The sequence below is a fragment of the Sardina pilchardus genome, chromosome 12 (assembly GCF_963854185.1).
Source record: "Sardina pilchardus chromosome 12, fSarPil1.1, whole genome shotgun sequence".
Lineage (NCBI taxonomy): Eukaryota > Metazoa > Chordata > Actinopteri > Clupeiformes > Clupeidae > Sardina > Sardina pilchardus.
In genome coordinates, this window is record NC_085005.1 from 21,105,256 (window position 1) to 21,175,817 (window position 70,562).

Sequence of the window (70,562 nt, forward strand, 5' to 3'; positions counted from 1 at the left end):
CGCGCAGAACGTGAAGGTAGTCCTCCAAGAGTCCTTGAGAGACGAGCAAATCTAGAAAGTACATACAGAACATTTTATGGTATTGTGAACATTAGACATTACACTAGTTAGTCAAATAGTCAAAGTTCCTACAGTTCAACTCCACTGATTATGTGACAGTCATGTATCATATGATTCACAAATAACACATGCAGTGCTGAGATGTATACCAGTCAGCTCAAATGAAAGCAGCTGGTAAATGAATGAGGGAAGTAAGGGAAAGTTGCTTCCTAAAGTTAAAATTATTTGGTCTATTTCAATGAGAAGATGTTCATTTATAGTGTAGATAGTTAGTACATTGAGCCTATTTGACTTGAGTTAAAAACTTACGCCTAACATCCTCTCTCGAAATCACATCCTTCAGTCTTTCAATTAAGGAGGTTGAAGAAACAGGTGACTCCTTGAAACCAGTTCACACAAAGATGATAGGAAAAAAGATGCACAGATTAAAAAACAACAAACATCACAAAGTACAATGTAGTGAGATCCACATCTAACAATATTTGCCTATGTTGTAGGCTACATTATAGAAATGAAAATAACCACACCCCTATGTTTGGTAAACAAATGTGGGGGTCTACGTGGAGCGAGACATGGTGACCCCCTAAGGAATTATGAGGAAAATGATGGGAGTAGCCTAGTGCTTTTTGAACTGGTAATTCCATATATTCCAGACAGGCAATCAAATGATTGCACCTTCCCTCACTTGTGTAGCTGAGTTGATCAATTCCGCAATTTTTCGCCGAATCTGGAAGTTCTGAGGCCCAGGGAGTAGTTCGTTTAAGTCTTGCCTTGTCAAAGTGAGTAGGCCTGATTCATCAAGTCCTGCAGCTGAGACAATTAAATTATGTGGTTGGTTTCCAGACTCTCTACACAACGTAAGCAGACAGCCTAAATGTTTAATCTATCTGTGTAAAACGTTAGTAGCCTACATGACATAAGAGAATATTTAAAGCAACGAGACAGCAAAGATGCACTGTGACCTACCATCAAATACACGAGCTGCGTCAACTGAGAGTTGTTTTATTTGTTCCCACAGAATACATCTCCCCTGTCAAGAAATTGAACGTGTTTACATGCACGTTCGGGCAACGTCTAGGTAACAGAGTAGGCTAGGACAATCTAGACTTACCTTTCTGGACATTGGATTAGTGAACAGTGAATTTGCGCCTTCTTGAACGAATGAACGAATGCTGCTAAACATATTGCTCTGTTATCGGAGGCGCATTTTTGACGAAATGAAACTGAAAGTGGTTATGCTTCACAGCAACCAATCGTCTCCGTCATCCTTCCTCCACAAGGACTTCCTGGTTTTAAAAACCGGAATTAGGCTAATTGAACTTGCAAACCTCGTTGCCATTTATTTTTCTAAAATAAAAAATTAAATAGACTAAACATTTGTCGGTTAATTTTCCTCATGAGCTCAAGTAATTTGTCACACATAAGATAAGCCACGTGCTATTTCATTGCATTAACCCATCCTAGAAGCTGGCCTGAATTAATATCGGAAAGGTAAAGAAAACAAACTTTCCTTTTCCTCAGCAACAGACCGCAGACTGTGAGACAACATCATCACCGTCATTACCACCATCATTACCATAGCCTAAACAAAACAAAAGAGCAGGGTAGGCCTATTCGTAGTGACAAACCTGTGTTTGGTGTTCAATAATAAGGATGGGATACATTTTACTGATGCGTCATATTAACAGCACATTCATATGTGCTGTGTGGATGAGGTATGCCCCATGGGTGGATGGGATATAAGCCTATGTGTTACATGTTTTATGTTTTACATGTTTGCTGTGCTGGAACATGACAGGAAAATGTGTGGAAATGATTATGGGACTATGGGACAACCAAGACAGACTGACTATCTGTCTATCTATCTATCTATCTATCTATATATCTATCTATCTCTATTCCATAGCCAGTGTATGTAGACTGTAGTATGGAAGATGGATGGAGACTGGGGAGGTGGTTTGCCCCATATGCGTGACCTATGGCATAGTCTCTTAGGACATGCACACACTGGGCATAGTTCACCCATAGCATGCCCATAAATCTAGTTGTGCCAGAGTCCACCTCCTCAAGCAGAACCGGGATAAACGGATGAAGCATCTATTGGGGAACAGGCAGCTCTGGAGGAAAAAACACTATGGAGGACAGACCCTCTTCTCCCAAAAGAAAGAAAAGGCTGATTGTAAGTTTGCCAGTGTCTCTCACCGAAGGTACAGCAGAACCCAAGTCAGTTTAGTTTTATTTATATTTTATTTAACATGTATACAGAGTGCAACCCAAAGCGCTCCACACAGAAGACATTGATATAAGACAGAAGATGCCAGAGAAAGTGGCTTAGTCGTCAGTGTACCTGTGACACCAAGACATAACATACAAATTTACGAAAATAACACCAAAATAAGATATAAGAAAATAAGACCAAAGATGCCGGAATGGAGTGGCGTAATCGCTAGCGTACCCGTAAACATCAAGACATAAGACAGACAAAAACAAATTAGCAAATAATAAAAAGTAAAAATAATAATGATCATTTTAAAAGGGAAAAAATATCATGCTAAATTAGTCCAATATCTAATCGCTTGAAAATGAAAAATGTTTAGTTCAATGGTTCTCTGACAAAATCAGTTTTGGGGCGTTTTTTGCTGAAGGCGGGTTTTTGAACGTGATTGGGGCGGACATCACTCAACCCAATCTGGCAACACTGGTAGCAGTCTGCAGTACACACACACACACACACACACAGTATTCTGTCCCCTGTAGCGTAGTGTGTTGCCTTACTGTCTCTATATGTTGTATGTTTTATTTTTAGTTTTATTAAGTTCAAAATAATAACTTCAATCAATCATTGTACGAAATGTTTCCTGTGTGGGTTTTTGTACATTTGTATCTGTATATAATGTAGCATCCCCACCGTAATGATAGTCAAAGGTCTTGAACTGATGGTGTTTATTGAAGTTTCTTCTCATTTACAGTCAACAAAACCACCACCGTAAGAACTTGTTCCCTTACGGAGGGTGCTAATCATCTAACATTTAGTTCTAACTTCCTCAGTTTACTTCGCGGCAATCAATGGAACACTGCTTCATCACTACTGCATTCAAAATAAAAGTCCCTCGGTACAATGAATAAGGCAACATATTCACCACAAAATGCATAATGAATGCCTAATAGTAATAATAAAAAATACCATTACAAAATGTTAGAAAAATGCATGACCTTTTTAAAACTCAAAAATGGGCATGTTACACTCCCACCAAATTATATGTATTTCATTTAACAATATGAACAACGAATAATTTCACAGAAGGAAGTACAGTATTACATTAAACACATGGGCTTAAGAAGCCTCAACCAACAGAACCAACTTCTGCACTGGACGTTCCAATAAGGAAGGTTTACACGTCCGCTCACCCTTTTTATTCAGTCTCTTATCTCCTACTGAGATTTTTGCTCTTCTTATAAGTCCATCCTTACCCTTGACAGTCTCTATGACTCTTGCAAGTCTCCATTCACCTCTAGGTGACATATCATCAATGTCCATAACAACATCACCCACTTGTAGATTTCTCTTTGGTGAGTGCCATCTCTGCCTTGCGATTATGCTGTGAAGATACTCTGTTTTCCAGCGACTCCAGAACTGCTCCGCCAGATATTGCACCCGTCGCCATGTCTTTGCTCCGTAGAGGTCTTCTCTGGGGAACATACCAGGCGGAGGCAGGGCTGGGCTGGACTTCATTTGGATGAGATGATTAGGAGTGAGGGGCTCCAGGCTGTCAGGACTGAGTAAAGTGTCCACAGTGAGGGGTCTACTGTTAACTATGGCCATAGCTTCATACAGCAGAGTTCGTAGTGCAGAGTCATTGAGTCTGTTGTGAGAAAGTGACAGTGTGGAGTTCAGGACGCTCCTGACTGTTTTAATTTGCCGCTCCCAAACACCACCTGCGTGGCTGGAGTGGGGCGCGTTCATGACAAAGTCACATTGCTTGTGTGACAGAAATGAACTTAGTCTGTTAGTGTCAAGCTCTTGCAGAGCTGCCTTGAATTCATTCTTGGCACCAACGAAATTTGTGCCTTGATCAGACTGGATTTGACGGACAGCACCTCTGATGGCAATGAAGCATCGTAAGCTGTTGATGAAGGCATCAGTGGACATATCCTCCAGCATCTCCAGATGGATGGCCCGTGAGCAAAAACAGGTAAGTAGCAGTCCATATCGTTTGTGCTGTTTCCTTCCCTCTGTAGTGAAGAAGGGTCCGAAGCAGTCCATACCACAATAAGTGAATGGAGGAGAAGGCTCTATGCGTTCTACAGGTAAGTCACTCATTCTTTGGCCCTCTGGCGGTCTCCTGAGTTTGCGACAGATCACACACTGGCGTATGAATGAAGAAACTGCACGGCTCATACCTGGGATCCAGTATCCGTTAGATCTGATTTCATTTGCAGTAAAGCCTTTGCCTTGGTGCTTGGTCTTTTCATGGTTGTGCGCTATGATCAACTTGGTCACATGATGCTCTTTGGGAATGACAATGGGGTGCTTAAGAGAATCTGTGAGGGATGAATGGTGCAGTCTTCCTCCCACCTTCAGGATGCCGTCCGTGTCTATAAACATATCAAGATGATACAGTTTGTTGCCTTTTGTTAATTGTTTTCCCTTCTTTAACTGTTCGATCTCCCTTTCATATGCTTGATTTTGCAGGTCTCTGATTATGAGACATTCAGCACTTTTCCGCTCACTCACTGTGGAGAGGGCATTTGACTTGATCTTCCTAGCTCTTCGCACAAGACGGGCTACAGCTTTGATGACTCGGGACCATTCTGAGAACTTGGATAAACGGTCTGTGATGCTGATTGGTTCTGATGTCTGTAGTACAGTCGTCTGCAGTGCTTGAGCTTTTCTGATCTCTGGATCTCCTACAGTCAAGTCGGGTACCTCATCTTCTGTTGTGGCTATCTCACTTTCCCAGAGGAACATGGGACCAGTGAACCAGTCGGATTGGAGCAACTCATTTACCGTTCTTCCCCTAGATGCACCGTCTGCTGGGTTTTTATCCGTAGGCACATAATGCCATTGCTGAGGGGTTGTGATATTACGGATCTTCTGAACCCTGTTGGCAACAAACGTGTGAAACCGTCGTGAGTCATTATTTATGTAGCTCAACACTACCTTGGAGTCTGTCCAGAAGTACTCTTTCACATTAGTGTAACTTAGCTCCTCTCTGAGCATGTTGCTAACAGTAACTGAAACTACGGCTGCTGTTAACTCCAGCCGTGGTATTGTTGTTAACTTGGTGGGAGACACACGAGCTTTTCCTATCACCAGAGCGCATTGAATTTCTCCTCTCTGATTCTTCACTCTCAGATAAGAGCACTGCCCATATCCACTGGTGCTGGCATCAGAAAAGTGGTGTAATTCTGTTTCCACAACTTCTCCGAAATGAACAGGTAAGTAACATCGATTTATATTTATTTTCTCTAGGTTGACAAAGTCATGTCGCCAGTTCTCCCACCGTGGCTTCAACATATCTGGCAGGGGGTCATCCCAGCCGACACCTTGACGACACATTTCTTGTAGGATCCTTTTTCCGGTCAGGACATATGGCGCAAGGAAGCCAAGAGGGTCGAATATGGAGGCAACAGTAGCCAATATACCTCTGCGTGTTCCTGGTTGCTCTGCCAAAGTGTTGTTGAATCTGAAGCTGTCGTCTTCTATGCTCCAATGTATGCCTAGAGCTCGCTCCAGGGGTGCTTCAGAGAATGTCAAATCCTTTGTCTTGGCGCCTGTTGCTTGCTCAGAGGCGGGTATACTCTGTAAGACTGTGTGGTTATTTGAGACAAATTTGTGGAGACGGAGACCTCCCTTGGCACATATTTCTCTTGCCTCTTGTGCCAACTGAATGGCCTTTTCTACTGTGTCTGTACTTGTGACTCCGTCGTCCACATAGAAGTCTCTAGCCACGAACTGTGATCCTATTGGATGTGAGACTCTGTTCTCATTGGCAAGATACTTCAGTCCATAATTCGCGCAGCCAGGCGATGACACTGCACCGAAAAGATGGACCTTCATCCTGTAATCCTGTGGTTGTGTGCTTGTGTCTCCATCTTTCCACCACAGGAAGCGTAAGTAATCGCGATCTTGCTCTGGCACGTGGAACTGGTGAAACATCTTCTCTATGTCACACATAAGAGCTATAGGATGCCGTCTGAACCTCAGGAGAACACCGGTAAGGTTATTTATCATATCCGGCCCTGGGAGAAGATGTTCATTAAGGCTTGTGCCACCACTCTTTGCAGAACAGTCGAATACAACACGTAGTTTGTCTGGCTTTTTAGGGTGGTATATGCCATGATGAGGAATGTACCATCGCTCACCTGCTATTCCATGTTCTTGCACCTCTTCCACATCACTTCTATCTATGATTTCCTTCATGTACGTTGTGTAGTCCTTCTTATATTTCTCATCTCTGTGAAACTTACGTTGTAAGTGGTTGAGTCTGATTTCTGCCAGTTTTTTGTTATCAGGTAAGTGTGGCCGTTGCTTGAAGGGTAAAGGCATCTCATAATGTCCCTGATCATCTTGTCTTATGCCTTCCTTTAGTTTGTTCAGGAAAATGAGATCCTCTTGTGAGACTGTTTTGTCCTCTCCTTTGATGTCTTTAAAGTCTGATTCCAGAACACTGATCACATCTATTGGCGTTACCGGAGGGAGCTCTTTCACAGAGACTTTGTGACACAGGCTGGTGGCTGTACCATTTAAGCTAGGCGTTGCGCAGCCTACAACACTCCATCCTAAATCTGTCAGAATGGCGTAGGGCTCATTGTCTTCTCCTGCTAATACCTGTCTAGGTGTTAGTGCTCGTGGACAGTTGAACCCGATTAACAGTCCGACATCACAGGTAAGGAGGTGTGGCACCTTATCGGCAATTGCTGCTAAGTGAGGCCATCTTTTTGCGGTTTCATGAGTGGGTATATGCTCACGATTCCCAGGAATACCGTCCTTTGTATATGCAGGAGGAAGGTTGATGTGGATGCATGAATTGTAGCCTCTCACTCTGAGACCAGATATCCTTTCGCATTTCATGATCAAGCTCTCTCCAAGCATAGTGGTAAGCTTCAGCTTCACAGGTTGAGTATTTGCTCGTAATTCCTTGCTTACTTCATTATCAATGAATGTGCTGTCGCTTTGAGTGTCTAATAATGCATAAACAAGCTGCTCCTTTGATGGATCTGTGACCAAGGACACCCACACAGGGACGATCATGGATGTACTGCGTGACGGTCCTTTTCTGGTGACGTTGAGTGCTGTGGCTGCCGTGGTTTCATCAGGAGTGCTAGCAGTGATGTTCACAGGGGATGCAGGACCCACTCTACCTTCACGCCCTTTGTAATTCTCATCATGGAGACAGGTTGGGTGCCTTCCCTTGCATACATCACAGGTGTGGCGGTGACGACATTCTTTGGCGTTGTGGCCTGGTTTCAGACACCCATAGCACAACTTATTTTCTCTCACGTGTTTCCGTCGATCATTTAGGGGATTTTCCATGAACTCTGAGCACTTGGGTATTTGATGTTTGTCGTTGTTACACCACATGCATGGGGGTCTTGATTTCCCATTTCTTGATGGTAGGTTGTCACCGTTTACAGTAGTGTGGATGCTGAACACATCAGCTTTGTTTCCTTTTGATTCCTTTGTGCCTTTTTTATCATAGGATGACTTAGAGGAGTGAAGAGCATGTAAGGACGTGACTGGGTTGCATGCTATCTCAGCCTCTACAGAGACAAAGTCAGAAAATTCCTTGAAAGTAGGAAACGCATATCCGTGCATGAGGGCTGCTGTGACCTGACGATTCCAACGGGACGCCAGCCAATCTGGAACTTTGTGCATCAACTTTTGGTTCTCATCACAATCATTTAATATTTCTAGGCCTCTCACATGGGGCATGGCTTGTAAGCAGGCATTCAAGAAGTCAGAAAATGTTCTTAATCCTTCTGCATCTTTAGGTTGTATTTTCGGCCAATGTGACAGCTTGTCTCGGAAGGCTCGTTGGATGACAAATGGCTGACCGTAGCGTTGGTTGAGCTTATTCCATGCGTCTCTATATGCCTCATCATCACTTCTGTAAAACGTGCCTTCAATGCATTTATGAGCAGGGCCACTGACGTATTTCTTTAAGTAAAACAGTTTATCGGCAGCGGAGATACCTTTTCGGTCAATGAGAGACATGAATGAGGCTCTCCATTCAATGTAGTGGATTGGATCTCCGCTAAACACTGTGGGCATTGGAATTGGAAGTCTATTTATGGCAATGCTCTCTTGGATTGCTTGAGCCAGATAAGAAACATCAGTAGTAGGCAATGACCTATTAATGTGAGAATTCTGATTATCTGGAGGTGAATTGAAAATGGGATGTCTCTTGTGTTGTTGCATAGGCTGACTAACATTTTCTTGCTTGATTTGTCTGTCATAGGTTTCCAGTTTAGCACGAACAGCCTTCATGTCCTTTTCTGCTTGTAAACGTTCTAATTCAGACCGCTGTATGTCTAGCTCCATTCTATGTTGTTCCTCCATCATTCTTATTCTTTCCTTTAGCTTTCTTTCCTCTTCCATTGTTTTAAATTCAGCTTCTTTTGCAGCGAGCTCTGCCGCTGCTTCAGCTCTTTTGGCAGCTATGCTGGTTTGCGAATGCTGACTAGCTCCTGACAGAGACGTAGTTGCAGTACCATATATGGAGTGAGCGTAATCATGCTCTAGTAGCCGATGAAGACGGCGCCTTTCTTGCTCTTCGTCAAACTCACCATTTACAGCTGATATTCGTTCCAAGACTACTTTAACAATGTCTTTAGTTACAGCCTCACATGCATCAACTCTCCGTCTAAGTTCAGTAGATGGCGTACCTCTCTCTCTTACTTCTTTATAAAGTTTCATGATTTCCAACATTCCCTTTTCAATGGTGTCTGCCATAGTAGCCAATTCGGTTTCTGTTCTGTCTTTCTTTAAATTTTCTTTGGATGCTCTGATTTGAATTTTCCATTGTTCATATAGGAAGAGCAATCGTTTTTCCTTTTTAATTAATTCTTCATTTTGATATTCGAGCATTTTTTCTGTCGGCACGGGCGTACGTTCTGAACGCCGTGGTAAAGTTAGCTCATTAGCATCATCCTCATCCAATTCATGTTGAAGTTCAACTATTCGGTTTTCATTGCTTTCAATCCGTTCTTTCATTTCCTGCCTTGACATGTTTTCATAATCCCCTATATTTAGTAAACGTCTATATTCTTGAATCTCCGTGTGTAGCTTATTTATCTCTTCCTTAATTCCGTCCATTTTGCTTACAAGTTGTAAATCCTTACCGTCTCCGTTGACAATCACACAACGTGCTACTCACTGTACTGAAGGCTACCGTGCCGTCCGTAGATTAGCTATCCAGCCAGCGAGATGCAGGTGTGGGTAAAGTTCTTACTGTAGCATCCCCACCGTAATGATAGTCAAAGGTCTTGAACTGATGGTGTTTATTGAAGTTTCTTCTCATTTACAGTCAACAAAACCACCACCGTAAGAACTTGTTCCCTTACGGAGGGTGCTAATCATCTAACATTTAGTTCTAACTTCCTCAGTTTACTTCGCGGCAATCAATGGAACACTGCTTCATCACTACTGCATTCAAAATAAAAGTCCCTCGGTACAATGAATAAGGCAACATATTCACCACAAAATGCATAATGAATGCCTAATAGTAATAATAAAAAATACCATTACAAAATGTTAGAAAAATGCATGACCTTTTTAAAACTCAAAAATGGGCATGTTACATATAACCTATGGCAAAACTTAATTAAAAAAAAAAGAAAAGAAAAGAAAAAGAAGTAGACATGTTTTATCTTGCAGCCCTGAAGGAACATACAGTATTATTCAGATTTGACCTTCTTTTTGAATAAAACTGAGAGGCATTTTTTGATTGCCAGGAACATGATCAAAAGTACGAGCAACACAGCCACAAGCAGAGTCAGCATGACGTCTACAGAATAATAAGCGATCCAGGACATCCTGAAGGACTGAGTGCGCAGGTGAGGAGCTCCTCCGTGCCTCATGACGAACTCGATCCAGAAAACTGCGTGGTCCAGAGGCTTCATGGGCTGGTCATGGTGGATCCTGGAGAGCCTCTGCATGTTCTCCCTGTAGGACGGCTCATAGAGCACCTCCTCTAGCGCCTCCTTAAACACAGCTCTGTCTAGAGTGCAAATGTCTACTACCTTAGCGGTTCCTCTTGCCTCCATTTTGAAAATATTATCAGGCTGATCCAGGATTAGGGGCAGGCCTACTATTGGGACACCATGGTAGATTGCCTCTTGGACACCATTGGTGCCCCCATGGGCTACAAACACTTTAGTCTTTGGATGCCCCAGCAGGTCATTTTGGGGCATCCAGCTCACCAATAAGGTGTTGTTGCCAAGAGTCGAAGGCTTGGTACCCTCATATCTCCAGATGACTTTTTGCGGAAGCTGAGCAAAAGCTGCAGCAATGTTCTCCGTAGTATCACTCGGAAGCTCGCCAAACAAAGTTCCGAGGGACATGACGATGACCCCATGCTCCCCTGAGCTTTGGACAAACTCTTCCAGGTCAGCAGGAAGTGGTTTAGCAGGCTTGCATTGGAAGCCACTCATGTAGATCACATTAGGCATGGTTGGGCGTGGAAACTCGAATGTGAAGTCATTCCTCATGAGCCAGATATCAGCATCCTGAAACAGGGAGAAGTAGTCGACGTTGGGGCCAAAAAATCTTTTACAAAACGCTGTGTAGTGAGGATAAACCATCATTGGCCATTGAATAGAGCCCACTGTCCAAGCCAGCACATTCTGGAGTCTCTGGTAGAAAGTCATTTTGTCCGTCAGTTCGGTTCTTGGGTAGGGGACATATGACAGAGGGGAGGGAGCAATAGCGTAGTGGGCCTCTCCGTGGACCGTCCACCTCACGTTAAACACCAACGGAAGATCAAGACGTCGTGCCAAAAAGACTCCACTACCCGTGGCTGGATCAGTCAGGACAACATCATACTTGGCATCTTCAAGCGATTTCATGAGAGGCTCGTCTTCAAACATCATTGCCAACATCTCACAAGCTAGCCTTTGCATTTCTGAGACCGTGTGAAATAATTCTAACTCAAACATCAAACTACTCCAGAACTTTTGTTCTCTCCGTATCTCCAGCAGTCTCTTCACAAAGGTGCCGAAGAACTCCTCATCAAAGCCTACAGCGGAGGGGATAGTAATGGCCTTGTAATGGGGAGACTCCTCTTTAATGTACCAGCTGTCTGAGGGTCGCACTATGGTGATGTTGTGACCTCGAGAGTGAAGCTCTTCAATGATGACTTTCATGTTCACCCAGTGGCTGCCATCTTCCGGGAACACCAGAACTTTACCCCCAGAACTCATGGACACAGTGACCGACAGCACCAAGGCTGTCCAGATAACGTGATTCATCTTAGCCAATCTGAAAGAAAAGAACACTTTGTGTCCTGGTAATATTGTTAAACTTCCCTAATTCAAACGAGACCAGTTACTGTGACTAATGAGGATTGACAGATCTATGAAAATATAACTTAAGTTAACTTAACACCTACAGTAAGTTGTTGTGTTCAACCAGCTTGTTGTTGTGTTAAACCAGCTGTTTCTATGAATGAATGAATGACTGAAGCCTTTATTGCCCCGAAGGAAATTTGTCTTGTACGCAAGGGAGACAAATTGAACATTTTATAGCACAGACAAAATTGTAATGCCTCTATCAGATGATATAACTATCATATAGGCATCAAAATGTTTGCTGTTCAGTCTGTCAATCTCGTTTGTGCTGTTTGAATGCATATGCGATATAAATACATTTTTAAAACACCCAAAGAGATATCCAGGATTCACTGAGTAGAACACTCACCTGGCAGAGGACAAGAGTAATTCAGGGTCGACTGCAGTCATGTGAACAGAAGAAAACCTTGCAACATACACTGAATAAGCCACTCCCAGTTATGTCATGATCTCTGGACCCGGTGGAAAACACAGCCAAAGTTCTCAGTGCCGCTGGAGTAGACTGTCACTTAAGACAACAAATGTGTCCATTCTCCATGAAAACAATTGAAAACATGTGTTTTCGTTAAACAAATGCTAAAATGTGCTTCTGTTAGACAGGTGACTAAAAAGGACGCCATGCATTCATGTGTTCTTATTTATTTTATTTTTTTCGTACTTTGTCCTCCTCTTTGACAGTGAGTGACCATAAAGTAAGTTGAATGAAGTTTGCATTAATGAGTGAAATTACAAAAATATGCAAAATATGTTCTTCATATTGAGTGTATTTGATGCATGTTGCATTGATTTAGAATTAATAAAGAAAACACACATGGAACACATGCTTAAAGTTAAATATAAAATCATCTTTCGGAAATTGATCTTAATGCCTTAAATGAAAAAACATGAGGAAATATTCAACCTTTAAGGACATCAATATTCTTTGTGAATGAATAATGTATTGTAAATGAATAAATGTTTTCCTTAAAATACAGGGGTCATGAGTATTGGAACGCCCATGTTCAATTCCCATGGAGGACTTTTATTTCTATTTCTATTTTTATCTCTAAGGCCAGTTTTTTCATGGATCCAGGACACTATGCACCCTGATAAAGTCCCCTTGGCCTTTGGAATTGAAATAACCCCACATCAACACTATACCCTTCACCATACTAAGAGATTGACATGGTTTTATTTCAGTTAGCCTATTAGCTGGTTTGAATTGCATTGAGCTCAATGAGAATGAAATGGTATGGTGAAGGGTATTGTGTTGATGTGAGGTATAGTGTTGATGTGGGGTTATTTTAATTCTGCATAATTCTGGCATAAGAAAACGGAAAGCCCTCTCTGTTGCCCCCACACCTCCTGCTACTTTACAAAAACATTATTCAACCCACTCTGCTGTACTGCTCCCCCTGGTCTACAATGCTGCAAAAACAATCTCACTACAATCCCACAGATTGCCTCCATCAATCTCCCCACACCCAGCGTATCAGACATGAATGACACAGCCATCCGGCCACAGATACAGAGCACTGAACTGGACTGAAGCCTGTTTCAAAAAAAGAGTTTTGTCCCCACCCGCCATGCAGTGCTGAACAGGCTGTAACGCTGCTGCCACCACCACCTCAGTTGCTTTGTAGCTTTCATTTTGTGATGTGTCCATGTGGGTGTCTTAATGTGATGTGTGTTTGGTGTTCAATAAGGATGGGATAACAGCATTAATATGTGTGGATGAGATGTATGCCACATGGGTGGATATAGGCTGTGTTACATGTTTGCTGTGCTATGGAACATGAAAGGAAAATGTGTGTAAATGATTATCCCTATGGGACAATAAAGACTGGCAATCTATCTATCTATCTATCTATCTATCTACTGTAACTATCTATCTTTATTCCGAGTGCTATGTAGACTGTAGTATGGAAGACCGATGGAGACTGGGGAGGTGGTTTGCCCCATATGCGTGACCTATGGCATGGTAGTCTATTAGGGTGCACACACACTGGGCATAGTTCACTTGTGCCGTGCCCAGTGTGAGAAGGCCCATAAATCTAATACTATACTGTGCCAGAGTCCACCTCCTCAAGCAGACCCTCACTGACACCGAAGGTACAGCAGAACCCAAGTCAGTTTTTATTTATATATTTGTATGGCATATTCAGGAGCTGCCCATTTCCCAGTTACTATTATAGTTTTATGGCTTTTATTTTGTATATTATGCAACTGAAGAATAATATATTTTATTTAGATTTACCACAGATAGGCTAAGTCTATAATATTTGTTTTTGTTTACATATACGGTAATGAGAAAAAGTTCAGTTAACATTTTAAGTAAACAATCCAATATAAACTACCAGCTTGCATGCTGCTTGTGATGCTTTGACCTTTCTCAGAGCAAATAAAGGGAGTTTATATATTCTGACAATGTGTTCACTGAAGAAGACATAGCCATGTGCAGGAATGAGGATGCAATGTAGTATCATAATAATCAAATAGATCGTGTGGAAGTTTAAGATTCACTAAAATATATTTAAAATATATTATTTCCCACTCCATGGGTTTAGTTCTTAGTTCATCATGACCAAATACAGACTACTACTAACTTTTAATATTTGTTTTATTGTTTTATTTAACACAGACACATCTGTTCATGCACATGCACAAACACACACACAAACACACACACACACACACACACACACACAGTATTCTGTTCCCTGTAGCGTAGTGTGTTGCCTTACTGTCTCTATATGTTGTATGTTTTATTTTCTGCTCTCAAGTTCAAAATAATAACTTCAATCAATCATTGTACGAAATGTTTCCTGTGTGGGTTTTTGTACATTTGTATCTGTATATAACCTATGGCAAAACTTAATAAAAAAAAAAAGAAAAGAAAAGAAAAAGAAGTAGACATGTTTTATCGTGCAGCCCTGAAGGAACATACAGTATTATTCAGATTTGACCTTCTTTTTGAATAAAACTGAGAGGCATTTTTTGATTGCCAGGAACATGATCAAAAGTACGAGCAACACAGCCACAAGCAGAGTCAGCATGACGTCTACAGAATAATAAGCGATCCAGGACATCCTGAAGGACTGAGTGCGCAGGTGAGGAGCTCCTCCGTGCCTCATGACGAACTCGATCCAGAAAACGGCGTGGTCCAGAGGCTTCATGGGCTGGTCATGGTGGATCCTGGAGAGCCTCTGCATGTTCTCCCTGTAGGACGGCTCATAGAGCACCTCCTCTAGCGCCTCCTTAAACACAGCTCTGTCTAGAGTGCAAATGTCTACTACCTTAGCGGTTCCTCTTGCCTCCATTTTGAAAATATTATCAGGCTGATCCAGGATTAGGGGCAGGCCTACTATTGGGACACCATGGTAGATTGCCTCTTGGACACCATTGGTGCCCCCATGGGCTACAAACACTTTAGTCTTTGGATGTCCCAACAGGTCATTTTGGGGCATCCAGCTCACCAATAAGGTGTTGTTGCCAAGAGTCGAGGGCTTGGTACCCTCATATCTCCAGATGACTTTTTGCGGAAGCTGAGCAAAAGCTGCAGCAATGTTCTCCGTAGTATCACTCGGAAGCTCCCCAAACAAAGTTCCAAGGGACATGACGATGACCCCATGCTCCCCTGAGCTTTGGACAAACTCTTCCAGGTCAGCAGGAAGTGGTTTAGCAGGCTTGCATTGGAAGCCACTCATGTAGATCACATTAGGCATAGTTGGGCGTGGAAACTCGAATGTGAAGTCATTCCTCATGAGCCAGATATCAGCATCCTGAAACAGGGAGAAGTAGTCGACGTCGGGGCCAAAAAAAGTTTTACAAAACGGCGTGTAGTGAAAATAAACCATCATTGGCCATTGAATAGAGCCCACTGTCCAAGCCAGCACATTCTGAAGTCTCTGGTAGAAAGTCATGTTGTCCGTCAGTTCCGTTCTTGGGTAGGGGACATATGACAGAGGGGAGGGAGCAATAGCATAATGGGCCTCTCCGTGGACTGTCCATCTCACGTTTAACACCAATGGAAGATCAAGACGTCGTGCCAAAAAGACTCCACTACCCATGGCTGGATCAGTCAGGACAACATCAAACTTGGCATCTTCAAGCGATTTCATGAGAGCCTCGTCTTGAAACATCATTGCCAACATCTCGCAAGCTTGCCTATGCATTTCTGAGAACTGGCTAAATAATTCTAACTCGAACATCAAACGACTCCAGAACTTTTGTTCTCTCCGTATCTCCAGCAGTCTCTTCACAAAGGTGCTGAAGAACTCCTCATCAAAGCCTCCAGCGGAGGGGATAGTAATGGCCTTGTAATGGGGAGACTCCTCTTTAATGTACCAGCTGTCTGAGGGTCGCACTATGGTGATGTTGTGACCTCGAGAGTGAAGCTCTTCAATGATGACTTTCATGTTCACCCAGTGGCTGCCATCTACCGGGAACACCAGAACTTTACCCCCAGAACTCATGGACAGAGTGACCAACAGCACCAAGGCTGTCCAGGTAATGTAATGCATCTTAACCAATCTGAAAGAAAAGAACACTGTGTGTCACTGGTAATATTGCTAAACTTCCCTGATTTAAACGAGACCAGTTTCTGTGACTAATGAGGATTGACAGATTTATGCAAATATAACTTAAGTTAACTTAAGACCTAAGTTGTTGTGTTAAACCAGCTTGTTGTTGTGTCAAACTGTTTGTTATGAATGAATGAATGAATGACTGAAGCCTTTATTGCCCCGAAGGAAATTTGTCTTGCACGCAAGGGAGACAAACTGAACATTTTATAGCACAGACAACATTGTACTGCCTCTATCAGGTCATATAACTATCGAAGGCATCAAAAATGTTTGCTGTTCAGTCTTCTGTCAATCTCGTTTGAGCTGTTTGAATGCATATGCTATATAAATACATTTTTAAAACACCCAAAGAGATATCCAGGATTCACTAAGTAGAACACTCACCTGGCAGAGGACAAGAGTAATTCAGGGTCGACTGCAGTCATATAAACAGAAGAAAACCTTGCAACATACACTGAATAAGCCACTCCCAGTTATGCCATGATCTCTGGACCTTACGGTGGAAAACACAGCCAAAGTTCTCTGTGCATGCCGCTGGAGTAGACTGTCAGCGCACTGGTGTCTGTAAGGGCATGTAGCCTACTGCATTTCTATGGTACACTGGTGTCTGTAAAGGCATATGTACTGCGTTTCTATGGTATACTTACCCAGTCCAAGTCTGAGGTCAGCTGAAGGAATTTCCGGCACTATGAAGATACCGCCCGAGCAGACGATTTAACTACGATGAACTACAGTATGTGTCATTTTGTCCACACCGACAAACTCTGCGGACTGGTGTGCACAGAAACATTCCCACAGAATGTGCAGAGGGGTGGGATTGTGTAATGACCACCAGGGAAACAAAGGTCTGCCTGCTCCGCAGTGGTGGATTCACATGGGCAGGATGTAATTTGATACCTAAGGCCAAGGCAAGGCCAGAAATGTGCAGATTATCTAAACTAGCAGCATACTGTTCCATGAAAAACATTTTAGACAGAGATGAGATATGCACTGTAAATAAGTATTATTTAGTATTTAGGTAGAGATGTTTATCGTTCAATTCAGATGTAAAAACAGATTTGCCTGATGTACTTTTTATGGCAATATGACGTCGAAGTCATTACCAAGATGGTCGCCAAGTGGTGGGAGTGTCCTATAAGGACGTTGGTCACTGTTAATCTTTGATTTACAATGTTTGCTGAATTCCATGCATTCCATACATGAAAACCCAGGACTGTGCACATATTATCACAGTGACCTGAAGCTTCTGAAGTTTCAGGGAGAGCTGTACTACAGTACCTGTCCATACTGGAGCCTTGATTTCCATGCCCCCCTCCTTCCTCACCACCACCACAACCATCGTCTCTCCAGTGCTGCTATAGGCCAGGGATACTCAATAGGCGGACTCCGGTCCGGATCCGGACCCAAACGTAGTGACATCCGGACCGAGCAAAAAAGATTTTATTATTATTATTATTATTTTTTCCATAGTGATCCAAGCGAGATTTCATTGGGTTGAGATTTCTACCTGTGTTTCCCGTCACTCATCTATTATAGCTCGCACCCAATCCTAATGTCATATCAGTGGTTGAATAGCCTAGTATAGGCTGTAGCCTGGAAAATCCAGACCCTGGTATTCTTTCAGATTAAGGGTCTGGCCACAAATAATGTAATGGCCCAACTCGAGGGGCAGCACCAAGCACTATCTCATACTGCATATATGAGCATATATATACCCGCCTATATCAGACACACCGATGCGATTGGTTTCCCCCCAATGCATCATTGCTCATTGCCAGAGTATCTTGCAGACACAATTCAAATTGTGCTCTCGCGAGAACTCTGAATTTCCAGGGTATATATCCAGCTAATACCAGGCTTTGCAGGGTTGACACATTCCAAGAACTGGATGGGTCCGGGCCTGCGCCAAAGACTTCTCATTCTTTTAAGTGTGTTGTTCAGAGGGCTTTGTCAAATCCATTGTGAATTAAAATCTTTGAAGGCTACGCAACAAAACCCTTCAAACTTTTTTCAAACTATTTTTTTTACCCCAAACTGCACTCTGTTCACTCCAACCATGTTTTCAATAACATGTTGACTGATCACCTCTGCTCTGTGATAAACCTGTTTGCAGCAGTCTGCATAGCTGTGTTCCAGCTCAGCTGTGTATAGTGGAGCAGGCAACTCCCTCACATGGATCCCATCTCTCGTTCTTTGGTAGCCCATCAATAAGCAGTCAATAACATGTCACATGTCCGTTAGCGCCATCACATATGCCAGGCTCATCTGCAGATGCCCTCATCAAGGGTGACGCTCGCTCTTCAGATGCCCATACACTCTCTCAGAGCACACCAATAACAAATTCATCAAATGCAAAAGTTCATATGGATATTTATTTGAGGCATTTTCCAACGACTGAATTTTGCCAGCAAACTAAGGCTGCAGTTCTAACTAAGTGAGTTTGTGGATCCGACCAGCAGGTAAGGTTCTAACCAGATGTGGAGGCAACTGTAGTTCTGATTGTTCTGAAAGTTGAATTTTGTATTTTCTTTCCATCACTTTCAGTTTGTTCAGTTTGTTGAGTGAGACTGTGATGATGTCAGTGCTTCTCTGAAATGAACTTATGATATAATGAACATTATCACAGAAAGAACCACTTTACTGGTTTCAAGTGGTAAATGTAATCGGAATACTTCATCTAATTGATATTCCGTCAATGTGCTCATTGTTCCATGACATGTATGCACTAGCATATTACTGTGTATGTCGGTTCTTAAGGGAATGATGGCGATATAATGACAACGATGGAAGGTTTTCAGCACACCTACTCTACTTCCCTCCAGTCTGTCATGTACTGTATTAAGCCTGCCACTTGCCAGATGAGTGGTTGTATTTAGTTCTGATTAGTTCTAGATTTAAATGCGAATGTACAGATCAATTTGGGTTTAGTTCAGAGTTTTCAGAGCCTGGGCTGCCTATAAAGACTGTTTTTCTTTTTTTTTTTTTATCACAGAATGGGCAATTAGCGGTCGTGTGCAAATGATTGCTGAATGTGACACTGTTTTACTACCTCTTAGGATGAGTCTGTGATATTTCCAGTCAGAAGAATGGAAATGGTCAAGTAAAAATATGCTCTAAATCTAAACATTTCGCCAGGGGTAAATGAATCCTTCTGGCCATTTCACCAACCCAGTGCATCATGGGAGCCCTGGTGGTGGAGGTCTGCCAAGCTCCGGGATGGGAAATGGCAGCCTTCACTCATCAATGGAGAGTGTGGCGGCGGAGGATTCGCCCCCCCCAGCCCTCTCTGCCAGACAGGACCCCCCTGGACAGGAGCATCCTGCCGCCGAGCCCCTCCCCCGCAACAGCAAAACGCAGTGGGAGGGAGCCTGTCACCATGGAGACTGCCTCGGCAACCGCCTCCAGCTCATGTCTCTGGTCCAGTGCCGGGTCATGACTTCTGCCACTAAGGGTCTCAGGGAAGACCACTCCCCCTTCCCATCAGCCCCGGCAGTGTTCCACGCCCATCAGCACATCCCTGAGTTCCACCAGTGCAACAGGCATGTACACATGGCAGAATTGGTGTGTGTGTGTGTGTGTGTGTGTGTGTGTGTGTTTCTGTGTTTGTCATGATTATACAATATTTTGTGGATTCTGTTTTTGTGTGTGTGTAGACAAGGTATCTATGCAAATCTATGTGTGTGATTCAGGCTTTGTGCTTGTGTTTTTTGTACGTTTGTTTCTCTATGTGTGTGTGTGTGTGTGTGTTCATGTGTGCATGAGAAAGCCTTTGCGTTTGCTTGTCTTCTGTCTCATAAACAACCAGAGGTGAATTCAGTGTATTAGTATGATCTTGAGCAAACTTCAGCTCAGTTTAGCTTCAGCTCAGGCCCAGATATTAAAGGTTTTGCTTGTGATGTTTTGGTCACATGATTCTTTGTTAACAGAGAAAATGACAGATGTGAGTTAATAGCAATAATGCCACTCAAAGTATAGTCTACTGTGTGCAACTATGCTTGCTTTAGAGGGGGTGTTATGTCTGGAGAGCGTAACATAGCCACGGTGCTGTAGGAATCAAGCTGAATTGAATTGGGTCTTACAATAGCCTAATAATAATAATAATAATAATAATAATAGTAATAATATATCTATTTGTATAGCACCTTTCATACACAGAATGCAGCTCAAAGTGCTTTACATTTGGAACATGTAACAAAATAGTAAAAAAGAATCAGTGATTTGTTCTTATTGCTGTGGCCATTTATGATTCTAATGGGTTTTTGGGTCATCTTGACAGGTATGACCCCCCTGGCCTTTCCTCCAAAGCCCACTTTCTGCCCCCCGTGCCCCCGGCGATGCGCCCCATGGTGCCCCCATCTGTGGCCGTGTCTGGGCCCGCCGGGGGCTGGGAGCCTGCCGTGCCCCGCCATGGCCAGATGGAGGTGCTGTTTTGGGAAAACGAGAGGCTGAAGCGGGAGCTGGACACCCAGCAGGATATCAGCTTCAGGATACAGAAAGTCAGTGTACACACACACACACACAATCACACGCACACACACACACACACACACACACACACACACACACACACACACACAGGTAATACCAGTGTGTTTCTGGCAGCTTGAGCAGGAGCTGAGGCGTATTTCTGGCGCGTATAGTCAGCTGATCCAGACCTGTGCTGACAGAGAAGCTGAAGAAAACCAGCAGAGGGAGCAGTTACTAGAGGAGATCAAGAGACTGCAACAGCTCAACATTGACCTACAAGGTACACACACACACACACACACACACACACACACACCAACAAAGGAGACTGCAGCAGCACAACACTACCTAAGATGACACACACACACACACACTTACACATGAATAGACACACATACAAGAACAACACTGCAGGAAGGTAGTCTGAGTCGTGCTGTTTTACGATTGGTGGTTTTCTTTGACAGACAGATTAGAGGAAACCAGTCGACAGGCTGTTGAGGAGGTGGAGATTGCAGACCGACACCAACATCAGATGATGGCCCTCATCACACAGAGTGAGCTCACACACACACACACACGCATAACCTAGATGTACCGCATAGTGGTACAAAGTTTGTGATGTCTTTTTAGTTGATTTCTTTTTTTTTTCTCCCCATAATTACTGTGTTCATGTTGCTGTGACATGTGCGTTGGTCATTGCTCCCACTCATTGCGTTTCTTGTTTTTTTTTTTTTTTAAACCTTTAACATCAACTCCTGTCCAGGGACTAGAGATGTAAATTAGCCTTGTGGCTTAAATCTGGCTCAATTATATATTGTGCATTGTCACTGTCATATAAACATAAATAAATAAATATGCCATAATGATCCCTCACTTCAAACAGTCATGTTGTTGTACCGCTTTGCGGCTGTGCGTTGTGTCCAGACGAGCTGCAGCAGCAGGAGCAGGCCTGTCTGCAGCGTCACCTGCGGCAGCTGCGCGTGCGCTGGCACGAGCTGCGCGTGCACGCCTTTGCGGCGGAGCGGGCCCTGGGCGCCTCGGAGCGCCGCGCCGGCGAGCTGCGCAGGGAGCTGCGGACGCAGCAGGCCTGCGCGCACACCGCCCAGCAGCTGCAGGGGGCGCTCTCGCGTCTGCAGGACGCCTGCGCGCGCAGGGAGGAGCTGGACACGGAGCTGCGAGCGCAGCTGCAGCAGCAGCAGCTCAGACACACAGAGCAGTCTGACAGGTAAAACTGCACCTCACCTGAGACTGATACACACTTTACAGGTAGACTCACCTGGGTCCATCGCTCACCTGTCTTCTTTCTTATTGTCAAAACTCAGCAGCTCTCTCACAAATGACCAGCCAGACCCAGATATGGAGAGCAGGTAAGTGTGTGTATGCATTCAAGAGTGTGTGTGTGTGTGTGTGTATGTGTATGTGTAAACATGCGTAATTCATGCACGTGTGTGTGTGTGTGTGTATATATGTGTGTGTGTGTGTGTGTGTGTGTGTGTGTGTGTGTTTGTGTATGTGTAAACATGCATAATTCATGCATGTGTGTGTGTGTGTGTTAGGCTGGCTGTGATGACCGCTCTAGTTCATCAGAAGGATGAAGTAATCCGCCACCTTCAACAGAGACTCCGAGAGGCTCTGAAGAGTGTTGCCGACAGCAAACACAGTCAATCCATATTGAGCACAGGTAATAACACACACACACACACACACACACACACACTGGCCTGGAATCTGAGTAGTCTACAGGTCCGCCAGCTCATTCACATGCTGCCTTGTGTGTAGAAGCAGAGACCCCTGAATCAGAGGAGCAGCGAGCCCAGTGTTCGTCATCCACTCTCTCCAGCCCTCAGCCCACGACTGCAGCAGCCAGCAGCCACCACCAGACCCAGGCCCTCACTACAGCCAGCAGCCACCACCAGACCCAGGCCCTCACTACAGCCAGCAGCCACCACCAGACCCAGGCCCTCACTACAGCCAGCAGCTCCAGTTGCCATCTCAGTGTGGCACCCAGTACCTCCAACCCTGTGCCCTGTACCAGTCCAGAGCAGGCCAGTGTAGGTGAGAGGTTAACAATGTAATCATAAACAGATGTACCCATTACACACACACACACACACACACACACACATACTGTATATACAGACACACAGACACAGACACAGACACACACACACACACACACACACATACGTTTCTTGGTGTTTTAAGCCCCCAATGTTGTCTTCAAGGCAGCGCTGCCTGGAAGGTGCTAGGGTTAGGCATGGGTTAAGGTTAGGGTTAGGATTAGGTTTAGGTTTAGGATTAGGATTAGGTGCCTTTAAAGTGACGATGACAGCAATGCCTGGAAGACGATGTTGGGTGCTTAAAATTGAAACACACACACACACACACACACACTCACACACACTTCATCAGTACCTTCAAATTCCTAAAACTCCACTCCACTGAAGCACCTTTATGTGTTTGTCTGTTTGTTTGTTTATTTGTTTGTTTGTTTTGTCCTTAGACTGTGTGAAGCAACTGACTGCCAGACCTCCCGAGCGCCTGGAGGGGCTGGACGGCTTGGAGGTGGAGGCAGTGGAGGTGTTCATATGAGGATCAGACTCCAACACGGAGGGGTTTAGGACTAACCCTCTAACCTTGAACCTAGACTTAATTCTTAGATCATTAGGTCTCCACCACAGAACAGTTTAGGACTAACCCTCTATCCTTGATTCTAGTCTTGATTCTGAGATCATTAAGTCTCCAATTCAGAAGAGTTTAGGACTAACTTTAACCTTAATCCAAGTCTTAAATCCAATTCTGATTTTAAAGTGATCAATAGGCTAATGACTTACAAAGATGTTTATGAATTTTAAACCAAATTATACTTTTAAGAAATCCCACATCCTTATTACTATAGTTATACTATAATATTACAATATTGTGAATTGTTCCATTATGAAAAGATGTGATACAGCATTTCATTCTACAAAATACAAGGTCATCATTAAATGGGGTCAATATGGTTTAACAGTGAGAGGAGGCTTTAACAAACATAGGCAACTTGTGCATTATAATGCCTCACACTTTAGTAATTACTTACATAATTGCCATCCATAAATGATTGTACAAATATCTACTGTACTATATGTATAATAACATATTGGTGAAATGTTTGAAATGACCTTTTTTGTTCAATATCTTAAAAGCCTGATTCATGTCTCATACACTGCACGGACAGACATACAGAGAGAGAGAGAGAGAGAGAGACAGTCACACACACACACACACACACACACACACACACAGTCCATTGATTTATGGGGTGGTAGAATAACACTCATGATAAGTACCCCGAAGGCAGAATTGAATTCACTGAACGTGTCCTCGTGACTAGACACACACACACACACACACACACACACACACACACACACACACACACACACACACACACACACACACACACACACACACACACACACACACACACACACACACACACACACACACACACACACACACACACACACACACACACACACACACACACACACACACACACACAATTATAAAAATGATTTGCCCAAGTAATTGTCAATATCAATATGCCCTGCACTTCTACTCTACAAATCTATTTTACATCTGTCCAACAGCTAAATCATTCTACAGTTACAAATATCTTATACAGCTACAAATTAATGTTCTACTAAATGCACAAAGCTCTGATTCTTTTGCACAACCTTGGGGATCAAAATGTCTCTTTGTATTGTATGTGTGTATCATACCATAACTGAATTATTTGCAAGAGTAGAAGTAATTCACACATGTTTTTATTTTTATGTATCGATTTTTTTTTCACTCTTAATTGTGTACATTTCTGTAATTTAATGTTTTATGGTTTGTATGTATAAGTGTTTGTAGGCCTATGTGTACTGCATGTAACTTGCAGTTGTGCTGTTGATTAAAATAATAATAATAATAATTAAAAATGTTGAATGCAATCAAACAGTGTAAATAAACAGAACAGATAAACAAAATGTAATGGATGTAAAGTAACTTAATGAATCTATGGAAATGTAAATAGCTGAATCCAAGACATGCATTATAACAATTAGATATGATGATCTCACACATAATTCTAACATGACTGATTAGATAGGACAACTTATAACATGGATGATAATAACTACCCTCTGATCCCAAAATCAGTTAGAGGTAAACAATGCATCAGAGGAAAAGTAAATTAGATGTACCGCAAAGAAAATATGACCGCCGCTCAGTCGTCCTGAACATTCTCTCTGCAAAAATAAATCACAGTAGAGTTATTTGTAATTATGGAATGACACAGGAAAAAAGACTTACATGATGGCAGCTTCAAGACATTTCCTGTGTGACAAAGCTAAACAGTCGCAGTATTCAGGTATGATTTTGGTCCATTCTTTCTTCTCCGTCGCTTTGGTACATTTCTCAGATCCGAATTGAAATTCTCCAAACTACGGTACTTGTTCAATCTTAACATCACAGTGTCACTTGTGCACATCAAAAATGCAGTTTCTCATTTCCTTTGAACAAGCTGTAAATGCTTCGGCACATCCATGCAAATGATTATGTACTATTGTCTGCTGTTTTATAGCCTACATTATCAGTTGCTTATGTCATTGTCCTGCTGGATGGTCTAGCCATATCTCATCCTCATCATCCTGGTGGGTGGCAAGATTCTCTCGGAACAAATAACTCCATTCATCATTCCTTCAGCTGAAGTCTGCTGAAAAACAGCCCCACACCATGATATCTCCACCTCCAAACCTCACTGTTGGTATGATTTGGGGGTGATGCCATTTCTCCTCCAAATGTGGTGTGTATGACATCCAAAAAATTCAAACTATTTCATATATAGGCTTGTCCAAATGTTGTGCAGAAAACTTGTGTAGCGGGATGTTATTGCACTTTTTTCATATAGGCCTACTGGAAATGTTTGGATTTCTTATATGTGTGGATTAAGTAAACCATGAGTTTCCCAACTAAACAATCCTACTTTTTAATGGAAAGCTGCTGACTCCTAAAATCAATGACAAAAACAGACAAAGTTATAAATAACCTCTTTGTCACATGCATTTGGCCCTTAAAGGTAAGTGTCAGTGATCGTATGCAATTTCAAGCCCATAAATATATATTTTTTGTCACATTTAGTGAACATCCTCTCACTACTAAATGCCCGTCGCGTGAGTTCACGTCCCTGGAGTTATCTCAGGCTCCGAAAACTATAACCCAAACAAAAACAAAATTGAGTTTGAGAAGAGTTGAGTTTCTCTGAATACTGTCTGAAGGGAGGGGTGAATTTACCTCTCTGATGTGTTTTGTTTGGTCCTTGTTGAAAATATAGTGTATGTTTTAGACAAAAGAAATTTAAATATAAGCAAACTTGATTTCATGCGCTATCTGACAGTGCCTTAAGTCTCCATGTCCATAGCACTCCACCAGGGGTCAGTAGAACTGTATCGGCCTGCAAACTCCTGCATAACTGTTCAACAGTGAAAAATGATTGGTTCAAACTTTCCCTTACTGAAATAGGCTTCTGCCAAACACCTCATATTTTCACATGCAAATTAGGTTTCTGGCAAACAGTTGCGGTTAACTTGGCAATGTTGCATCAAATTTGTAGCATGCAAATTGGGATATTCACTGGAAGTTTGCCATTATTGGCCAAGTCTGGTGGCAAATCACTGGCGAACACATTTGCACTTGTGGCAAACTTCTCATTGTTGCCAGAACTTTGCTGGAAGTTTGCCTCTAGAGGCCAACATTGGCAAACTTCTGGGAATATTTTCTAGTGAACTAATTTGTCTCACACAAATCACCCATGAGTTTGCAGCAAATATTTCATTTTTGTAAGGGTTCTCAGAGTTGAGGTTACTAGCTAGACTAGGTAAACCCAGCCCGATGTACAGGCAATTGTATTTAGCCCTGCAGCTCATGCAGGAAACCTGCACATCCATCGCTCCTGCTTCCTGTCCATATTTGCTGGAACCAATCACAAACTGGCGTATAATCTACCAGGCGAACCCGGATCATTGGTCTGATTGGTTGAATGAATATCCAACAGTCATTTGAACTATATGTTCATTGATCATGCCTCTTGTGCAGTAGAAATACAGCGCAGACTCCTCAGACTAAAATCTGGTAATAGCCAGGCTAGTTACTGGCAGTGCACAACATCTTTACACTATGACTGTGCGTTCAGACCAAAACCGTCAAAAGCGTCAAAGTCGCTGGTGAAGCTCATAGCCCGACGCTCAACCCAGTTCAGCGCATTCGGTGCCGAAAGCGTCAAAGCCATGACGTGAAACATTTGAACAAACCACAAGCAGCAATCCTGCGACTTTGACATTCTGATTAGTTGACGCCGAACCGTGTCATAGCTCATTACCATAAAGTTAACTGAGGCTCAACTTTTTTTGACGCCCGTGAAGCTCATGAAGCCACGCTCACGCCCAGAACGCTTTTGATGCCGGTAACGCCGACTCTCCATAGAAAATGAATGATTTCCGGCGCTCTTGACGCTTTTGACGGTCTTGGTCTGAACGCACAGTGAGGGCTTCTCAAATTTGTAAGAATAGCGGTGCCTTCTGTGGCAGAATTCTTCCACATAAATAAATAAATAAACAAACAGCACAAGGTTCAACAATTGTATTATAAAAGCACTATGAAATGTCCTCTTATTGTTCCTTTAATTTAAATTTATGTTGAGACAAATATGACAAATGTATGATTTGATACTTTTAAAATACGTAATAGTTAATGTATGCAAACCTTTGATATATCAAAAGGTGATACAACTACTTCAGGACTGAAAACAATTTTAAGTGTTAATGTTGTAAATTATTGCCGTACATGTAGTAGTGGTCAACAGATCTTGCAATCCAGTGGTAATATTTGCTAACTTGAAGGTATATATTTGGCCTCCTTATAACTCCACACTTCTTTGTTACGATTCGAAGCCCTCTGACATAGTGTCTTCCAGTGGTGGGGACAAAACACATCAGTGGCCCACCAACACTTTCCTGGAGAAAGATAAAAAAAAAAAAAAAATCTGAATGTCACTCTGTAACTGTACAATGGTAGGATGACATCAGAAAAATGTGCAGTGGTCTCTTCATTTTCCCCTGAGCTGTGCGTGTGTATATATATATATATATATACAACATGTATATATATATCACTGATTCTTGAGATTAGGGACAAAAGTGCTTTTGAAAAGTGACCAACACAAAATCTATACTACATTAATTTGAACTGGATATCTTCATAAACACATGTCTCATCTATCATACCATGAAAAGACACAGGTTTTTTATTAAACCATTTTTTATAAAAATTGACATTTACTCACTTAGGAACTTAACATTTGTCAACTCCGTCAGACACATGAAAATATGTTTTTGTGTGTTTGATCAATTCAACAACACTGTAAAGTTTTCATGTGTGTAGAAATGGTGTGCCTTATCAAGGTTTCGTGAAAAATTGCATTGCATACACTTTTAATATAATTTTACATTGTTTTGGAGTGAGCCTTTTTAAATTATCTTAATTTAGTTGACTATTTTTTCATTTTTAATATATACAGTCAGTGGTTTTGTGCACACAAGACACTGACGCATGTAGATACATTGGTGTTTTAATGTATGAACACACTCAATTGAAAAAAAGAAGCATCATTTTTTTATATAAATGAAAAACCTCCATCTTACGGTGTTGACACACAACTGACGGTGTTGACACACAATTGACGGTGTTGACAAACTAATCGAGAATCGAACTAATTAAAGATATTTACCTAGTTTTGACATGGCAAAGGGAGAGAGTATCAAGGGAAAGGGTATCTACAGGGCCTCAGGCAGGTAAGTTCATTTGATTGGCTTCTATTTCTTTCAGCAAGTAAGTAAATACATAGATAGAGTTTTATCGGCCATTTCTGCCTTCAATGTAGAGCCAAGTATTAGATATTTTTATATAATAGTTATATAATAGTGATGGGCAAGCTACTTAAAAGATGTAGTGAGCTAAGCTACCAGTTACTCTATAATAATGCAAGGTAAGTTATAACTTTCGCAAAAGTAGTGTACTACATCAGAAACTACGGAATTTATGTAATTTACAGAAGCTATGTAATTTACAAAACAACAGGGTGGCCAGAAAGAAGCTCTACTGTGAGCTCCACAGATGCTCTAGAAAATGTAGCTTCTGTAAAAGCTACTGCACTACACAGTAAAACAAAATAGCTAATCTATTGAAAAACGATCTGGTTCAGAAAATAGTTACGCCATCAAGCTACTGAGAAATGTAGTTAAGCTAGTAGCTTCACTACAAGTAGTAAAGATACTGCCCATCACTGATAGTTTGTCTAACCTGTGGGACTTGGGTATTGGACAAGAGATGGTGAACATGCCTATGCTCTATAAAGTCCATAACATCAGGGGCTATGACATTTCAGGAGCTCCATGGTCTGGCTTGCTTGGTGGGGCCAAGCTGTCCCCGTCAGTTTCAGAGTCTTTTACTGGACAGAAACAGACATCTCTCCTCCCATATTTAGGGTGAAAATTGGCCTATAGAAGGCTGGTCAGTTTTCTGTGAATATCTTGAGAACTGCAGGGCCTAGGGGTCATGTCAACCCATTCCATAACCACTCATTTAATGTTTAGCGCCACCTAGTCAAAACTGCATGAAATGTGAAGTGTAGGATCTTGATGACACCCTCTGAATGTAGGCCAAATGTTCTGTCATTTGGTTCATGGGGGACCATACAATAAATTCATATACGTACATTTAGTGACTGTACACTATGCGCGCACACACACACACACACACACACACACACACACACACACACACACACACACACACACACACACACATATAAAGATACATGCACACACATGCAGGCACACACACGCACACACACTTACAGACAGGCAGACACACACAAACACACACACACACACACACACACACACACACACACTTGCACAGCCAAGCAGACACACACACACACAAACATAAACGCACACACACATGCACATACTGTACATACAGTGAGGAGCACATGTATTTGATACCCTGCTAAAACAGGAATATAAAATCATCATTTGACAATTGATCTTAATGCCTTAACTCAAAAAATTAGTACAAATCAAACCGCCAAGGACACCAATTTTCTTTGTGATTGAAGAATGTATCGTAAATAGATAAATGTTTTCCTTAAATGCTAGGGGAAGGAAGTATTTGACCCCCTATGTAACCCTATGGGAATTTAACACATAGGGTTAACATAGGGGCAGGCAGATTTTTATTTTTAAAGGCCAGCTATTTCATGGATCTAGGATATTATGCATCCCGATAAATTTCCCTTGGCCTTTGAAATTAAAATAGCCCCACATCATCACATACCCTTCACCATAGCTAGAGATTGGCATGGTGCTTTTTCCAGTAGGCCTATTAGCCTGTTTGATTTGCATTGAGCTCAATGAGCATCAAACAGGCTAATAGGCCTACTGGAAAAAGCACCATGCCAATCTCTAGCTATGGTAAAGGGTATGTAATGATGTGGGGCTATCTTAATTCCAACGGCCAAGGGAACTTTATCAGGATGCATAATATCCTGAATCCATAAAATAGCTGGCCTTAAAAAATAAAAATCTGCCCGCCCCTATGTTAACCCTATGTGTTGAATTCCCATAGGGTTACATTGGGGGTCAAATACTTACTTCCCCCTAGCATTTAGGAAGAACATTTATTTATTTACGAAACATTCTTCCATCACAAAGAAAATTGGCGTACTTAGCGGTTTTATTTTTACTCAATTTTTGAATTAAGACATTAAGATCAATTGTCAAATGACGATTTTATATTCCTCTTTTTAGGCAACTTTAGCATGGTATCAAATACATTTTCTCCTCACTGTACATACACAAACATGCACGTACACACACACACACACACACAAACGCAAGCACAGACACACATGTACACACAGACATACACACAAGCACATACATACATACACACAGGTACGCACACACTCACAAACATGCATGGACACACACACACACACGCATAAAAACAAAGACACACACATCCACACACATACAGTACATACACACAGGTACGCACATACTCACAAACATGCATGTACACACACACACACACGCATAAACACAAAGACACAGACATACACACACATACAGTACATACACACAGGTACGCACACACTCACAAACATGCATGTACACACACACACACACACACGCATAAACACAAAGACACAGACATACACACCCAGTAGACAGGCAGGTGTACGAACGCACACATGGACCTGCACGCACACACATGTAAACACGTTCTCGCACGCATGCACAAACACACCCGTACGCACACGCACACACCATTACCCACACACGGTCACAAGTGAACATACACACATACACACACACACAGACACAAAACACACACAAATGCAGGTAAGCAGACACACACACACACACACACACACACACATCCCATTACCCCCGCCACACGCACACATACACACAAGTGAAAGCTCACATTCAGAGAAGCACACATACACAAAAGCAAACACACACATGCACACACACACATTTACATACATAAAAGTTGCAGTAGGGGATGGAGTAGGAGATGGAAACAAATTGACAAGTGTGATTTATTTTTGCGGAGAGATCGTGCAGGACTGAGTGGTGGTCATATTGTGTACCGCGATGCGGTACATCTAGTTAAAGTTATTATTTGGCATTTGGGTATATTAGATATATCTGAAGTCAATCAACATGCATACTTTTCAGTATTATCATGTTTTGCAGTTGTTATACGTTACTTAATGAGTATTTGGGAGCACTTTTCCACTCCATCAGCTTACATGTCAACACCGTCAGACAAAATATCTGACAGAGTTGACGCCTGATGGAGTTGACAAAACAACATGTTTTTTTTAACTTACTCATGTGTAGTAGATGGTAGCCGTTTTGATTTTCCTCAGTTGCTAGCTGCCACTAAACTAAACCAAAATACCAACATTTATTTCAAACTTCTTGATTGAATTCATCCCTACTTTGAAGATAGTGTTGACACAAAAAAGCTGTGACCACAAGGTTTTCAACTTGTTTGCTGAATATTTAATTTTTTTAAAAAAACTAGCGAGACCATGTGTTGGACTGCTGCATCTATCAACAGAAATAAGTCTAAGGGGGTCCTCAGGGTTAAAGCTGACCAAAATATGCCTGATTTATTTTGAATTTGAAAAATATCTGACGGAGTTGACAGAAATTGAGGACAGATTTTGAAAGGCTGTTGTTAATGTATAAAATAATGTAATGTTCACTTCAAGTATTTTGTGATATTTTACTAAGTCATCCAATTAACCTCATAGTCATAATTGTGCATTCTGGGCATTTTAAACACTTTATTTTTGTAGTTTGATTCTGTCACCTTTACGAAGGACGAGTTCATTTGCATGGGCTTTCATAGTACAGTGCCTGTATTTTATAAATTTACTATGAAATAACATAAATATATACAAAACTAAGGGTCTAAACATACACAAATCTTTCATATCCATCTTTTAAAGCCTTTTTAAATTAAATTATTTATTGCTTTTTAAGGAAAATTGCAACATTTTGATGGGGGACGTCTTTTGTCCCTTATCTCAAGAATCAGTGATATACACTGTATACTGTATAACATATATGACACACACACACACACAAGTTTAATACACCAAATTATTAATATTATTGGTTTTGCTTGAACCGTAAAGTTGCTGTCCATACCTTACATCCATCCACACCTCCATACGTGGTGCCGGCACAAAACATATCTGCAGACACTTTGTACTTCAGCCATGTACGCATGTTACATAATGAATTTGAAAATATTGCCACGGGGTTCTCTTTCAAAACTCCATAGTCATCTATTTGGGGGAAAGGCTGTTTTGAATAGTCATACACAATCATATTTGCTGTATAACCAGGTCAAAACAGTCAAAAAAGATGTCACAAGCAAAATTAGCAATGCTTAATCATATTACCATAGCCAGCGATGTGGCACGTTCCATACTTATACTTCTCCACATTCATTCTGTCAGGTATACAGACACGATCAACGGTCCCATTGAATATCAGTGGCGTAGTCAACTTCACCAGTGCAATGTCATTGCTTGATGACTCAGGGTGGTAATCTTTGTTTAAAACAAAATCGTCAACTGCCGATGTCTGTACGTAGGGGTCATGATCATTCAATTGAGAAGACCCAGTTACGACCCTCCAGTTACTCACATTTCTGCAAAAGAAATGCATCACCTGCTTACACTGAATGAATGACATAATTATGGAAATTTCACAACCTCCATACCACACCTTGACCCTGAAATAATCTATTTAGGGGTGACTTTGGTCACTACTTTTGCCAGACTTTTCTCTTTTTTTGTGTAGGTACTGGTAGAATCAGCACTTTTTTTTCCAGGATGAAGAATAGACTGATTGCATATAAAAACACTCATCAGTTAGGCTATCCTTCCTGTTTGTTCGTGCTTGTCAGTCGGCTTATCACGACTTCATTACAAGATGGCGGCCAGCTGAGAGATTCTATGAAGGTACTGCTTGTATAAACAGTCTTTTTAAATAAACTTCCTGTGCACTTCCAAAGTTCTCAGTATCTCGTTTTAAATGTCAGGACCCTCAGAAGTCTACCAATGCAGTGTGGAGTTACTTGGAACCTTTTTAATGGTTTAAAAATAGCGATTTAGCTGCATAGGCTACGTTATGCCCAACAGGCAGCTGCAAGCCTACTGCAAGTTCGGCTGAAAACGGTGTAATTCGGAATGCTAGGGGGTGAGCGAAGGTGCCTATTGGACACATGTAAGTACTCGGCAACATCTTTCAGTACAGCTAAGGTCAATTTCACTCCAGAATTCTCCTTTAACTGATCTCAGGTGCTAAGTGAGTATATGAGGCCACATGGGCGCAGTTATGTATAAATGGGTTTGAGACAGCAATTCATGAGATCAAATGTAGCCTACCTTGGAAATGTTTAATAGCAAAGACGATATTTCTGGTTTTCCCTATGGCCTCCGCGGTAAACGTCACAATGCTTCCACATGTGGGTAATTGCCTTTGCTGAGGTCTGCACCGATGCAGACTCACGGAAAGAGCTCAGTAAGTGTGTACTCAAACCATCACACCCTCTGAAACGTGACAGTGGGACAACCCTAAGCCCTTACTAATTTTGCAGTAGTAATATCATCAACCATTGGCTGGTAAATGTGTCAGGCGGGGTGAAGAATAGGAAGCCAAAGTCAAAGTTGGCCCACGTAAATACTATAGAGACTTTGCATACTGTACTCGTTATTATCCTAGCAATATAGTTTATACAGTTACAGCTTTGCAGAAGTGCTCGAGCGTCAAGACCGTTTGATGCAACATGAGTTTAACAATATCATGCTCGTAAGTTTGCAACGACGAAGACGTGCAGCAAAACAGCTGAGAAGGAGAGCTCTCATGTGTGTCCAACATGCTAACAGCAAACCTACGGAAGACGGAACAGGTAGGAGATGCAAAATCAAATTATTGTTGCCAAAAAAGCGTTAGCCTACTGCTGCTTACAGCTGTTGTGCGTCACAGAGCTATCCTACATTTCCCATAATGCGCGAAATCTACGGGAGCTCGTCAAATCCAAAAAAGGTACCAGGGTTTGATAGGAACCGCTCCGAGACCACCTCCTCAGCTGGGTCTCGGTCCGCTTGTTTGGTCCGCACCAGAGTTCGAGTGATTGTATTCCAGTCAAAAAGGTCCGAACCAAGCAAGAAACGAACTTGAGGTCGTTTTAATCGAACTAAACAAGGCAGGTGTGGATACGCCTTCAGTTTCATTTTTGAGAGAGGATATTGCTGCGCAGAGTCAAACATCATTAAGGGCGGAGCAAGATACCAAGCATGCATTTGAAAATCTCACTGCACACAATTGATAACACTACAACCAATGTTTACTGTGACTGATTCCATACTTCGATGTAATTGGATAATGACCTATGCACTATGACCAATGTTCACCAACTTTGAACGATGCAGCGTTGTCGTCATCAGTTTAGCTCACCTTTGTCCCGCCTATATCAGATACACCGATTTGATTGGTTACCCCTGATGGTGATGGTTCTCATGAGAACTCTGACTGGGATTGGGCCTGTGTCTGGATGCAGATTGGTTGGCCATGGCCGTGCTCGGCAGGAGAGAGGCTCATCTCTGCTGAATATTTTAAATTGAATAGATCTACTTGACTGGACTCCACAAAATGTTTCGGAGTGTCTATTTGCACCCCTGGTACAAATAGCCTTGGCCACACAGCTGAGCTATTTACACCCTGTGACATTGACATAACAACAAAAACATTTTGCTCGCATAAATTGGCAGGAGATGAGATGGCCTACCTAAGTCCTAAATCTAACCATTTAGGATTATTAAAACAATATTTTAGATGGCACTGATTCTTGAGAATTTGCCAAAAACATGTCTCACTAAGAAAAGTGCTGATTCTGTTGGAAATTAATACCATTTCCATGAACAAAAAGAATCAAGGTTATAATCAGGGGGTCCTTTGCACAAATGTGAGGTTCTTTTAAAGGTTTATTTTATTTTTGTATTAATTTAATGATTATATGCTGGCCCATACCCTACAAAATCAGTTGTCCTCGAATAGGAGGTAATCATTTTGACTTGATTAAAAACACTAAAAGCAATCATTTAATTTAATGATATCTTTACCACATGAAAGAGTACATTGTATTATGTATTAGAAACTCCAAACAGTACGTTTTGAGCAATATTTACTATTATTTCGTGGCTGCTCAAAATGTGTCCCACATTTTCGTCACCACCGTCAGATATTTATAAAAGGCAATAAAATCAGGCAACTACAAGGTCAACTACATTCTTGAGGACCTCATTTTCAAACCTTCAGCCGTACTGCATGCTTTAAGATCACTCAAGCTCCCATTAGTTTGCTATTTTCTCTTAAAGTTGTTCATATTTTTGGACACTGCTACTGTCACAACCATAACATGTTAACACCGTCTCTTTTGTATCCAAAATATTAGATTAGATTATAAAATAAATGTATACTTTTTAAGAAGAGGTTTGAAGTAGCCAGCAATAGGATGCAAACAGGGTGGATAATGTGAACAATTCATGCATATCATGTGAAAGAGTAGATTTTTGTCACCACCGTCAGTTGTCACCCTCCGTCAGGTTTTCTGCTTAACGGTGGTGAAAAAAGCCTCCAAATGGTCCTCAACGGAGGCTTTTTGGACCAAATAGTTAAATTAAGTTGTCAAGCAAGACTTGAGTGGTATTCATTTTGGAATTTTATGTTGTAATGAAACCACTGTCAACACCGTCAGATTAGTGTCACACCGTCAGATTCATTTTTTATTTGTTTTAAATAAATATGCTTACAATATGTTTCTTCAGTGGTGTAGTTATTAAAGTAATAGTCTGTTTTAATTCAAAAATATGGTTGTTGGATTAAAAAAGCATACTTTTTCTATTTCGGCCTAAAAAAACGTTGTATAAGTACTGGAAAAATGCCTATTTTATGAAAAAAATACAAAAAGGGGAGGTTGCACCGGTACATTGCTGAGCAGCTAAGACCTTAGTCTATAATGACATACCTTCAGATTTTGTAATTTAACTAACTTTTTTTTTTCAAAATTAAAACCTGTTTTAGGCAAATTCTCAAGAATCAGTGATGGGAAAGTGGTGCTAAATTTCCATAAACTTTAAAACCGTCCGTTTGTAAGCAAAATCAAGAAATACGATATTTTAGTTTGTTTACCGTTACCTAGCAACCACATTAAAATATTAGCAGTCTCCCATTTCTACACCATGGAGTGTAGTGTAGCGGAGATGAGATCAGGTTGCCGTGATCTAGGGTTCGAATCTCAGTTGTAACAATGCCTCTTTTTTTTGCATGGCAAAGTAACGACTCTCTCTTTTCTTAGATGACGTTACCTTGTGGCAATTAAGAGTTTGTGCTGTTTAAACCTGTCAAAGATTGACTAGTTATATTTCAGTTATGAGTATAGGCTTCAGTAGTTGTGAGTAGAAAGGTTTCTTGGTGTTTTGAGCCCCCAACGTTGTCTTCAAGGCAGTGCTGCCTGGAAGGCGCTGAGGTTAGGCATGGGTTAAGGTTAGGGTTAGGAGTAGGATTAGTGCCTTTAAAAGTCAACAGTGGTAGCACCCGGGGTAAACAGTGGTTTGCACCCGGGTGTAAATATTATTGTTGATTATACACTATTTACATTCGGGTGTAAATAGTAGCCTAATGTTCATAATTTGCACCCGGGTGCAAATAGCATCTGCCAAAATGTTTCTGGGTCTATCCTTGTAACGTTGCCTCTTTGTTCTTATTTGTATCCAGTTGGTCTCCTGTTAAAGCACAGGTAGGATATGCAACTAACCTGAGGTTATGAGGATCATAGAAACATGATGATGCCGTCAATACCCAATCTTTTCGAATTATGGATCCTGAGCAGAGTTGGGTAAATGGAGCCAAGCCACTGGGGCTGAACTGTAAAGAGACAACCCATGGCCAATCACTGATGTTAACAGGAACGCCACCCACAAAACGCTTGACAGGACTTTCAGACGGGAATGTCATCTTTTGTTCTCTGTTGCCACAATCAACTGCAGAAAGGACAGAAAACAGACACAACAACGAAACAAAGTTAACGATACCCAAATCGAACATAAGGTTAAGCAAATAGGTCCGTGTACGTCGCCGCCATTCGATTTCCGTTCTGAGATGGGAAATCCAAAATCGGAAAACGACTCGGTCTCCGATTTTCGTTTTGAAATCAGAAAACGAAAAACGAGAAACGAACTGTTATCTGTTTCTTGTTTCAGCAGTACAGCTGTAGATGGGAATTCATTAATGGAAATAGGAAATAGGAACAGCTGCGCCGTTTTTTCATTACCGATTTTGCATTAGCCTGTCGTTCTATTTGACCCGGAAAAGAAGAGACATCTTTTTGCCGCACCATAGTAGCCTACCAGGCAGCTAGCAAATTAATATGTTACGTGCAGCAGCCGTGCCCGTGTAATGATAGTCAGAGGCTACTGTCCAAATATTACACCCATTTACTGTCTATGATTACCCCCATAACTGTCGACGACTGAAAATAAAATGTGACGAACAAAAAGCCTCAGTGTGCTTAGGCACCTATTCTAGCCTTTTAATCAAATTAATGTAGCCTATGATAATAAAGTTGTGTGTCATGTTATTGAAAGAGATGAGACACAGTAGAGTTTGTTGGCCATTCATCTACAAATGTTTTTCTTATAATGCAAATGACAGTTTGTAAGGGTAAAGCCAGTGCCGCAAGTTTTGGGCATAAGGTCCATCTAGTGAAACTTTGAATTTAGTCAGACCTGTATAGAAGAATAGCAATGTTGACTATTACTAGCTTATACACTCATATCGAGAAGAATGCATGACGGAAATAACTTTGGACTGGATAATTAACCTGACCAGAAAGGTCCTACGTTTAGCTGTTCGCTAGGTTTTAACTTGTTGGTATGTGGCTAACAGCAGTTGTTAATGTGATCATGTAAGTAAGGTGATGGGACACGGTCATGAGTTCATGCTTTGTTTTTATCGCTGATAATATGACAACCGATATCCCGTGCTATTCATGGGTTTCATCAAGTCCCTTTCCACAGGTGGGTTAATCAAGCACCATGCAGTAGCCTACCCATTCATAATCAAAGTGTTTGATTTTATACACCTGTGAAAAGGGACCTGATGAAACCCATGAATAGGCTATTCGTTAAATGACTGCACGTTTTAAATGATTGTCATACGGTCTCTGCTACTTCCGCTTAATTTTGAGCAGTAGGCCTACGATTTTAGATCTCCTGCTGCCTCCAGTAGGCTATGAAAGCTAGGACCGAACCGCTAAAAGAGAGTGCTGTCCACTGTAAACCTAAACGAGTGCGTAATGCGCGCTGGCTGCATCTTTGACGGGTGCAATGTGAGGCTGCAGTGCAAGACGGGGCTTTGATTAAAACATGGAAATAATTTCATAATGACCCAGAATTTCTGTCAACTCTTTCAAATCACAGTGTTTTTTTCCCCACTCGGTTAACTGTGGAAAACAAACGCACAACCAATTGAATTGGTGGAGTAAGGAGTGCCCAGCCTATTTGTGGCTTGTTTGTGCCAAGCTAAGATGAAACTTACATTCAACTGGTGCAACTTCTAGTTAAGTCTTGGAATAAATAGCCTAGCCTATAGCAACCGCTACCGCAAAAGACTACAACGTTCAAGTTCTAACCAGCAAACCTTCCGGTTGAAAAGGGAGATATTAATGCAAAATCGGTTATGAAAAAACGGCCCAGTAGCCTAATCCTATTCCCTATTTTCATTCATAAACTCATAAAAGGAAATCAGATATTGGATTTAATTCCCATTTCCAGTTTTTACTACTGAAACAAGAAACAGATAACAGTTCGTTTCTGGTTTTTCGTTTTCTGATTTCAAAACGAAAATCGGAGAACGATCGTATTCCGATTTTTGATTTCCCATTTCAAAACGGAAATCGAATGGCGGCGACGTACACGGACCCAAATACGTTCCCTACTTAACGTTAACTTTAGCCTGTCTGCATGTTAACTGACGTGACCAGGTGTCCTCGGTTTCAGGAGACAGTCCCTGTTTTTGGTTGCCTGTCCCCAGGAAAATACAGAAAAAACACCTATGTCCCCGTGATTTGAAGATAACACTTTTATGCATTTCAATCAGATATAGTCAAACTAAAAATGGGGATCGGTTTTGGTCTCCGACATCTGGTCACCTTACGTTAGTAGCCCAACGTTATGTAGCCTATGATCATATTGGATAATTTGAAAATAACACCATTGGTCACATGGTATGGTTAATTTATTACACAGTTACACTGCTCGACTGTTTCGCCGACGTTAGCGCTATTTATCAGCGTATCGTTAACGTAAAGTTTATACATCGCTTGGTAGCCTAAAGCTAACTTAGCCTAGAAGCCAACAGTTAGCTGCTACGTTGACAATATCCTAACGTTAACGCAGGTATTCAGGCTCAACCTTCAGCACTGATACAAAAAAAGACAAATACATAAATAAACCTTAACTCACTTTCCAAATCGAATGCAGCTTCTTCTATAACGCCTAGGTACAAAATTACACACAGTGAACCGACGGCTGCTAAGCATAAAAACTTCCCGCAGATGTTCATGATTTCGGACTGTGACTCACTCAAAAGATTTACAAGACAAACGGTAAAAAGGAACATGTTGAGTGTTCTAGTCTACTCAAAGATTCTAGATGAGACAGTCGTAATTTCTTGAACCTAGACATGTTGAGTAGGCCGCCTTCCCTTACTTTTATTGCAGAAATGTTGGATGAAATTTAACTTTGCTGCCAAAAGCTGCACTTAGCAGAATGGCCATAAGCCAATAAAGTCAAAGAGGTGGAAAAAAAAAAAAAACATATCACCATTAAACTTTCTCGGTTGATTAGTCTACTTATGTTAAAATGAGAAACAAATGTATTATATTGCATATTTCTATTTTAATTAGGGCTGTCAAAATAACTGATGAATGTAGATGAATTAATTTGAGATCTAATAAATAGAAAGACATAACCAGAGCCCATTTTCACACACACTAACTATATAGTCTGCACACATGCTCACATAACAACCTAGCCTTCATCTTCATCATTTCTTTCCTCATTCCCTTCAGTCTCATCTTCTTGGTCTTTATTGCATTGTTGGTAGCAGCAGCGGACGGACCTCGGCCCTTTCACCTTTGCAGTAGTTCCAGCATGGCAGCTGCAGTTTTCTTTGCTGCAGGCTTTCAATGTGCTGCAGCTTCAGCTGGTGACATCAAGTAGATTTACTGGAGCCACTGCCTGGATGGCAAGAGCGGGCATGACAGCCCCATCATTAGCAATCTCCCACCCAAACTTTGTGATGTAGAATAGAATAGAATAGAATATATACTTTTTTGATCCCGTGAGGGAAATTCAGTTCTCTGCATTTAACCCAATTTAACCGAATTAGTGAACACACAGCACACAGTGAACACACAGTGAGGTGAATCACACAACCCAGAGCAGTGAGCTGCCTGCCCAACCAGCGGCGCTCGGGGAGCAGTGAGGGGTTAGGTGCCTTGCTCAAGGGCACTTCAGCCGTGGTGGACTGGTCGGGGATCGAACCGGCAACCCTCCGGTTGTCTCTGGCCTCTGCAGGTGGCTCTCTCTGACCTGCAGCTTTCCACAACATGACTGAAGAGCATGCCGTATATGTGCAGCATCAGGTTGGCATCAGCTGGAGGAAGCTTTTTAAGTTAAGGAGGCTTTTTGCTGTGACTGTAGGCATAATAGTGCCCCAATTTAAATAAAGTTATGTGCCCAATATAAGGACATCTAAACAGAACTGGCAATCGACCTTTATGCACCCACGAATCAACAAAATCAGACTAAAGGGGAAGTTAAATACAGACTGGCCAGACCATTAATAATTGAAAGGGAAACACGACAAAATCAATTAACTTTTAGACATTACCAAACCTTCAAAAAGATTACCACTCGTTTGGCTAACAATAAATAAACCACCCAAAAAGACATTCATGAATAAACACAATATAAACCCAAACAAGAAACTCTAAACAATAAGTACAAAAGGCTCCTCCACCCCATGGCAAAGACGTCAAATGGATGTGGCCATAGAGAATTTAAACCAGCTGAACATGCTGCTTCGTCTTTCTTGAGTCAGGAAGTCAGCCCGGACGGATTATGACGCACAGCTCCTGGAGTCGGCCGCACCAGAGCCCATTCAGGAATTACAGGTCGAAAGTTGAATGAACAAGTACTTTTGGCCCTTGGTTTCTTACTATACAGGCTGGGTCGTTGTTGCCCATTACATTGCATTCTGCTAATGAGGACATGAAGTGAATTGACACATTTGAAAGGCTTTTTAGAAGAATTGGGCCTAAGTGACTTAAAAAAAAATGTAATACTCAGCCATGTGTATTTTCTTTGACCTCCTTTTGAGGTTGTGTCAAATGTTAATAAAAACAGAACGTGATCATCTGCAAAACCCAAATAAGTGAGCGGCAAAAAGGACAGTGCCGCCCCTCCCACCATCCCCATCACACACTGTGCGTATAGGGCACCAAGGGGACACTTCATGCCATTTGGAGTGAATGTAGTTCACCACTATTGATCACAAGGAAGCAACTTAATAACTGAGAGTGTATTTTGCGACTGTCTCGTTTCAGTCACTACTACAGTAACTCTCTCACAAACAAACATAGATACCTAACCACTGTGTGCATGCGTCTCTATATTATTGGGTAACCTACGGTTTGTTAAAAAAAAAAAAACTGACGAGTATACATTATACAACAGTTATTGTGTTGCTTCAATATATTTGAACTACTAACACATTAATGAATTGCTATGGCAATTGGCTATTATAGGGCTGCTCCTGCTCGATTATGAAAGATGTCATAATCATGATTATGTTGGTCTGCTCTGAGATCATGTTTATTTAACACAATTGCTCAATGATTTTGGAAACTATTTGGCATTTTAGATAGGCCTATAATTCAACAACAAAAAATCACATCATGTAAACAGCAAAAAATAACTTTAAACTCTAGACGAAGTGAGGGCATTGTTGGCAGAAATCATTAGTATGCTGTTTCCATAATCATTGAAAGTCAGAAAAGATGATTAATCGATTGTCTTGCATATTTGTCTTATGCCACCACTGTTCGGCACAGTGTGTGTGTATACAGTGCCAGAAAGTCATCATACCCTTTTGAAATAGTTACTTTTTTTGTCTTACAGCCTGAAATCAAAACCCATTTTAAAAACAATCTTTTTCAGTTTTATTCACAAATTTAGTTGTACAACATCAAAATAATTAAAAGAAAGTCAACAGTTCTGAAAATTAATAAAAAAAATAACTAGAATAACAGGGTTGGAAAAGTCATCTGACTTAATGATTTGTATAGCTTCCTTTTGCTTTCATTACAGCCCTCAATCTGTTTGGATATGTCTATTATAGCTTTGCACGCCTAGATTGGGGAATATTTGCCCAATCTTCCGTGCAGAATTGTTAAAATTCAGTCAAATTCTGTAGGGAATGGCGACGGACTGCTCTCTTCAAGTCAATCCACAGATTTTCTATAGGATTTAAGTCAGGGCTCTGACTTTGCCACTCAGGGCTAGTCACCATCCTATCCTTAAGCCACTACTTTGTTCTTTTGGCAGTATGTTTAGGATCATTTCCGTGTTGGAAGGCGAATGACCTGCCCATATTCAGCTGTATAGCAGAGGGACGCAGGTTTTCCTCAATCATTTGGGAGTACTTGGCAGCATCCATTTTCCCTCCTATCCTGACCAATTGCCCAGTCCCCACTGAAGAGAAACATCCCCACAACATAGTGTTGCCCCCACCATGCTTCACACTAGGTATGGTGTGTTTTGGGTATGTTTGGGTGTGTATACTGTGGTTGGTAAGCGCCTGGAGCTCTGTCCAAAAAGTTCAATCTTAGTCTCATCTGACCATAAAAGCTTTTTCCACATGGTAGCAAAATATTCCAGATGTGTTTTTGCACTGAACTCCAAGCGCTATGTTTGGTGAAAACCAAACACAGTACACCACTCAAAACACACCATACCTAGTGTGAAGCATGGTTGGGGCAACATTATGTTGTGGGGATGTTTCTCTTCAGCAGGGACTGGGCAATTGGTCAGGATAGAAGGGAAAATCGATGCTGCCAAGTACACCCACATTCTTGAGGAAAACCTATGTCCCCCTGCTAGACAGCTAAAGATGGGCAGGTCATTCGCCTTCCAACACGACAATGATCCTAAACATACTGCCAAAAGAACAAAGCAGTGGCTTAAGGATAGGATGGTGAACATCCTTGAGTGGCAAAGTCAGAGCCCTGACTTAAATCCTCTTGAAAATCTGTGGATTGACTTGAAGAGAGCAGTCCATCGCAGTTCCTTACAGAATTTGACTGGATTTGAACAATTCTGCACGGAAGATTGGGCAAATATTCCCCAATCTAGGTGTGCAAAGCTATAATAGACATATCCAAACAGATTGAGGGCTGTAATGAAAGCAAAAGGAAGCTCTACACAGTATTAAGTCAGGGGTATGATGACTTTTCCAACCCTGTTATTCTAGTTTTTAATTTTTTATTAATTTTCAGAACGGTTGACTTTTTTTTCATTATTTTGATGTTGTGCAGCTAAATTTGTAAATAAAACTTGAAAAGATTGTTTTAAAAATGGGTTTTGATTTCAGGCTGTAAGACAAAAAAAGTAACTATTTCAAAAGGGTATGATGACTTTCTATAGGCACTGTATGTGTCTCAGATGTAGACAGTGTTATTATGCCTTAAGCTGCAGCAGTGGATATAACATGCATCAAGCCCTTTACTCGTGTGCAGAGGTGTAAAAGTCCGGCTTCAGGAAACAGAACTCATTGCCGCAGTTCTTTTCCAACTATTCACTTAATAAAGCTGATTCTAATTAGCACAATTTTTAAGCCAAGTAGGTCAGCTAATTGCTGAAATCATGCATTAAGCGTACAGGTAGAACCAATAAATGGCAGGATTTCTACTTTCAGAAGTCAGACTTTTACATCTCTGCCCATGTTGTGTTCCACTTCCACCACATGCCTATTCACAAAGCCATGTCAGCAAGTTGTCATGTGCAAATGTCTCTATGCTTCAGAAGCCAAGCTAATATGTCCTCTCGAATATAGTGCAAAATATTGAGAGGTAACCTACACATAACATAGAACCTCACAAGTGAACGGCTCAGGAAAAGTCTACAACAGCAGCACCTAATGGTAGGGATGAGAACTAGCACAAATGCACCTGTACTGCATGCACCATACATTTTCAAATATTCATACGTTACTAGTCGAGGACCTTAAGATACATTTTCATGTAAGTGCAATATTGCTTTACACCACAAATGAGATTTGGATAATTGTGTTTTCTCCTCATCTATTCTATATTTATGAAGGAAGCCATCCAATTCTGTGACATGATATATGCACTTTCCCAAGAACAGTACATCTCTGGAATGACAAAGTGACAGTTTATGAAAAAATACTTTAATTCCATCATTTTCCCAGGTCTGGAAAATGGTATTTCACAATTGCATGACTTTTCAGTTTCCCATGACTGTGGGGACCCTATGTACAAAGTAGCCTCATCCCTTCCCTTACTACTTCTTCCTTACATGAATGTAGCTCTTTATTATGCACCTATAAGGAGCTGCAATGCAGGAGTATGTTAGCCTGACTCAGACTGCACGCATCTCAATTTATTTTCCCTTCAGTACTCTGTCTGGAATACCTTGGGTTCTTCTCATTAGTCTTTTTATCTATCCTCCCTTCCTTTCTTCCTCGGTCCTCCGGCTGGTTCCCACTGATCTAGATAAAGAATGATGGGGCAGCAACAATGATAAGTCTATCCAGTGTTCTTTACAGATCAGTGGGAACAAGCAGGAGGATCGAGGAGAGAGGTTGAGAAGGGGCCCTTGATTCACTTTGGCTTCCTGAGAGCGATTACATTTCAATTTCAAGTCCATCACTATCGTTGTGTCCACTGTGGTTAACATGTCATTACCAAACTTAAGTTATTGAATTCCCAAAAATTTCGTACAGGCAAGTGTCCACAAACCAGGAAATAAACGTTTACCCATGGATCTAGGCCAGACTCTCTGCAAAGTCAGTCATGGTTTCCCAGTCTAGGAATATGTAACGCTCACACTTCACTTTCCCACACTATTCCATAGGCTTTAATCACAAACTGTTTATAGAGGAGTGGTTCTTTTAAAACAAGGTTTCATGTTAACTAAGAGAAAATACAAATCTGCCATTCTATTAAAATTATTTATTGATATTTGGTCAGTACATGAAAAGGGTTGAAATCAGAATAAAGATGAATTTAGAGCACTTGAAAACATCAAAAAAAAAGGAAAAAAAAAAAGAAAATAAACTACACACGTCAAACAAAAATGCCGAAGGCAGGAAGGGGAACGTCACAAAGAAGAGTTAAGAGTCAACTCCTTGAAACTGAGACACATCCAGAACAGGGCTACTGCAGACCAGACCCAGTGGTCTCATGACTTTATTGAACTTTACAGTGAAATAATGCAAAGTGATATCACTTCTTAGTGAGCCAATGAGGTGAATAAAACCAGTGATCAAATATCCTTGTTTTGAGACAACAGAAGAGGAAAAAAAAAAAAAAAAGTTTAAAATCAAAGCACTTCAGCTTCACGAACTGAATTATCCTTCCACAACTGTAGTCAACAGAAGCAAAACAAAATAAAAATAAAAAAAAGATTAAGAAAAGAAAAAAGAAAAAAAAAGCACAAGGTTGGACAAACATCTCTCAGCCACTGGCGCCATCACGTGTTGATTTTAATCTGTCTTTTAAGTATAAAAAAAGAACATCAATGACAACTGAAGAACGTTACAAAACAGACCCTGTGGAGGAGTTAGTGGTCACCGCGGCGCTGGCGGTTGCCGTGGCAGCGGCGGCTGCTGTGGAGTCCAGGCCATTCTGTGCGGTATGCCGTGACCCAGCAGTCCTGTTGCCCTTGGCGGCGACGACGACGATGGCAGCAGCGGCAGCCTCGTGCGAGTCGGCGTTGGAGTCTGTGTCGATGGAGTGCTGGGTGGCAGAGGCCTCGCTACCCGTCGGGGAGTCCACGCTCTCGTAACCCACGCTCAGCTGCCGCTCAAACCTGTCCCCGCCCCCCTGGCTCACCGCCTCCTCCGAGTGGTTGGACAGCTTCGAGCCTTCCCCTTGCGCGGGGCTGGACGCGGACGGCGAAGGCGGGAAGTCTTCCTCCACGCTGCTGCCTTCCCGGTACAGCCCTGATGCGCCGGCGCCGGCGCCGCCGCCTCTCTGGGCTCCGCTGCTCCCGTTGGTGGGCCCGTTGGCCACTCGCCCGCTGCCGCAGTCCTTCCCGGCGGCGGCGCTGATTCCGAAGGTCGGCCCGGGCTCAGACGGGGCGCCGGGCTCGGAGCAGGTGGAGGGGGAGGAGGGGGCAGTCCTGCTGGAACCGGCGCTGGCGGGGACAGGCCCTGTGGCGGCGGCGGTGGCGTTCGGAGGCGGCGGCTGCTGTGAGAGCTGCTGCCGCGTGTCCTTCAGCTGCTGCTGCAGTGTCAGGATGGTGCTCTGCATTCCCTCCACCTCCTCATCCAGCTGGATGATGAAGTCGTTCAGCTCTGAGAGGGAGGGAGAGTGAGAGTGAGAGCGAGCAAGAGCGAAAGACAGACATGGGTCAGACAACAACTAAGAAAAGCCTCCACATTACTGTTCACAACCGCATGGCCTCTGCAATCTGATGTGCCTATACTTCTATGGTGACGGCACACCAGTACAGTATAGGCACATCAGTACAGACCTTAGATGATAAAGCTTTCAGTTGCCAATTACTGTACAAGTTCACATGCACCTGTTACATAGGCACCCAAGGACACACTGCACGGGGAGGAGCGGAGATGAGTAATGGAACAAAAGCAGCGGCTGATGCAATGAAGGCAGCAAGAAAAACAATATCCTCTAACAGTCCATTAAGACAACAGCCATGACTTGGATGGTTTAGCATCGCAGGTAACACAGCGGAGGAAGAGGAAATGGGAGAGGTTCCTCACCGTCCTGGCTGCTCTTTAGCTCCTCACTGTACTTCTTCTGCAGGGCGAGCTCGGCCTCCAGCTGGGCGATGCGACCCTGGGACAGCTGCCTGCCCAGCTCCTGGTTCTCCTGGATCAGCATGCGACACTTGCCCATCAGCTTCTTACCCGTCTGGCTGCAAAGGAGAGAGGCCTGACATCACGAGGTGAACACAGGGAGGGACACAGGTAGGTAGGTAGGCAGGCTGGCCCACTGGTCTCGCGTGTGGACTGGACACAACACAGCACCGAACCGAACCAGTCCAGCCAGGCCTGTGGAAATCCACCTACGGAACGCTTCCTGTTAGCTCAGAACCAGAACCCACCACTGAAACATAACAAGTCTCCATAACAAACACACACAAGGGAATCCTCCAAGGTCACCCAAAGTCCACTGTCCATTATCATTGCTGTGCAGTTGGTGACTACACCAAATATGTAGATGGTCTTGAGGTCCATTCAAATCCCTTCAAGGTTATATGGCCTGATCTACTTGTCCAAATAATTGGACTTGGAGAATCTCAAGATTTCTATAAATGCAACAGAACAGCACTAAACTGACGATTTGCATGACAAACATATACCAACTTCCCATCAAACTGACTAAGCAGAGATTCCTTTTATCAAGCTATGGCAAAACAAAACAAAAAAAAAGAAAAAAAAAAATCACTGCTGCCTCAACTCATAGGTTATCTTTCAGGAAGTCTCAGCTGTTATTTTTGTAAACTTCTGTCTCAAACTCAACTGGAAAGACTTTTGGAAAGTCTATATGACTGCACTTCACTACACATCCTCAGGCTATGAAAACACCTAGTATACATCATCCAGTGCAGTTGATGTGAAGTCAAAACATCTAGTAAACATCCAGTGCAGTCGAGTACCAACTAAACCACATGCTTGGAAGGCCCCCAGGACTGTAGGTGAACACACCAATAGTATCCCATAATTTCCTCAGACCTATCCTCCACCAGCAAACGGACAACTCTGGCTCGGCTCAAACAAACAGGCCATGAGTGTGAATACATCAGGGCAACTCACATCTGTATCGCAATATGCAAGAAAATCAAAACCATTGGTAAATAGATATGAAAACATGAAAACAATGATGTGCCTACACAGTTACTTTGCTCTGAATAACAGTACATGAGTACAGTAAAATTTCAAGAAACCCATCGAACCAAGCCAGATTTCCCCCCCAAAAGATATAAATTTGCAACACCAGACTATATCAGACCCCCTAATAACTGAAGTTATGGTTGAGAAACACGGATGAAATAAGCTCTGACTGTGTGCCGTTCAACAGAAAGTGTTAAAAAATTCAACCTGAAACCATATTTCTCCAAATGTTGACATTTTTCTTTCTTTCTTTTTTGTTTTTGTTAAAAAAAATAGGACAAACTCAGCACTTGTCTTGAATTCATTTCACAATACTTAGACCACATTACTCTATATGATCCCTTACATCAAGACACTTTCTGTTGGTGTGTGATCACATTTAGGCAGATGACCCATGTCCAAACACATCTTTCCCACACAGCACATTTCATGTGAGAATGAAAACACTCAATACAGAAAAGATCTACCAGACCTTTACCTGCATTTTACCTGGAAATAAAATAACTTGTATTAGACATGAACAGATTGAATATCGAAACTGCACCCGAGGCTGACTAAGAGGATGGCAGAGAATTTGAGCTCATCAATCTTTTTGTCAAAGTTGGACTGGTTAAGATAACAGCAATAGCATAATCAATACAATTCCAGAACAGTAAACATTTCTTCAACTTCATACATTTGCATTCAATAATGAGAAACATATCTTTGCACATACAGCAGTGTAGAAGTCACTCAAAATTTGAGCTGGTTCAAAAATTATGCCGAGTATTAAACATGAGAATTATTATTTTTTTTATCTCCTTTAAAAGCCACCGCTGTACGTGAAAAGCACCTTTTAAAACTCCAACAAAAACAACAAAAGAATAAATTCAACAGAAACAGAAACAAAAAGATAAAAAGTAAGAGTTTGAAAAACACTACCGTTATGTTGCGTTAACCAAAGTCTTTGGCGACTGAAGGGTCTGGCTCCTCCCCCAAGAGTCTTACATCATTGTCTTTGGCTCCTCCCCAAATGCTTACATCACTCTTAGCTCCACCCCCCAGCACCCACAGTCTTGAATCACTGCATGAGCACCTCCCCTCTGTCTTACATCACTCTAGCGGAGAGTTACGTGGAAACGCTAGTGTCTTTCCCCGATGCTTAAAAGTCTCGTGACATTTGAGGGGGGTTGAAGAGGAACAGAGAGGGGCATATACATTCCACTGTCAACCATTTTAACAGGGATGTCTCTTTCTAAAAGAAAAAATTGTTCAATTGGTGGATCTTAAAGACTAAAGTTCTCGCACTGCAGCCTGGCCCATGTCTCGCCATGTCATGGCCACCACCTTGAGAGCTCTCGGTTTGTTTGTTTGTTTGTTTGTTTACAATACCAGCAAACTGTCTAGCATGGAACAGTGGGTGTGTGAGGGGGCGGGTGTGGGGCCACGTTCCCAAGGCGACCACCTCTTCAGGAAGTGTCCCGATTTTCCTCCTGGCCCCTGCACCAGCAGGGGAGAGAGGGGGGCAGCTGAAACAGAAGTCACCTGACCAAAGCTTTGCTTTTTCAGTGTAGCGTTCATGCTTACATTACAGTAGTAAATGTTCTAGCAGGACAAGTACAAGAGAAAATGTCTTTTGAGTCTGGGTTTTTTTTTTAAACGTGAGTCTCACTGGTGAAATATAGCATTGTCACAGCCACTTCCCCCACCATAAGTCTGCACTCCTGCAGAAGAGCGGGTGGGGGGTAAGTCTGGAAAAGTCTTGACTGTTTTTTGTCTGTTTGTTTGCGCTTTTTTTTGGAGGGGGGAGTTATTTTGGTTGTGTTTACCTATCAGGTGTAAATTTCCAGGCACTCAGTTCATTTTGGGCTTGCTCCAGTTTGTCTTTAGTCTGTTCCAGTTCGGCCTTCATTTTGAGGAAAATTAAGTTGATGGCTGGGTCGACCATGGTGGACCGGAGTTGGGCTGCGCTGGGTTGCTGCACTTGCTTCAGGTACTGGATCTGTGTCTGTGGGCCAAGGAGGAAACAGTTACTACATGAATAACAACTTTTAAATCTGAACAGCGCTACAGAAACCAACTAACACTACCACCACATGACATATGACTATGACTGATATTTTAAGATCCAGGGAGGAAACGATCAGATGAGCATGATTTTAAGAAAGTGTCATTGTCATGTATGAAATGCTAATATATATCTAACATAGTAGTATAATTACAGCATCTTATATGAATGAGAAACAACATTACAACCTATATGGTGAATAACTAAATTAGCATTCATGACAAACACATGAATGTTTACATTACTGACTCACTGCAACTCTACAGTTAGAAGTGACAGAGCTACCTACATGCATTTAGAAACTCAGCCATTCTTTTTAATGTGCAACATGTGCTAAAAAATCATTATGCAGAAGGACTCTGCAACAACAATGTGATATTTAAGACATAACAGGTTGAAGGAGCAACCATTTTACTCCCAGGATGATTGTCATGTTACTTATCTGAGACAGTAAAATCAACTCCAACTAACACCATAGACTGCCACCATGCCATCCTAAATGGAGGCCTTCGGTCCAAACTAGCAAATACTACTCAATCACGTTCACAATGCAAGTTTATTACTTCTTATTGCACTGCTCTACAGAAGGTTTGATCGCACCTCATGAGTTCTGACAGAGGGCAAGGTTCCTGGTGTGAAGAGGTAGCACAAAAGCTTTACATTACCCTCCACAGTGCAGTGTTATAGAACTATGAGGTCAACCTATTGCAGACTTCAATGACCAAATCCATAAGCTCTTCAAATCACACTAGAAAAAAACCCTGTTACCATGCAGACATTTGCTTCCCTTCACCCTTGAATGCTTGCTGCATTAAGTATATGTTTGCTTCAGATTCTTGGAGCGTCATCATGGCCCCTCTCCTACATATTTCCTCCATGATGTCAACTAGCCAAGTGGAGTCCTCCCATACACAGACCCAGAGGATTTGGGGTTCATGTTTGCTCTCAAGTCTTGGCCGTGAGAGTGGCAGAAGTCAATGCTGGGGTGGGGTGGAGAGTCGACTCGGCCTGCGTCCAATCCATGACTTGAGACAAACCAGACTGGCTTACTCCCTTGCTTGTGCCAGTGCAGTCAGACCTGATGTGTTTGTATGTCAAAACACATCGGGCCTTCAGGAACAGGACACAGTCCAGGAAGACACACTAGGGATAAGACTTTGTCTACAAGGAGCTAGCCAAGGACTGGACAGACTCTCCCAGGCGGTGGCATGAAGTCTCCTCATAATTTTAGTTTAGGTATTTAGCAGATGCTTTAACCGAAGGAAACCAGCTGAATAGTTGATGAAATGAGAGTAATAATATTTACTCAATATTTATATGGGAAATTGGATTATTTTACTGAAGGGATTTTGATTTCATGAGATATCAGTGGTGGTGTCAAGTAGCTGAGCATTAAGCAAAAATGCATGTGATGTTTCATTACATTCTCAGCAACAAATCACACTATACTTTTCCTTCCTTGTTTGGCCCAGTGAAATCTCTTCAGGCTATGATGATATAAAGTGTTTGTTTCCATGGAACGGTCTAATCATTTTCAGATTAACTATGACCACTTATGGCTCTCATATAATACAACGGTCCATCGTATGGTCCAAGACTTGGCAATACATTCCTGTCCATATGTCCTGTCTCCAGATCTGTTTACACTAATTATTTGGGCTAGTAGTGTGTGTGTGTGTGTGTGTCCCTTCACGCTTATAGTTGCGTCTCATTGCAATTGCGTCCTGATCTCATACTTACTGTGCACTCTTGCATCTCCTGCTCCTTGGTGGCCAGCCTCATTACTAGAATGTTCTCCCTGCGCGCAGACTCCTGCTGCTGCTGCTTCAGCTTCTCCTCAGACTCCTTCAGCCCTGTCACATCGTTAGCTGCAGAAAGTGTAAAATGTTCGGAGGCCATTAACTCAATTATGCAGACAGGACAATACACATAAACACCAAAGGCTTTATTCTGCACACAACAGGTGCATTGTGTAGTAACGTTACAAAATTCATTGTGACATGACAAGAATTTGCAGTGTGCTGCAGACTTACAGTTTAAATCAGCATATTTTGCTTCGAGGACCTGGACATAAGCGTCATGCTGTTTCCACCTATGAACAAAAATATGGAAACAATTAAAATGTGATCAAGTGCTGTGCTGCAACTTTGGTGAAATATAGACTGATAAGGGTAGAATAAACGTAGGGATCAAAAGCTTACCTTGCACACAATTCTTCTCTGGTCAGGGTCTTCAAATCAGATTCACTAAGGCGAACCTAAATGGTACACACAACCACAACATTTCAGTAAACAAACCGAAAGTGGAAATTTAGAGAGAGGGGAAACATCAGTTAACATGGCAGACACTCGTACCTTCTTCGGGAGAGGTTCCTCATTAGTCATTCTGACGCCTAGAAAGAGAAAAGGGGAGATGTGTGAATTAAAATGTACCCAATGTGATGCATCATTATATTTTCGCCATGCACACCATCCCTACTACGAGAGACAACACTCGTTTTCGCGGTTTCCGACTGTGTCCGGCCTTCAGGCACGTGGTGGCTACAATCATTCTGTTGCTAATACTTGCATACAAATTGGCCTTTCATTACGCAATATGTTTGTTAGGTGCATTTTACATCCTGGTAAAGAACCAACGAATTTGAATAATTGTGTCCCAGCGCGACTTTCTGGAGAGGTTGACAAATGCCAAGTTGGCTAACACTTGCTAGCTTCCTTCCACCCTTTCAAAAACAACGTGAGAAAGCAACCCGGTTAACTAAGGTTAACGTTATGTCTAGGTAACATTACTGCAACATTGGCCTTCTGCACCTTCACATCGCCTCACTTACCATGAAAATACAACACTTACGTTATACAACATGACGTTAAATGTTCGCAAAATGCAGTTGATGTAACTTAACGTTAACTGTAACGTAAACGTTATCTATGTCCAACGTTAGCACTACTATAGTTATGCTATCGCTGACTATAACTTAGGAGTCGACATGACTCCCCCATCTGTTGCATTAGCAATGCAATAACATCCCTGGTCTAATAATGAACATTAACGTATAGCTGCTACTGATTCAACAATATTTTTTCGCAGCGAGACGAACCCAGCCCAAAGCGTGAGTTGTTAGCGTTAACTCGCTAGCTGCTAACATTAGCCATTACGAGTTGGAACTAGCGCCGTGCATTGCTCCACAAGCACAGCTGCAGAGCAACATTTGAACAAGCTGCTAATGCAAACCGCAAACAAAAATATGCCGAAATTTTGGTGCACCAAAAACAAGTGCTCTCAAATACTGTTATCGTTCCAATTCTACGCACTGGATTGCTACCAACCGGTTGCCCCGTTATCAGTTTCTTGCTGTCACAAAATGGCGGAGAAGGGAAAGACTTGCAGTCTGTCTCAAACCGACTACTTCCGTGAGTACACTTTCGTACAGCACCCTATGTGCCCTGTGTGCTTACTGGCATAGTGTGCACATTTTAACAGAATAGTGTCGTCTCATATCAAACGCTAACCTCCGTGCACTTCACGGAAATGACGATCGTAACGTTTAAATATGTTTTTATTGGTGTCCTCAATTCCACCGTGACATGGTCGTACTGTGTCAAAACATGAACAGTTTATGTTGTAACTTGCTTGTACCTCTGTAAAGTGTGTTTTCCACCGCTGCTGCTTCAGATTTCTCTACCGCGATTTCTACGAGTTTGAAAATACTCCCTCCCCTTCCGTTATTTAGCCAACATGGCGTCCGTTGAGGGCGAGAAGTGTCCAGCGTTCCACACTCAACTTTTTGACCGTTATGAGTGCACCATCCGGGGACTTGCAGTGCCCTTCGTATCGTTCGAAATTTCAGTGTAAACGCCCTCACGCACTCAAATTAAGTATTTTAAGTGCAGAAGTGCGCGGTTTGAGACACAGTGTTGGTTCAACAAGAAACCCGCTCTAGCTTGCTAGCTAACGTGCCCGAGTCCCTAAGAAATGAAATCGCGACGACGATTAAACTTACCAGACCCGTTTCTGAAGCCTACAGAAAAATAATATTCTGAGCAATCGTTTAAATACGAATTAAATGAAGGTAAAAATGTATCAACGTTGCCAAATTCTAGAGATTATAATTAACACGGGTTCAGTCCCGCCGCCATCATCCGCGAGGAGGGCAGTATCCAGACCAGAATCAGCCGCAAAGCATCATCGCAGCTCATCCAGCCAGTGCCAAAGGGGCGGGGCACATACAGTTGATATCACACTAAACGTTGTTGTCGTTACTTTACATTTCTTATTCTCCTTGTCGCATATGCTACTTTGTTTTTACTCTTGTTAGAAGTAATTTACTGATAATAACACCAATAAATCCAACACAAGTACACTACTTGCACGCGAGTTAGCCAACATTTGGATAGGGAGCTAGCCAACATCATTTAGATAGGGGTTAATAATGATGGACAGTGAACTCGTAATCACCTCAAATTTCCTTCTCATCGGTAGTTTCTCGCAATTTCAAACAGCTCTGCTACAAAATAAATACAACATCCAATCTTCGTCTCCCAGAAAATGTATGAAGCCAGTTGTTGACTAATGTTATTTCGCATGACAGCTATGCTAAACTAACAGGAACGGTAAAGCCCATTTTTGTGAGGGGTGCGAAAGGGAATTCTGAATAGGATATCGTTTTTAAAGCGACCATTGAACATACATTATGCTTTCAGTACTTATGCATAAGTAGATTCGTATCGGTCCGTGTTAGGATATGTATTACCAATACAGTTTGGTAAAACAGTATGAAACATTTCGCAAAACGAATACCTAATACTGTCTTCAATGGTACACGCCAGACAAGTTGAAGTTGAAATTTCAAGGGCAGGTTAGAGAGGTTCATCCAAAGTGCTAGCAAGCTAGCTTATCAACCTTGTTACTCTGTGTGTGCATGTGTTGCCACTGCCTGGACTAGCATGACCATGCTATGCAAAGTCAGTTTTGTTCGCAGGTAAGTTATTGTTAACGTTTATCAGCAAACACGTATTCTGTTAGATTAAGGACGTTTATAGTCGCCTCAGAGATGCACTGTAAACGCGCTTGTGTTGGCTAACATTGCATTACTTTGATACATTTTAGCCTGCTAAGTGTGACGTCCACTGTTAATATAACGACAATGTTCTGGCCTGTCTTAATGTACAGCAAGGGATGTCAGCAAATAGTATTTGTTACCGTTAAATCTAAATAAGTCGACAACTTTTTGTGAGTAAGTTGCTAGTTGAACAGCAAAGTTAACAGCCTTGCACTATCACTCTCAGTAAATGCATGCAATGGTAAGTTCGTTAAGTTACATCATTCAACTTGGTAGTCAGTTGATAAGACATACGTTATCTATTCTAAGCATTGTTTTAAGTGAAGCAAACAATAATTTCAGATAACCCCATAATACAGCAATATTCTTAGTCAATAACGTTGCACTCTAGAAATATTTAGTTATTGGTAACTGTATTTTTTCTGTAAAGTTGAAGGTAACGTCAACCTTAGCATTTTCTTTCGGGGGATGAAATCCAATCACATGTGGAGTCAGCCTTGCCCTCACGTGAACTTGCCATTAATCCGCCTTTTAATTTTCATGGTGTTGATAGTTTGCAAAGTGGCTGGAAAGTGCTCGGAAACGGTAAAGTTCTTGTTTAAAAACGCGATCACATAAATTGCACATCAGAAATATAAAATGTGTCCATTGGGGGCTTGAGTTTCTGGTGAGAATGTTCTAGCCTACACAGGCCAAAGTTTCTGGTGCACAGAATAAATGTTTTTCTGTACATTTACCATTCGATGTGCTTTATATTTTATGATTGGGACACTAAATCAATTGTCTTTATCTTGCTTTTCCCTCCTAACACTCTTGTTACTTGTGCTCTCTTGTCTCTTGTTTACATTACATGACATTACATTACATTATATTTGGCTGACACTTTTTAACCAAAGCAACTTACAACATGGGAAAAACGTTTTTAAGCTTTTAAGAGCAATTCTAACAACACATTTTACAATTTAAATTGTTTACCTGACAAGGTGCGCCAACACCTTGAGCCCGGCTCTGGGTGCCCTGGCCTCGCGGCAGAAGCACACGCTCCCGGACCTGACTTATGACTACGGAGCGCTCGAGCCTCACATCTGCGCTGAAATCATGCAGCTCCATCACAGCAAGCACCACGCCACATACGTCAACAACCTCAATGTCACTGAGGAGAAGTATCAGGAGGCCTTGGCCAAAGGTGAGCTATGGTATCACTCAGATAGAATCTACTGCCAATCCAGTCTGAGGCTCATTATATGCCTAGAATCAATCGCCATATGGGCTTCCCCTGATCAAACAGATCATGTCCCCTGTAGGCATTTCATCTTCACCCCTGAAGGCAACATCTAGGCCAGCACAGCATGTAGATGCAATTGAGGTCTTATACAGTTAGAGTTGTTGTTGACAGGTTTTCAGTGGTGCTGTTATGTTGTTTGATGCTCCAGGTGATGTTACTGCCCAGGTGGCACTGCAGGGTGCCCTGAAGTTCAACGGAGGCGGCCACGTCAACCACAGCATCTTCTGGACAAACCTGTCCCCGAACGGAGGAGGAGAGCCACAGGGTAAGCTGGAGATGTGTGTGTGTGTGTGTGTGTGTGTTGAGCTGTGTTCCAGTGAGAATAGCTACATGAGAATTTGGCCTATGAGTAATATTGAAATGTTACCAATCCTATGCATGATCCTGAAGCAACATGACGATTGGTTTGGGTTCTTTATAGCTTGGTTGGAGCCATATGTTTTTTCTCTTTATAGAGCCAGAGCTAAATTATTTATTTATTTGTTTATTTTTGTTTTAATGGAGACAAAGAGCGATAGGCTGAATTTTACCAAAGTGTGTTGGAACAGAATCATTGTCTGTGTCTTTTAAAAAGCAGTTTTCAGGCCCCAGCCGTGGCGCGACTGGCTGGGGCACCTGCACCGCACACCGGCGACCCGGGTTTGATTCCCGCCCCGTTGTCCTTTCCGGATCCCACCCCAGTTCTCTCTCCCTCTCACTTCCTGTCATACTCTCTACTGTCCTATCCAATTAAAGGCATAAAAAGCCCAAAAAAATCATCTTTAAAAAAGCAGTTTTCTCTCCCTAACGTTCTCTCGTTCTGTGGGACCCTGCTCAGGCGATCTGATGGAGGCGATCAAGCGGGACTTTGGCTCCTTCCAGAAGATGAAGGACAGAATGTCTGCTGCCACGGTGGCCGTGCAGGGCTCCGGCTGGGGATGGCTGGGCTTCGACAAGGAGAGCGGACGCCTGAGGATCGCCGCCTGCAGCAACCAGGATCCCCTACAGGGCACCACAGGTGTGTGCGTGTGTGTGTGTGTGTTTGTTACAACATGCCGTTATACTGTCTACAGTAAATTACCGTGCATCATGTTGTCAAGGAAAGTCTATTAATTGTACATTTCAAACACAGAGGCAATTTAATGTGTTTTACATTGTGCTTAACATAAGCAGAGGATAGTAAGTTAAAAATATAAAGATGTTTTTAAAAAGTACATAAAATAGAATAATCAACATCTGAGAGTGCATCTGATTAAAAGGAAGGTTACCATGATCGCTCTGTTTAGTCCATTTAACTTAATAGAATTGAGAACTTTGTAAATATTTTTTGGGTTGGGTTGGGTTGGACTGGAGGGAAACGCACAAGGTCGACAGTGGAACAGGATGTGGCCATCCCCAAACTGTTAACACAAAGTTGGGAGCATGGAATTGTTCAAAATCTATTGGTTAATGCTGAAGAATTCAGAGTTCCTTTCACTGGAACTAAGGGGCCAAGCCCAGTTTGGGGATGGCCCCTTCCTGTTGCAGCATGACTGTGCACCAGTGCCCAAAGCAAGGTCCATAAAGACATGGATGACAGAGTTTGGTGTGGATGAACCTGACTGACCTGCACAGAGTCCTGACATCAACCCAACAGAACACCTTTGGGATGAATTAGATCAGAAACTGAGAGCCTCCTTGTCCAACATTCGTGTATGACCTTACAAATGCGCGTCTGAAAGAATGGTCAAAAATTCCCATGAACATACTCCTTAACCTTGGGAGTTGAAGCCGCAAACAGTGGACTGACATCATATTAAACCCTATGGATTAAGAATGGGATGTTAATTAAGTTCATATGGGAGTCAAGGCAGGTGACCCAATACTTTTTGCAAAGTATGATACAATATACACATGGTTCTCACAGGTCATGGAATTGCTGGAATATCTTTTTTTCAAAGTTTATTCCAGACATGGAAAGTCAGGGAATTTAATAATTTCTGGAATATTAGGGAATTTTGTTGAAACACACACAGACACACTGCAGGTTGTCAACATCCATATACATGGCCTTTTTATAGCCAGTGCAGTATGGTGCTTTGGGGAAGTAGCCTGACTCTCGCCAGACCCTTGTAGTTCCGCCATGCTCCACCAGAGGCGAAGCAGACAGCGAACTACAGGATCTGGCGAAAGTCAGGTTATTGGGGAAGCTTCCTCCCCAGATATGTTGTGCCTTGTGTATAGTAGACCTATATTCACCCAGTGATGGAATCCAGGAGTTCAGTAGCTTATTACATGTACGGCGGAGCAAGAGACACTTATAAATCAAGAATAACAGAAATTATAACTGTGAAGTGATGGTCTATCTCCCAGAAGTTCTACAGAGAACTGTGGCGATAACATGTCTCATTTATTTCTTCCCTCCTGTTTCTTCTCTCCCCCTCTTTCTTCCTCTTCCCTTCCCTCGTGTGTCTCTCCTCTCCCCTCCCCTCCCCTCCTGATCTCCTGTTTTCATCCCTCTCCTCCTCTCCTCTCCCTTCTTCTCCTCTCCTCTCCTCTTTTTTCCTGCAGGTCTTATTCCTCTCTTGGGTATCGATGTGTGGGAGCATGCTTACTATCTCCAGTACAAGAACGTGCGGCCGGACTATGTGAAGGCCATTTGGAATGTAGTGAACTGGGACAACGTCACTGACCGATTTGCATCTGCCAAGAAGTAGACATCACACGAGGTCTACACACTCACACATACACCCCTCAGTCCCATTATTAATGCTTCAAAACGCACAATTACCCCACCCAATCCCCACGTCATCCAGAGATGGGGGTGGGCGTATGATTGATGGGGAGAAGGTGGGGAGGTCGCCCACTGTTTGGCTGTAAGAGCTGGAAGTAGTTTGGTGTAATCTGTCGTCACAACATAACGCTCAGCCAGATTGATGTTGATGTGAATGAATGATCGATTAATTTTCTGTGTATTTAATTAAAAATTTATTTCAACTACATGTGCCGACTGTATGTGTTCCTTTCCCCAAAGAACTAGACATTTTTGGGTTAAAGCTGATTGGTTTGGTTGCTTTGAGAGATAGAGTCGTATGAGATTTAGAGGAATTGGTTGTGTTAGTAGTTTGGTGACACGTTAATGAATGCTATTTAAAACTCTGTTTTGATTTGTGACATTTTAAGGTCTGCTATAGACCTCTGAAGTTCGCCTACAAAAAGGATCCAAAGCTGCCATCTTTGCCCATATAAGGAGATCCGGGAGTTAATTGAAGCTAACTGCCTATGGCAAGTTGCATGGTAAGTTAGCTCTGGGGTAGCAAATATCAAAGTGTCCCGTCTTCACCTACCGAAGATCACAGTATCCACTAGACGGCAGTGGACAAAACTGTGTAGTGAAAAACGTCTGCATTTCCATTGTCATCATCCCCGCGAGAGTTTAACAGGTGCGATAATTGAAAATCCCCATGTTATTTTCCCATAGAAAAAATCTCAAGATACCGGATCTCCTTATTTGGGCAAAGATGGTGCCTTTTTTGTAGGCGAACTTCAGAGGTCTAATTGCTAACTGCACTTGCGACACATGCAGCAGCAGCAGTCCATACCACATTCTATGTGCCCATGGAGTCATGGTTTCGATTCCAACTCATGCTTATTTCCCAATCCTATTGTCCTCTCTCTCTAACAGATTTGTTTTCAGTATATACAATCCTGTTTCAATTACAGGCTAAAGCCTCCCAAATAAACTGAAAGTCCCTGCTTACACATCATGCATAAATTAGAGAAGACATAAGTGAAATGGAATGTAGGCTATATTTTTTTGGTTTGTTTCAAAGAGTATTTTTTTTGAGTGAAGGATTGTGTCTTCACTCCAGTTGAACAGTGATTTAATATCACTATCTCAATAATAATGTCAATGTCTCACTCTTAGGGAAGGATAGTGAAATTCATAGATAGGTTTAATTCTCTAAAGTGTATTGTGATTCATATATCTCTAAAGTGTATTCATTCTCTAAAGTAGTATTGTGATTCATATGGGGTACAGAGTTGTGATATGTGTTCCTGTGACACCTTCAGTCATATCAGTCATCTGACAGCAGAGGGCGCTGTATACTAAGTGTTTTACTTGTGACTTGAAACCTCTGGCATTGTAACAGATTGACACGTTCAGCATCACTCAAACTTTTGATTATGGGTCAGACTGATGAGACCGAAAACAATAGGACTGTCTCACATCCACAGACACTGTCAATGTAGCAATTACAACCAAATGTATTGGTATTGTGATGGCAGCCATTTTATTTTACACTACAACTTTTCTGGGAAAACATTCTCTAACCAGTTGACTTGATGTGATTTAGTGCAGATCCAGACAAGAGTCTGCCCTTTACTAATGCACTCAGATCAGCAACAATGTGAGAACAACGAGAGAACACTAAAGATCAAGAATCTTTTGTCTCAGGGTCTTGAGTGATCAGGAACCTTTTATATTATAAGGGCTTGGGCTTCAAAGCTGAGCTGAGATCAGGTGGGTGAAGTCCTGCTTGCTTCCACATTGAGTTAAAAGCACTGGGCCGATCTGCCAAACACATTGTTGGAAACCAGCTGAAATCTGTAGGTTTGCTATCAATACATAAATTACCCTGTGTTGCTGTCATAGGAATGTGGTGGGCTCAGTTGGACTTCTCTCAGACTGGCTGAACCGCATGGCAGCACTCCGCACCGGTGAGAACGACTGCCCGGGGAGCCACTGTCTGAGGTATTCAATCACAGAGCTGTTCTCCACAGTCGGGGTGAGTTAGGGTGAGTGGGACCCTTTGATCTTTTTTTCGGGGCTCCCCTCCTCGTTTCTCTTCCATCTCAAAAGTATGCCTGAGAGGACAGAACCCACCCCCTTCCCTACACACACACACGCACACACACACATTCGCTCGCTCAAGGGCAACTATAAAACCGCTGACCAGATCTCTCTCAGCTGCTTCCAGCTCTGCGTTGAGCCAAACCCACCCTCTCCCGGGCCAGTTCTGCCAACACAGTGGCCAGGTACAGCAGCCGTCTATACAATACTGCCTATTCTGTTACGTTCTGGAGCCCTTGAGATGAGAGCTGGCTCTGGATTGGTCTGTTTTTTAGCCAATGGTCTGTTGGTGTAGTCTCAGTAGAATGCGGAGAATGTGGTCAAGGGAACCACAAGCTGATTAAATGAAAAGAAAAAAAAATAGCAGATTAAGCAAAGCGCACTGAATATAAAATTATTCGGTTTGAAATGAACACTTGTCAAAGTGTGTTAACTGATCTCTTTAGACAGTCTGCTGTCAGTGATGCATCTTCGATTGTTTTGCTATTCGTTTAGTATGTCACCCCACCCATCTTATATTGCCATATTAAGAATATCCATTCTCATTTAATGAAGAAACCATATTCAATAGACCATTCTTCTGCTATATTTGCTCAGAGTCGTTTTTTAGACTCCCATAGACCTCATCATTTCACCACAGAGAAAGTAGTCTTCTCCCCTCCCCTCCTCCCCATCTTCACCACTGGCTCTCAAACACACACACACACACACAATTTATGTAGTACTGGCACACACTCACACCATAGACACTAATTCAAATGGCACACACAACTACACACACCATAAAAAATAATTGATATAGCTAGCCCGCATGGGCGCGCACACACACACACACACGTGCAAACGCAATCCAAACATGCAGAGCAACAGAAGCGCACATTTTTTATACTCCCGCTGCGGGCTCAGTCCCAGAACAACACCAGCCTCCTTAAACCAGTCACATCACTCTCAGATTAAACCGCTTCCTGAATATATCAGTGATGAGTCGTTCATCAAAATCAAATCAGTCACAGACAAAAATCACCTAAATAAATAAGGGCAGCACATATGTATAATGAACATCTCGATCCCCAGCAAGGCTGCCCTGGGTGAAAGTTGATGAGGTATTTTGCGTAATTGCGAAAGTTGATGAGGTATTTTGCGTAATATTTGATCATTCTTGAATCAGCGATAGGCGTAGGACACACTGGTGTGCTTACTCGTCTCTAGAGCAACAAGCTGTGTACAGCGCATGTAAGAACATCCACTCAACACTCTAGTCCTGTGGCTGAAACCAACATCTTCCAGATGCTTCTACAAATGCGTAGCATCTCTGGAGTGAACTTAAGCTGCGTGACCTCCATTCCCAAGCACTAACCTTAACATAAACCAAACATCTCTGGGTGGGATTGAGCTCCTTAGAGCCTAACCCACCACACTCCATGTCAGTGTGTGTAACTCAGTGTGTGGCTGGACCTCCCCCAACACACACACACACACACACACATCCCCAGACACGTTAAACTCCTCTGCCTGTGAGTCTGACCACCTCTTCAGAACCCCCCCCCCCCCCACACACACACACACACACACACACACACACACACAGACTGGGTGTGTGTAGTTCTGCCCCTGGCTCCACACAAACAGGCCCTCACCTCACTCCCTGCCTGCCACCACTCTAGACCCTCAGAGGTGCCACCCTGCTGGACTAATAGGCCGCAGGATCACACGCTCAGGCCCAGGCGCCCGCCGAGATGCCATCCCGGACCAGGCACCTTGAGATGCGGAGGACGTCCCTCAGGCCGGCCAGGATGAGTGGGACTCCGCTGGCATCAATCGCATACCCACACACATTCACACAAGTGAAATGTCAAGTGAAACTTTTTTCCACTCCCCCCCCCACCTCCTCTGATGCCCTCCTTTTTGGTTTCCACACAAAGCTTGGAAATGAAAACGCGAAACCCCTCAACACTAGTGTTTTTTTGTTTTTTTTCCCTCCAGTCTAGAAATGATGGCACGTCTGTGAGTGGCCTACTTTACTCCTGTTTTACTGCGCAGTGCCAGGAATGGTTTCCTACCAACGCAGCCCATAAAGCAAGCAGGAAGCCACAGGGAAAAAGAGACAGGAAAAGAGGAGAGAGAGAGAGAGAGAGAGAGAGAGAGAGAGAGAGAGAGAGAGAGAGAGAGGGACGGAGGGAGGGAGAGAGAGAGAGGAGAGGGTGTGGAGAGAAAAGGAGATAAAGAGTGGAAATGGGAAAGGAAGCCACACCACTGCTTCCACTTTTGCCACTGCTGCTGCTGCAGACATCTGGAGGGAGTCCAGACAGCAAGGCCTCAGACGACCCTGTTTCACTCTCTCTCTCTCTGTCTGTGTCTGTCTCCCCCTGCTTCTCTCTCTCTCTCTCCGTCTGTGTCTGTCTCCCCCTGTTTCTCTCTCTATCTGTGTCTGTCTCCCTGTCACTCTCTCAGTCTGTCCCTTTGTCTCACATTCTCTTTCGGTCTACTCCATCTTACTGTGGCTTTTCTTTCCTCGCCTGATATCTGATTTCTCTCTCCCTCTCTCTCTCCATTCATACACATGACCATAACATTGTGTAGACTTACCAATTGAATGTAAAGCAAATCACCTGTCTCCTTCTTAATATCTGTGACCTTCAATTTGTTGAGGAAAGGCATCTGTTATGGATTTCCAGTTCCCTATTCTCCTGATAGAATGAAACATCACACACACACACACACACACACACACACACACACACACACACTCAGACATAGCCTACACATACTGTACAAATCTTTTCTCCAATTCTCTGTCACACACACACATATCTGTTTCCAACCATGACTGCTTTTCCACATAGAACTACACATTCCCCTCTGATTCAGTAATTCATTCTGCTTATCTTAATTCTATTCACACTGAAGCTGATGAATCCTTTACCAGCTCAGATATTAACATGTAGGCCATGTGTGAACGGAAACTGTGCTGTTTATCTACACACACTGCACAGACAAAAACACTCTTCTGTCTCCTTCGTATTTTCCTTGGAAATATTTCTGTGGACCCCTCCCTCCCAAACACACACACACACATACACAGAGAGAGAGAGAGAGAGGGAGAGAGAGAGAAACACACACGGATGCAGTAAATGTCTCAGCACTGGATATAAGTGCGCACATGAAAGTTTTACTGATGCATGAAGTATGGACTGAAGCCTGCTGAGGGGCCTAGCTATGCCACTTGGGGCAGCTTCATCTTCTTTACATCGTCTGGAGACGGACGACTCTTACACACTCACTACGGGTTTCTCACGTTTCACATCTTGCAGCTGGTCCTAACCCGATCCTGTTCTGGCCCGGATCCGGCTGATTTGCTTTAATTGATGCTTGTCTGACAATGGATGGCCCTGGTGTCAGGAGAGGCTGTGTTTTCTTTGCATTACGTGAGGTGAGTAGTGGTGTATCGGTGGACGACTGCCAGGATATCGCGTCTTTTATGACATGGGAACCAGAGGCCTTGGCTGCTACAGAGACCAGATCTGTGTCCATGCAAGTAAATGTCAAAAGAGTTCTGATGACAGAGACTCGGCTCCCTGAGCACTACTGCCCCCTGCCTGATACCCCCCACCCCCTCAACCCCTCCCGGGATGTTGTAAGGCAGGCTAGCCCTCAGACGGTGGAATATCTATTGCAGTTATTTTACCGCAGCGATCCAAGTCACAGTAAGGGGGTGAGGGAGTGTAGTTCTAGGCCTACAGACCGTTTTTGTGGTGTTGTGAGAATGCCGTTGCCCGTGGTGACAGACCAGACTTAGTTCCATTAACATTCTCAGAGCAATGGAACTGCCACTGCTAGCATTCCGTGTTCCATCCGATGAATTCCCAGGCACACCCCTTTCTAATGGACTAGAAATCTCCATGGCGCTCTGGGCTAATCCAGTGTTAGCCCGCTGTTACATTCACTATGCGGATCAAGGTCAAGACATGAAACTCACCTCAAAACTTCCTCTCTGACATCTAACGATATGGATACTCCCTGTATGTAATTAACAATTCATCTGGTTTCATTCTCTCTGGTGGGATTAGTAGGAACCCTGTGGCTAAGCCCTAATTGAATTTAAATTGTGGAATCTGGACACTCCGGCCCGGCAGGGCTGGTGTTCCACATCGAGATATCCACCTCGGTGTGTGTGCGTGTGTGTGTGTGTGTGTGCGTGTGCGTGTGCGTGTGCGTGTGCGTGTGCGTGTGCGTGTGCGTGTGCGTGTGCGTGTGCGTGTGTGTGTGTGTGTGTCGCTCGGACAAACCCAGTGGAAGTGCAAGAGCCGTGCGGGGATAATGTAATTATCGTGTAGCCGCGAGTCATTTCACTTGAGCCTGGCAGGGTCGGGAGCCCGTTTAAAACCCCGGCTGTCGTGGCCATCCCCGAGAGGAGCAGCACCGACCGCTGGAGCGAGGATGGGTTCCTCAGATGTCAGGTCGGGTCGTGCTGGTCCGGTTCTGCGGAGCGGTTCTGGCGGGCCCGGAGGCTCACGTGGCGGACTCGGCGCCTTGGGGAACCAGCTGAGCACCAGCAGCCACAGAGGAGCTTTTGTTTCTCTTTCTCTCTCCTGCTCCCTCTCTCCTTTTGCCTCCCTCTCTTTCTCTTCCTTTTCCTCCCTCTCTCTCTTTCTCCCTCTACCCTCTCCCTCTTTTCTTTCTCTCTCCTGCTCCCTCTCTCCTTTTGCCTCCCTCTCTCTCTTTCTCTTCCTTTTCCTCCCTCTCTCTCTTTCTCCCTCTACCCTCTCCCTCTTTTCTTTTTCTCTCTCACTCACTCTCTCTATATATATATCATTGTCCCTTACTCTCTCTGTCTCTGGCTCCCTCTCCCTCTTTCCCTCTCTTTCTCCTCCAGCCCTCTCTCTCTCCCCCTCTCCTGGCTCTTCCTCTCTCTCCTCTCTCTCTGTCTGTCTTTCTCTCTCTCTCTCTCTCTCTGTCTCCAGTCCAGTCCTGGCAATCAAGTACGGGTGCAGATCTTGAGAAATGAATTCCTGGAGGAATCAATCAGGACAAGACTCTCTCTTTTTTCCCCCTCTATTCTCTCCGTCTTTTTCCAGACAGGATTTGGCCGTGTCCCCCGGTGTTGGAGCTTTGAGTCAGCAGAGTGGTTTGCAGGACGTCAAAAAGGACGCAGGGACAGATGGAAAAAGAAAAAGATGGAGGCTATTCCAACCCAAGACTTTTATTTGCCACCACCACCACCACCACAGCCACTGGATGTAACGGTGAGGCTGTACAGTACATCACTCCAGTTCCTCCGCTCCTTGTCTGATTCCTGTGAGAATCCTATAGAGATTGAATCATGTGAAGTAGACTTCATGCAGACGCTTGGCACAGTGAGTATTCAAATGAAGTACAGAGGCAGTGCAGAACCAAATGCAGAATGCTGTTTATTTTTTCACAACTATTTATGCATTTATTTAGTATTGAGAGACTGAACAGGGGTGTATTCCAAGTCGATGGTTAAGTGACAGATCTGAGTAACTCAGAAGAAGTAGTACATCTCCATAGAAGGGCCTTTTGGCTTTGTTTAGTTTGGATATTGAAACCCTAGGCTATTTTGTTATCAAGTTGACAACTTCCTCTGGTTATCTTATCTAGGTTTGCCACTAAGCCAACTTCTTGGAATCATGGACAGGTTACAGACTGAGGCCTGCTGTAAATTACACTCATGCTTCCAAGACCTTCCCATCACAACACAAACACATGCTTCCAAGATCTACCCATCACAACACAAACACAAGCTATAAAAATGACCTCCCCATCATAACACAAACTCAAGCCATAAAACGTACCTCCCCATCACAACACAAACTCAAGCTATAAACAATACCTTCCCATCACAACCCAAACGAAAGCTTCCCAGACCTCCCCATCACAACATAAACTCATGCTTCCAAGATCTACCCATCACAACACAAACACATGCTTCCAGGACCTCCCCATCACAACATACACACAAGCTATAAAAATGACCTCCCCTTCACAACACAAACTCAAGCTTCAAAGACCTCCCCATCACAACACAGATACATGTCTCAAAGACCTCCCATCACAACACAGATACATGTTTCAAAGACCTCCCATCACAACACAGATACATGTTTCAAAGACCTCCCCATCAAAACACAGATACATGTTTCAAAGACCTCCCCATCACAACACAGATACATCCTCCATGAGCTATTCATCGCAACTCAAACACACACTCTGAAGACCTCTCCATCTCAACACGCAGACATGCCAAAGACCTCTTCATCTCAATACACACAACGTTCCAAATGTTGCTCACCGACCACAACAAAGAATGAGACACACTACCAGGAATAAACTCAAAGAGAAGGGATGGGGTGGGAGGGGTGGGGGGGTAAGATGGATGATGAGGGTGAAACACCTGTTCCACACATCAAAGTGAGAGATTGGATCTGCATTTTAGGCTTTGGAAAGGCACCCAATCTCTGTGTGAAGTCAACGAGCAATTAGTGGAAAAATCTGTGCGTCACTCTTTGAGGAGCGCTCCAGTGTTGTTTGGGCAGAGTTTCTAGAGGTCAGGGTTATTTTTACGTAGCCACAGCTGTTTCTGGGTACTCCTATGGCCAGCGGCCCACGGAGAGCAAATGCTTTGGCACTCACACAGCACTCACCGAAAACAAACCTGGACAGGCAGTTCTCCGAAATGTACGCGATATTGCCGCACATGTTTTTGGAGTGTCTCTCAGCCCTGCCTCGGTGATGGAAGAGAAGAGAGAGAGGGAGAGAGAGAGATAGAGAGAGAGAGAGATGATGGAGAAAGATAGATGGAGAGATGGAGAGAGATAGATGAAAAGAGAACAATGAAAGAGAGAAAAGCGGAGCCAAAGAGAAAGATGATGAGACTGATGCTTATTGTTGCCTTGTTTTTCTTAACCTCGTTGACCTCTGTGCAGAACGGGTCCTTGCAGGCCGTCCTTCACACATGCAGACCTTCCCAAACACAACCAGCTGGGATCGCTCCCCTGTCACGACCAGCGGCGACAGCCAACCACTGACCAGAGTGATGAGCCACGACCTGGGATGAGCCAATCACAGCCGAGCTCCGTTAGCACAGTGGCAGAACACGTGCGGAGAGGCGTCCAATCGCGTGCTCCCGGCTGCCATCGCCGATGAGAAAAAAAACCCGCCCCCGAGGCTGAGGGGCCTGCGCGGTGCCAGGCTCTGAGCTCATATCTTCCACAGGTTTCGGCTGCCTCGAGGCACCGCGCCGCGCAGCGCTGAAGAAGGTGAGAAAAACAACCGCCATCTCGGCGGGGGCCATGAGGGCCACGTGGCCAACGCTGACAGAGTCAGACACAAACCAGGGCAAGCACGGGGCCAGGCCTCCACCAAAATATTATGGAAAAAATCAAATGTCAAACTTCACAACAGGGAGCGGGTTGCCAAAAGTCTTAATGTGACAATATATCTTTTTTTTCTCCCCTCTACCTACATGGAAAGCTGGCCGGGGTGCGGGGCTGAGTGAGAATGTGTTTTTCTCCTGCTTTGATGGAGGAAGAACCTCCATATCCTGTTAAACCACAGAAGCATAAAACAGACAGATGACCTCTCTGGCTCACAGCCAAGTGAAGAAGAAAGAGAAGAAGAAGAAAGAGAAAAAGAAGAAAAAGAAGGAGAAGAAGGTTACAGTTGTGGTGAAGATGAGGAACTGAAGTGAAAGGAGGTGGAGGTAGAAAGAGGGGCATATCGATGATGATAATGATATACTGTATGAAGATTAGGAAAAGAAAGAAAGAAAGAAAGAAAATGGAGGGAAGAATATGGGGCATATCGATGATGATGATAATGATATAGATGAAGATTAGGGAAAGAAAAAAGAAAGAAAGAAAGAAAGAAAATGGAGGGAAGAATATGGGGCATATCGATGATGATAATGACATAGATGAAGATTAGGGAAAGAAAGGAAGGAAGAAAGAAAGAAAGAGAGAAAGAACACGCATGAAAGATGACAGAAGTTCAGCCGTGTTGAATTCCCAGGCCTCGTCTCTAGCGGCGCGGTGGTCTACCGCCATGTGAGGCCGTTAAAAGCACGTCCATCTGTCTGTTCGCAGCACCACGCAATGGCTAAGGCACTGCTCCTCGTTGATGACTGATGGCGGCACATTCCTATCAGGATAAACTGACGACAGTATGTCGCTCTCTCTGTCTCTTTGTCTCTCAGTCTGTCTGTGTGTCTGTCTGTCTTGCAATCACGAGCAGCTATAAATACAGCAAGTCAAACAAGACAGACAGGGAGAAGAAAAGAGTGGGAAAGAGAGTATAAGAAATAAATAGGTTGATAGATAGAGCAGTTGAGACAGATTGATAGATGTCTCCCTCTCTCTTCTCCCTCTCTCGCTCCTCTCCCTCTCCATCTCCTCTCCCTTTCATCCCTCTATCTTTCCCTCTCTTTCTCCTGGCCTGCATGCTGTCTGTTCTCTCTTTTTTCTGAGGTGGGAGGAAACTCTCTCTTTCTCTCCTCTCTCAGTTCTCCTCTTTCACTACGATGGAATGGTAGAAGGAGGATACAGGGGTGCATGAATGGAGATGTATGAGAGGAGGAGAGGAAACTCCAGATTCTACGATGCACACACACACACACACACAGTACACACATCGTCCAAATACACACACACACACGCACACACACACACACACATATGAGTGTGCGTGCGTGCACAAACACACACACACACACATACACTACCCACTACACACACATACACATGAGCGCGAATGGACACATACACACAT

General features: G+C 42.9%; 7 protein-coding genes across 10 annotated transcripts in view; 2 read left to right on the top strand and 5 right to left on the bottom strand.

Moving 5' to 3' along the window:
* Window positions 1-1,365, bottom strand: part of si:ch211-245h14.1 (uncharacterized protein LOC563420 homolog) — a 4,384-nt gene extending 3,019 nt beyond the window's left edge. Inside the window, exons 1-5 of the mRNA XM_062550382.1 lie at window positions 1,172-1,365; window positions 1,027-1,090; window positions 746-870; window positions 370-439; window positions 1-51 (exon numbers count right to left, since the gene is read on the bottom strand). The exon at window positions 1-51 is cut by the window's left edge and continues 180 nt beyond it. Coding sequence (XP_062406366.1) covers window positions 1-51; window positions 370-439; window positions 746-870; window positions 1,027-1,090; window positions 1,172-1,243 — 382 coding nt within the window. The 5' untranslated portion in view covers window positions 1,244-1,365. The remainder of the gene's footprint in view (window positions 52-369; window positions 440-745; window positions 871-1,026; window positions 1,091-1,171) is intronic.
* Window positions 1,366-9,870: 8,505 nt separating this feature from the next.
* LOC134097513 (UDP-glucuronosyltransferase 2C1-like) lies at window positions 9,871-12,036 on the bottom strand. The gene is made up of 2 exons (XM_062550385.1): window positions 11,981-12,036; window positions 9,871-11,542 (listed from the first exon to the last, which is right to left on the bottom strand). Exons 1-2 carry the CDS (start codon window positions 12,019-12,021, stop codon window positions 9,961-9,963), a joined length of 1,623 nt encoding a protein of 540 aa, XP_062406369.1. The 5' UTR covers window positions 12,022-12,036; the 3' UTR covers window positions 9,871-9,960.
* A 2,277-nt stretch (window positions 12,037-14,313) lies between these two features.
* On the bottom strand, window positions 14,314-17,001 carry LOC134097512 (UDP-glucuronosyltransferase 2C1-like). Of its 2 annotated transcripts, none has more exons than XM_062550383.1 (2): window positions 16,581-16,693; window positions 14,314-16,143 (listed from the first exon to the last, which is right to left on the bottom strand). In XM_062550383.1, the coding sequence occupies exons 1-2, from the start codon at window positions 16,619-16,621 to the stop codon at window positions 14,562-14,564; spliced, it is 1,623 nt and encodes a 540-aa protein (XP_062406367.1). In that variant the 5' UTR covers window positions 16,622-16,693; the 3' UTR covers window positions 14,314-14,561. The 2 variants fall into 2 exon arrangements, with proteins under 2 accessions (XP_062406367.1, XP_062406368.1); XM_062550384.1 differs by lacking the exon at window positions 16,581-16,693 and adding an exon at window positions 16,844-17,001 and having other exon boundaries at window positions 14,315-16,143.
* Window positions 16,735-24,557, top strand: LOC134097390 (angiomotin-like 2a). Its single transcript, XM_062550272.1, has 10 exons — window positions 16,735-16,929; window positions 19,332-19,735; window positions 20,473-20,692; window positions 20,799-20,943; window positions 21,128-21,217; window positions 21,588-21,888; window positions 21,986-22,030; window positions 22,220-22,344; window positions 22,443-22,718; window positions 23,167-24,557. The coding sequence occupies exons 2-10, from the start codon at window positions 19,338-19,340 to the stop codon at window positions 23,253-23,255; spliced, it is 1,689 nt and encodes a 562-aa protein (XP_062406256.1). The 5' UTR covers window positions 16,735-16,929; window positions 19,332-19,337; the 3' UTR covers window positions 23,256-24,557.
* Window positions 24,558-27,317: 2,760 nt separating this feature from the next.
* Window positions 27,318-39,990, bottom strand: LOC134098219 (serine protease hepsin-like). The gene is made up of 5 exons (XM_062551217.1): window positions 39,871-39,990; window positions 37,164-37,389; window positions 32,743-32,993; window positions 32,486-32,625; window positions 27,318-27,706 (listed from the first exon to the last, which is right to left on the bottom strand). Exons 1-5 carry the CDS (start codon window positions 39,968-39,970, stop codon window positions 27,512-27,514), a joined length of 912 nt encoding a protein of 303 aa, XP_062407201.1. The 5' UTR covers window positions 39,971-39,990; the 3' UTR covers window positions 27,318-27,511.
* A 5,660-nt stretch (window positions 39,991-45,650) lies between these two features.
* On the bottom strand, window positions 45,651-55,183 carry wtap (WT1 associated protein). Of its 3 annotated transcripts, none has more exons than XM_062551526.1 (8): window positions 55,077-55,183; window positions 52,976-53,013; window positions 52,823-52,878; window positions 52,655-52,713; window positions 52,362-52,489; window positions 50,383-50,561; window positions 47,441-47,595; window positions 45,651-47,011 (listed from the first exon to the last, which is right to left on the bottom strand). In XM_062551526.1, the coding sequence occupies exons 2-8, from the start codon at window positions 53,003-53,005 to the stop codon at window positions 46,251-46,253; spliced, it is 1,368 nt and encodes a 455-aa protein (XP_062407510.1). In that variant the 5' UTR covers window positions 53,006-53,013; window positions 55,077-55,183; the 3' UTR covers window positions 45,651-46,250. The 3 variants fall into 3 exon arrangements, with proteins under 3 accessions (XP_062407510.1, XP_062407509.1, XP_062407511.1); XM_062551525.1 differs by lacking the exon at window positions 55,077-55,183 and adding an exon at window positions 54,622-54,776; XM_062551527.1 differs by lacking the exon at window positions 55,077-55,183 and adding an exon at window positions 53,948-53,965.
* Window positions 55,184-55,440: 257 nt separating this feature from the next.
* On the top strand, window positions 55,441-59,925 carry sod2 (superoxide dismutase 2, mitochondrial). Its single transcript, XM_062551528.1, has 5 exons — window positions 55,441-55,599; window positions 56,664-56,866; window positions 57,114-57,230; window positions 57,783-57,962; window positions 59,495-59,925. The coding sequence occupies exons 1-5, from the start codon at window positions 55,565-55,567 to the stop codon at window positions 59,638-59,640; spliced, it is 681 nt and encodes a 226-aa protein (XP_062407512.1). The 5' UTR covers window positions 55,441-55,564; the 3' UTR covers window positions 59,641-59,925.
* The last annotated feature ends 10,637 nt before the right edge of the window (window positions 59,926-70,562 follow it).

Coding starts and splice junctions, on each gene's coding strand:
- LOC134097513 (XM_062550385.1), bottom strand. CDS start 12,021: ATGACTGCAGTCGACCCTGAATTACTCTTGTCCTCTGCCAG. Junction 11,543..11,980: donor TTACTCTTGTCCTCTGCCAG/GTGAGTGTTCTA, acceptor CTTTTCTTTCAG/ATTGGCTAAGATGAATCACG.
- wtap (XM_062551526.1), bottom strand. CDS start 53,005: ATGACTAATGAGGAACCTCTCCCGAAGAAG. Junction 52,879..52,975: donor AGGAACCTCTCCCGAAGAAG/GTACGAGTGTCT, acceptor TGTACCATTTAG/GTTCGCCTTAGTGAATCTGA. Junction 47,012..47,440: donor GCTAAAGAGCAGCCAGGACG/GTGAGGAACCTC, acceptor CCTCCCTCTCAG/AGCTGAACGACTTCATCATC.
- LOC134098219 (XM_062551217.1), bottom strand. CDS start 39,970: ATGAACATCTGCGGGAAGTTTTTATGCTTAGCAGCCGTCGGTTCACTG. Junction 37,390..39,870: donor AGCTGCATTCGATTTGGAAA/GTGAGTTAAGGT, acceptor TCCTTTCTGCAG/TTGATTGTGGCAACAGAGAA. Junction 27,707..32,485: donor GAGGTGTGGATGGATGTAAG/GTATGGACAGCA, acceptor ATCTTTCTCCAG/GAAAGTGTTGGTGGGCCACT.
- sod2 (XM_062551528.1), top strand. CDS start 55,565: ATGACCATGCTATGCAAAGTCAGTTTTGTTCGCAG. Junction 55,600..56,663: donor AAAGTCAGTTTTGTTCGCAG/GTAAGTTATTGT, acceptor TTACCTGACAAG/GTGCGCCAACACCTTGAGCC. Junction 56,867..57,113: donor TCAGGAGGCCTTGGCCAAAG/GTGAGCTATGGT, acceptor TTGATGCTCCAG/GTGATGTTACTGCCCAGGTG.
- LOC134097512 (XM_062550383.1), bottom strand. CDS start 16,621: ATGACTGCAGTCGACCCTGAATTACTCTTGTCCTCTGCCAG. Junction 16,144..16,580: donor TTACTCTTGTCCTCTGCCAG/GTGAGTGTTCTA, acceptor CTTTTCTTTCAG/ATTGGTTAAGATGCATTACA.
- LOC134097390 (XM_062550272.1), top strand. CDS start 19,338: ATGAATCCTTCTGGCCATTTCACCAACCCAGTGCATCATGGGAGCCCT. Junction 20,944..21,127: donor GCTCAACATTGACCTACAAG/GTACACACACAC, acceptor TTTCTTTGACAG/ACAGATTAGAGGAAACCAGT. Junction 22,345..22,442: donor TCAATCCATATTGAGCACAG/GTAATAACACAC, acceptor CCTTGTGTGTAG/AAGCAGAGACCCCTGAATCA.